Source organism: Ochotona princeps, chromosome 2 (genome assembly GCF_030435755.1).
Source record: "Ochotona princeps isolate mOchPri1 chromosome 2, mOchPri1.hap1, whole genome shotgun sequence".
Lineage (NCBI taxonomy): Eukaryota > Metazoa > Chordata > Mammalia > Lagomorpha > Ochotonidae > Ochotona > Ochotona princeps.
The window spans coordinates 107474952-107547040 of NC_080833.1; the positions used below are offsets into that span (position 1 = coordinate 107474952).

A 72089-nucleotide genomic window follows, 5' to 3' on the forward strand; every position below is an offset into this window, starting at 1 on the left:
CAACAAAGGCAAGCTGGAGTTCAACATCCAGAGTCAGCATCCACAGCTCAAGGGAGACAAGAAACTACTCATGGACAGTCAAGAGATACTTCAAGACAACAACAGACTAGTCATACACAATCTGCACAGACTGGGTCTCATACAACAGGAAGAAGAGGTCCTGTTCAGAGCCAAGCCAGTGACAGTGAGGAGCATTCTAGCGGCTCACAAAGACATGCAGCATCTCAACAAAGGCAAGCTGGAGCTCAACATCCAGAATCAGGATCCACAGCTCAAGGGAGACAAGAAACTACTCATGGACAGAGAAGGGATTCCACCAGACAAGCCCAGTCCAGTCACAGACAATCCCAACAAACTGGCTCCCAGACAACAAGAAGAGGATCTGTTCACAGTGAGTCAAGTGGCAGTGAGGAGCATTCTGCAGGATCACACAGACACACAGGATCCCAACAAAGGCAAGCTGGAGCTCAACATCCAGAGTCAGCATCCACAGCTCAAGGGAGACAAGAAACTACTCATGGACAGTCAAGAGATACTTCAAGACAAGCACAGTCTAATCACACTCCATCCTCACAAACTGCATCTCGTACAGCTGGCAGTGAATCTGTGCACAGTGATTCAAGTTATAGTGAGGATCATTTTGTGGTCTCACACAGACACTCAGGATCTTCTCCTGGCCAAGCTGGAGCTCAACGTCATATAAAGGTGCCATCCAGCTATGAACAACCACATGCTAATCCTCGGCAATCACAGAATAGTGTAAGAAGACAGTCTAGTAGCATTCATAGCCAGTCTGGATCAAGACATTTTCAGTCACATAGTACTGGTAGACAAAGATATGGATCCAATCAGAAATGGAGACATGGCAGCTATGGTAATTCAGCATATGATTATGGGCATTTTGGGTATGGACCTTCTGCTGGCCGCAGAACTAGTAGCCGGAATTCCAGCCCTGAGGGACAAACAGATTTAGCTTCAAATAAGCAAATGTGTATACATACACAATCATTTTTTTTTTCTGACCATAAAGAATCCAAAGCTACTGGAATTACTGGAAGAAGATCTACTCATAGCCAAGCCAGTGATAGTGATGAACATTCTGGAGACTCACACAGACATACAGGCTTCCAAAATGTAAGTTATGAAGAGTCAGAAGCAATTCCTGGGCCCTCAGCTCATTCCCATAGTCAGTCTGGATCTAGAAGGCAAAAATCTAGTTATGCACATTCAATAGTGACTCCCAAAGTGTCAAGCGATACTGATATTCAACCAGGTTATAGCACGGCCAGCAAACCAGGAACTACTTATTATCAGTCAAGTGACCACTCTGGATCTGATTCTGGACAATCTAGATCATTTCATGGATATTCAGGATCCAGCTCAATTGGAAGGCAGGAATCCCACAAAGAGAATTCCAGAAACCAGAGGAAACAGACCAATGAACATTCAGGATTTGGGCATGGAAAGTCAGAATTAAATACACTGCATATGCTTGGATCCAGTCACCAGCTGTCTTGCAGAAGTTTGGCACAACAGGGATCAGGACATGAACAATCACGAGACACTAAAAGCCACTATGGATTGAGCACTAATGAAATACAGGGAGATAGCAATCACCAATCAAGTGACAGCTATGAGCAGTCAAGTGACAGTAGAAACAGGAGTCAAAGATTTGCTTCTCATCATTTTTTTGATGACCATAGTCAGACAAGTACTGGAGAGTGTGGGTGTGGATATTCATCAAGCATTACAAGCACATTGGGTGGAGGGAGACAAAGGCAAGAATACAACCAGGATAGGGATGATAAGCACACAAAAAGCTGTGAAGCCAGATGTTACCACGAAAGGGAGAGAGTAGACTTGGGTATCTTCCATTCAGATAGCAACACTCCACTCTATGAATATGTTCAAGAACAAAGGTGCTACAACTTTGAATAAAAAGCTAAAGGAAACAAACTAATCCCAAATAAGAATAACTGTTAAAAAGAAATGAGAACTCAATATTAACATAAGATATTTAACATGATCTCTTTTGGTAGTATAGGGGATATGCTTGCTCTTTTATTTTAATACAATAATGTACTCTATTAATTTTGTTTGGTGTAAAGTCTTTTTTGTAAGGATCCATAATCAGAGAGCTCCCTGGATAGAAAACAGTAAATGTGGAGCCAGCATTGCGAGATAGTGGGAGAAGTTGTCACCTGTGAGGCTGGCATCCCATTTCAGCACTGGTTCACATCCAGGCTGCCCCACTTGTGATCCAGATCATTGTAAATGCACCTGGAAAAGCAACAAAGAGGGCCCAAGACCCGGAAGAAGCTCCTGGCTGTGGGCTGCAGCCTGGCTATTGTGACCATTTCAGGAGTGAACCAGCAAACAGAAATCTCTCTTTCTTTTTCTCTATGTAACTTTGTGTTTCAAATGAATGAATACCTAAATAGATAGATAGATAGATAGATGGATGGATAGATACATAGATACATAGATACATAGATACATAGATACATAGATACATAGATAAATGAAACAAGCAAGCAGTACTTAGACTGTGTCAGAATTCTGTGTTGAAGTGACCTGGGTACTTTAAGATAAAATGAGTATTATCTAAAATTTATGAGATCCAGAATTTGAACTTTCTATATTTGATTTTAACCAATCAATAAAACTGTCCAGTGAGCTAAGAGATTATGGTTTAGGAGTCAAAGCCAAAGTTTCTCTAGTAATTTTACAATGTATTCAGTGTTGTGAACAAATAATGTCATCATTTTCTAGAAGTTTCAAAATACTTGCATTTGTTTGTGTTATTTCTGGAAATTTGCACTATTATGTTGGGACTCACTGTGACAACCCCCTGGATATAGCTTTAAAATTGCAATGCATTAAAATTGAAAATAAACTTCATTGCAGTATAGTTTTCCTTTTATTTCATCACCACAATCACAAACATTACTAACTGCCTACCATGAAGTCAGATGAACATTTTTCCCTGTATTTCAGGACATCTACATGGCAGTTAAGCACTCAGATACCAGTAGTCAAAGACAGATTAGTATAAACTATCAAAGAACCCCAAAACTTGGGCCATTACTATGGTGCAATGGATAAAGCAGCTGCCTGTGACACTGGCATCGTATGTGAACACAGGTTCATAGCCAGCTGTTCCCTTCTACTGTGCCTGGGAAGGCAGTATAGGATGACGTAAGGACGTAGGCTCTGCACCCACATGGGAGACCATGAAGAAGCCCTGCACTTCAGCCTGGTTTGGGTCATTTCAGGAGTGAATCAACATATGGAAGATTTCTCTGACTCCTCCCCTCTCTCTGTAACTCTGTATTTCAAACAAAACAAATAAATTTTTCAAAAACAACAAAAACATAAGCTAAAACTTAGAACACCTGATTGTTTCAAAAGGCTTTATACCAATGAGTTAAGGTCAGAAACTTTGGTATATCAGGATTACCAAAGTAAACACTACCAAACAAAACTCTCAGTGACCATTTCCAAAGAATTCAAGCTCTGGAAATAAGACTTCATGCACCATGTTTTTTTTTTCTGCCAAAGATATTAATGTGGAGAATATACACTAACATAGAAATATTGACACACTGTTGAGAGGAATGCAAACTGGTACAACCATTGTAGAAGACAGTAAGGACATTCATTAGAAAACTAAAAATAGCATTACCATATGACCTGGCTATCCCACTCCTGGAAATATATCTAAAGGAAATGAAATCAGAACATGAAAGGATTACCTGCACTTCCATGTTTATAGCAGCCAATTCACAATAGCTATTATGAAATCAACTTAGATGTCCATCAACTGACAACTGGATAAAAAAATGTGCAATATTACTCATAAACAGAATGACCTTTGCAAAAACAAAATGGATGCCACTGGAGATTGCTATTGCCATGCAAAATAAGCCAGGATGCAAAAAATAATTATCACATATGTTCTTATATTTGCATTATCTACTAAAGTATAAAACTTGTGTAGATGTCATACCATTTGGTATACAGTTAAACACAGTACTTCATGGAATCATGCCATGTAAATAATAACATACTCTTTTTTAAAAAGATTTATTTATCTTTATTAGAAAGTCAGATATACAGAGAAGAGGAGAGACAGAGAGGAAGATCTTCCATCCGATGATTTGGCTGAGCCAAATCGACGCCAGGAGCCAGGAGCTTGCTCCACATCTACCACATAGGTGCAGGGTCCCAAGGCTTTGGGTCTTTCTGAACTGCTTTTCCAGGTCACAAGCAGAGAGCTGGATGGGGTGTGGAGCAGCCAAGATCAGAACTGGCACCCATATTCCCATATGGGTGTTTAAGGCGAGAACTGCAGTTGCTAGGTTATTGTTTCAGGTCCAATAACATACACTTATGTTACACATTAAAAAAAGAAAGAAAGAAAGAGAGAGAGAGAGAGAGAGAGAGAGAGAGAGAGAGAGAAAGAAAGAAAGAAAGAAAGAAAGAAAGAAAGAAAGAAAGAAAGAAAGAAAGAAAGAAAGACAGACATAAAAAATAGGGGGGAATAGAAAGATCTCTTCAGTACTTGTAATGCTTTTCCTAAAAGCTCTCTTTTTTTAAAAGTTTCATTATTTATTTATTTATTTGAAAGTAAGGTTACAGAAAGAGAGAGAGAGAGAGAAATCTTCCATCCATTGGCTCACTCCCACGTGACCACAGCTGGTCAAAGCCATGAACCAGAAACTAGTAATTTCCTCTGTGTCTCCAACCTGGGTGCAGGGACGCAATCACTTGGGCTATCTTCTGCTGCCTTTGCAATCAGAAGTGGAACAGCTTGGACCAGAACAGATATCTATATGGGATGTTGGTGTTGCGGTCATTGACTTAACCCACTATGCCACAATGCCCACACCAATGCGTTGTTCTTAATTTGAATGTTGGTTGTAAGTGTGATCCAAAACCCCCAAAATTCATTTATCTGTATACTTACATGCATTTCTTGGAATGTACAATACTGCATTTCAATAAAATATTTTAAACACATGTATTGACAAATGGCCTTGTCTTCCACATCTTGCCCTTTGGGACTTCCCAGGTGAGAATCTGTGCCTTACTCAGCCTTTCAGTGATGGCGGTGAGCAAGCTTTCCACAGGATGGCTGCCAACAAGAGGAAGGAAGAACTCTTTGGTCTTGCATCAGGTGATCATGGTTGGCAGTACAGGGGTCAGTCAGTTGGCCCTGGTGCTTCAGTTCACATATGAGAAGTTTGTAGGAGACCATGAGCCTTCCAAAGCTGATAGTTACAGAAAGAGAGTAGTTCTGGATGGAGAGGAAGTCTGGACTCTGCTACACAAGAGGAAAATATAGCTATTCAAGACAACTACTTCCAGAGCAGGGAAAGAGAAAGTCTTCCTGGTGTTCTCAGTCACCAAACATGAATACTTCACACCAACTGTGGAATGCTGGAGATAGGTTCTCTGTATGAAGTCTAAAGAAGATAAGATCCCACCATGATTGAGGCAAACAAGTCCAACTTGGAAGAGTGGAAGCAAGTGCCCATAGAGAAGGCCAGGAGTAAGATGAAGCAGTGTTCAACGCATGGAGACCTTCGCAAAAACATGGTCAAGGTGTTTATTGATCTAATGAGAGAAATCAAGGCCAAGATGTCAGCAAGCAATGACAAGAGTGGTAAGAAAAATTTTAAAGTAAGATATTGCTTTGTGAATGCCACAGTGATGGCTGAAGGCAGTTGTCACTTCAGGCTGGGTCCATGCACAGAAGACTGTAGCTGACTTCCTCATTGTACTTCAGATCTATCCCGGCTGTTCATGTGTGATTCTGTAAAGGGGTACATGTGTGAGATAGTGGTGGGGCTGGAAGAAGAAATGCCCCTCTTGTCCCTGCAGTGGGGTAGCTGCTATGGTCCCCGCAATGGGATGTCAGGAGGTTTTGGAGTTTTCTCCCTCCCTTCCTCTCTCTCACTTAACTAAGCCATGGGAAAGAGTCAAGTGCTGCTGAGAAAAAAAATACATTGTCAAAGTACCTTTTTCCCAGTTTTTAAAAGTTTTTAAATATTACTATCTTTGGTTTTGAAATAAAGGTCCCATATTAAATTTCATGTATCTGTAGTTGTATGTTGTGTACATACGGATAAACAAAAAAGTTAAATATTTATATATGATTCCCACAATACCTTGACCATACTGATTTTAACTATAATCAAAAATTAAATGTATTCGATTGCTGAGACCCTCAATAATTAGTAATAACTCATCAATAATTAAAGTGAGAGCAATAATTTCTTACAAACTGCACTAAAATCATCATAAAGTCTTCAGAGAGTTACACATTTGTCTTCTAAAGTAAAAGAAAAAATGCAAATGAGACAGCAGAGTATGGTCAGCCAGGCAAAAGGATAGAAACTGAGGTGCCCCCATGCAAAATCCTTGTGACTCACTGAATTTCTTTTCTGTTAACTTCTTTTTAAAATATTTTGTTTATTCATTTTAAAGTCTGAGTTCCATACATAGAGAGGGAGAGAGAGATCTTCCAGCTGCTGGTTCACTCCCAGATAGCCACAATGGCCAGAGCTAGGACAGGCCAAAGCCGAGGACTAGAAGCTTCATCAGGGTCTAAGCTATGCTTGCGGTAACCCAAACACTTGAGCCCTTTTCCTCTCCTTTCTCCCAGGCCATTAACAGGGAGCTGGATCACAAGTGGAGCAGCCAGGACACAAATCCACATTGATATGGAATGTTCATGTTGCAGACACTGGCTTTACCGGCTATGCCACAACACTGACCCCTAGTTGAATTTCTTAGATACGATTCTGCTGCAAAGTCATTGATCTATACAGTTAGAAATGCGCTACCACCCATGTGCCAGCATCAATTGATTAAATATCTCTGTGCCAAAAATACCCAGTAATGTCAAAGAATTTTTTTATTATTATTTTTTATTGGAAAGGCAGATATACAAAGAGAAGGAGAGACAGAGAGAAAGATCTTCTGTCTGATGATTCACTCCCACTAAGGGTACATGACATAGTCGCCTGGTGGCCAAGGACTTTCGATAACCAGATAAAACCTTAAAAAACAATACTGTACACTGAATGCAGCTTTTGTGGATTACTATAATGCAAGCAAATGTGAATATGCAAGCTCTGCAGAACTCAAAGAAGGTTAAAAATAGAAAGGGGTAAAGACTAAGATGATGCTGGATTTGATTAGAAATTAATTAGACCCAGGGAAAACACAGCTTCATCTCTAATTATGAACTATTTCAGAATAATTAAAAGGCTGTTAACCCAGACTCTGAAATAAGTTTTAGGCACTATCTTATCTAACCTTTGGGTAACATGGTAAGTGAAAGTGGGTGAAGCTCTGTTTACAAGTATAGTACACAGCATTGCCAACAAAATTCACCAAGTATGGGCTTTGTATTGTGAGGCCATCAAATAGAAGAAAGTATGAAATTTGGAATGAAAAATTAAAAATTATCTAAAGATTATTTGTACATACATTAAATTGTTTCTTGGATGCTTTTGGCATTTCTTCATGATGAACATTGATGAAAATCATGTGTTCTATTTTCTACAAATAAAATACAGCATTAGCAAAAGGAGATGCACTTGGCTCTGACCTTACCAATTATTTCTGGGATTAAAATTTTGAGAACTAGGGGGCCCGGCGGCGTGGCCTAGCGGCTAAAGTCCTCGCCTTGAACACACCGAGATCCCATATGGGCGCCAGTTCTAATCCCGGCAGCCCCACTTCCCATCCAGCTCCCTGTTTGTGGCCTGGGAAAGCAGCTGAGGACGGCCCAATGTATTGGGACACTGCACCCGTGTGGGAGACCCGGAAGAGGTTCCTGGTTCCTGGCTTCGGATCGGCGCTTACCGGCCGTTGCGGCTCACTTGGGGAGTGAAAACATCGGACAGAGAATCTTCCTCTCTATCTCTCCTCCTCTGTGTATGTCTGGCTGTAATAAAATGAATAAATCTTTAAAAAAAAAATCCTGTTCTTCTAGATGCAGCAGATCATTTCACTTATATATTCCAGGGGTCTTTCTGTAGTTCCTCTTTCCAAATCCCTCACTATGGAAACTACATCTCCTACCCTTCATGTCTATGTTCTAATTACTACAGTTCATCTACCAGTTCTTCAAAAAAATTTTTTAAAGATTTATTTATTTTATTACAAAGTCAGATATACAGGGAGGAGGAGAGATAGAGAGGAAGATTCTCTGTCCGATGTTTTCACTCCCCAAGTGAGCCGCAACGGGCCGGTGCGCGCCAATCTGATGCCGGGAACCAGGAACCTCTTCCGGGTCTCCCACGCGGGTGCAGGGTCCCAATGCATTGGGCCGTCCTCAGCTGCTTTCCCAGGCCACAAGCAGGGAGCTGGATGGGAAGTGGAACTGCCGGGATTAGAACCGGCACCCATATGGGATCCCGGTGCGTTCAAGGCGAGGACTTTAGCCGCTAGGCTACGGCACCGGGCCCTAGAAGAACAGGATTTAAGGAGCTCAAGATTTTAAAGACTAAGCACATTACTCCCAAACTTAATTTCTTCAAGATTGCACTAAGGCTGGGAAGCAGAACATTGAATGTTAGGCTTCCAGTTGTAGCTTTCTATAAATATAACACGTTAATATTTATGTTACTAATTCCACTGTGAATTAAAGGAAGAAAACTACACTTCATGAATGCCAACTCACAATGTTTCTGTCCAACTAACAACCTTGTAAAAAAAATTATCCACACTTTAAAGACAAAATTGAGGGTCAGAGAAGTTAAAAAAAGTATTCAACTCACATAGCCAACAAACAGCCATTAGGCATCCATGTTCCCACACATACTCTCAAAAGCCTAGGCATCTTCTGTTTCAGCTAGCTAGTCAAAGTACACAGGGCACATATGAAAGTAGATTTCTCCTTTTTTCCTCCATAAAGTATATCATGTTTCTTTTAGAACTGATAGGTTAGATGGATAAACAGATGGATATATTCACAGATCCTATGGAATGAGATTAAACAGATTTCTAAAATTTTTAAACGTCAAAATCTGCTCCCTACCTCACTCAGCAGTATCATTCCTTCCTTTGCCTCCAGAGAGCTTTTTTAAAAAGATACGTTTTATTTTTGTTTTAAATGAAGATTAACAAATGGAAGGAGAGTCAGAAAGAGAGTTATTCCATCCGTTGGTTCACTCCTCAAATGGCCACAACAGCTGGATTGAGCTGATCTGCAGCCAGAGCTAGGGTCTTCTTTCCTGGTCTCCCATGTGGATGCAGACTCCCAAGGCTTTCTAACGCCATACGCAAGAAGCTGGATTGAACGTGGGACAGCCAGAACATGAACCAGTGCCTGAATGTAATGCTGGCACCTGTAGAAGATTGGCTTGTTAATGCTATCCTGCCTGCCCCTCCAGAGAGCTTTAAAAGGTTAATAAATCTAAAAATTACAGTTTGTCAGCTTGAATATCATTGTGGATTTGCTAGGTTGGCTGAATGTCTTAAGAAAGAATAAACAAAATCACATCTTCTTGAAATTAACTTCTTCTAAGTAGCATTAAAAATACATTAGAATGGTTCCAGGATGGTAGCCTAGCAGCTGAAGTCTTTACCTTGAACACACTGGGATATGGACACTGGTTCTAACCCTGGATGCCCCACTTCCCATCCAGCACCCTGCTTGTGACCTAGAAAAGCAGCCAAGGATGGCCCAAAACCTTGGGACCTGCACCTGCATGGGAGAGCTGGAACAAACTCTTGGCTCTTGATTTATGATTGGCTCAGCTCCAGACATTGCGGCCACTTTGGAAGTGAACCAGAGGACGGAAGACCTCTGCTTCTTCTGTAAATCTGCCTTTCCAATAAAAATAGATGAACCTTTTTAAAAATGAAGAAGTAAGGTACCAAGAAATCTTGAGAAAATTTGCAGTGACTCTCCAGAAATAGCCAGGAGTTTCCAGGTTAACCTGAGGAGACCAAATTAGAATTTTAAAAAGTAAATGTCAAATCTCAAAGAAACAAAGACCATGGTGAGTCCAGAGAATCTGAAAAGAATCCAGCAGCTATAACCACATTAGCACTAGATTATAATTAACTTTTAAGCCCTACTAAGAATTCAGTCATTCTAAACAATGAAGAGTCACCAAATGGCTTTTTTTGCCACACAATCACATTTTCATTTTGGAAAAAAAAAATATTTGTGACACACGTGCAAGAATGAATATGTAGAGATCAATTAGGAGACTATTATCATAATCTGGGCTAAAAATTACAGATGTTGGGGGTCACTATTGTGATGTAGTGGGAAGGCCACCAACTGCACCATGGCACAGCACATGGGTGCCACTTCATTTCTTAACTGTTTGATTTCCAATCCAGCTCCCACCTAATGACCTGGTAAAAGCAGCGGAACACTGGCCAAGTGTTTGGGCCCCTGTCACCCGGGTAGAGACCTGGTTGAAACGTCTGGCCCTTGGCTCTACTTGGCCCAGCATTGGCCATTGCAGCCATACGGGGAGTGGATCAGCAGAGGGAAGGTCTCTCTCTTTCTCCCTGTGTGTGTGTTCTCTATCTGTAACTATGACATTTAGAATAAAATAAATCTTTTTTTAAAGTCATGAATTGGGGAACACCATACTGAAAGAGATTTAATATTCTAAGAGCAAAACACCAAGGGGAAAACAGACATGAAATCAAAAAAATTAACTGGTGATAGTTATGTAAGTATCATTTGGGGATTACCCGTTGGAGAGTACCTAGCCACAAAATCACATACTAGTCAGCTCCTTTGACTGACTGGGATTGTTTCATTTCAGCCTAACATAAACATTTACCAGAAATAACCTAAGTTTCACTTATATTTACAGTTATGACCTAAAACAGGTTTCCCATACATTTGCAATTTGAGCTAGATTGGAGATGTTTCAGACCCAGCTGCTATTGCTTGCTGAAAAATTTTTCATATTTGATCTCTATTTTAATCTTGATCTAACATAATTAAAAATAAAAATATATCATAGGGCCTGGCGGCATGGCCTAGCGGCTAAAGTCCTCGCCTTGAACACGCCAGGATCCCATATGGACGCCGGTTCTAATCCTGGCAGCTCCACTTCCCATCCAGCTCCCTGCTTGTGGCCTGGGAAAGCAGTTGAGGACGGCCCAAAGCTTTGGAACCCTGCACCCGCGTGAAAGACCCAGAAGAGGTTCCAGGTTCCCGGCTTCGGATCGGCGCAGCACCAGTCGTTGTGGCTCACTTGGGGAGTGAATCATTGGATGGAAGATCTTCCTCTCTGTGTCTCCTTCTCTCTGTATATCTGACTTTGTAATAAAAATAAATAAATCTTTAAAAAAATATATATATATATCATAAAATGGAGTGGTGGAGAAGAGGGGGCATGCAGGACCTTTCTTGAAATACTCAATTATAATCTAGACTAGGAAAGACTTTAATACTATAGTTTATAAAAATTATAATTTATAATCTAGATTAGGAAAGTTTTAATAACTTTATTTCATGTTTTCACAATGATGTGAAGAAAGAGGTCTCAGAACACAAAGCAAAAAAAAGGATCATCATGACCTTCCAAATGCTAACAAGGCTTTTTGCCTCCAAGTACTTAAAGGTAAGTAATTTCTCATCAATCATTCATTCCTTATTCCCAGGACATGTCAGTTGCTGAAAAACAAAGCACTTTTGAGTAGCAAAACATCATAACCAATCAACTATGACACTTTAAAATGTAAAGAATGTAGGAACTACCAAAACATAATGGTAAAAATAAGTTATAATAGGAACACATCTAATTTTAATTAAAAATTAATCTATTGATAAAAACTTAGATTGTTTCCAGTTTTTCAGTATTATAAAGAATGCTGCAAACGATATCTTGCTTTTATCTTCTTGATCACATGTGTCCCTCAAGGGTGCATGCCTGGAAATGGAATTAGGGGCACATGCGTTATGTGAATTTTCAATTAATAATTCCAAATTGTCGTCTAAAGTAAATATATCAGCCAGCTCGATTCCCCGTCTGAGGTATATGAATACTTCCGTTTTTTAACATTGGGCCAAAATCACATCAACTTTAGAAGTTTTCTTAACCTTATGTACATACAACAGCATTGATCATCTTTGTTTACGTTTCCTGAATGCCAACAAAGTTAAATGTCTTAATTTTTTTTTTGCCTTGTTGGATTTATTTTCTAACATGTGCTTTTAAAAATCTTTGTCCCTTTATGACTGGTTATTTTATCTAGCTTAGCTTTTTTAGTTTTTTAACTTTTTAACATATTTATTTATTTTTATTAGAACGTCAGGTATACAAAGAGGAGGAAGAGAGACAGAGGTGAAGATCTTCCATCTGATGTTTTCACTCCCCAAGTGACCACAATGGCCAGAGCTGAGCCAATCCGAAGCCAGGATCCATGAACTTCCTCTGCACCTCCCACGTGGGTGCAGGGTCCCAAGGCTTTGGGCCATCCTTGACTGCTTCCCCAGGCCACAATCAGGGAGCTGGATGGGAAGCGGGGCCATGGGGATTAGAACTGGCACCCATATGTGATCTTGGTGCATGCAAGGCAAGGACTTTAGATGCTAGGCCATTGTGCCAGGCCCTTAGTTTTTTTTTTCAAAGGTAGTTTAAAAACCAGTCTTTGCTTGTGAAATATATTATTTATAGTTTCCTCCAATTCACTAATTTTCTCAATAATGCCTATTGTCAGCAGAAATTTTGAAATCATATGTAATCAAATGTATGACTCAGCTTAGTGCCAATCTAAGTGACCAAGGAACTCCCTCTACCTCCCCTCCTCCAACCCTTGGCAGATGGCCAGAAGAAGGACTTCAACTGCAAGAAAGTAGAACAGCAAAGTACCTCAGGCCTTTCTCTGTAGTTCAGTGGAAAACCCACTGAGATAAGACCCAGGACCAGAAGATCAGAGGTCCCTACCTCAAGCCTAGTTATGGCTGTCAGGTTTTTTTTTTAACCTGCTTCTACATCAGGTATAGATCTGTATCTCAGTAAGCCAGACAAGTGTGCCACCCTACATTACCTACACCCTCTCATGGGAATGGCATGCATGCACACCACAGGGCAGTGCCCTGCTACTGGGAGATTCAGGTGTGCTCTAGCTCAGTGTCCACTTGGAGAGCCACTGGACTGTTTTCACCACCCTTCCTCCAACAGTAGATAAACAGCGAGGTACTAAAGTCCAGTCCCTGAAGAGTAGGGCATTGAAGTGAACACAGAACTCTAGCTTAGAGCTCATAAAATCATCACTGCTCAGACAATGATTATCCCTGCCCCCAGGGCAGTGCCTGTGGATGAACTCCCTAGATCTGTCCTAAGTAGAGCCCCACGGTCTCAGTTGACTGTAGTTTGCCCCAGACAACAAACACTCATGATTGGTTTTACTGGCCTTAATATGAAAAAGACCACTTTGGCACTAGGCTTCCTGCTACAGAATGAACCTTTGCTTTAGCCCATGCTGCACTAGGCTCTGGCTGTCATCTAATATTGTGGTGTAGGTGACTATAGGACTACTCATTCCATTCCTCCCTTAATTCCAGGCAACAATGCAGAAAGAGTAATTGTCTATTTGTGCAGGAAAAAAGTAGATTGGTGTGAAGATATCAAATATAAATACAGGGCTTGAAACATAGGGAATCACATCCCACTTCTGGATTTCAGACCTGCACTGCAGTGACCCCAGGTATGCTCCTACAAACCTGGATACCCTTGAGGACTGAGCTTTTGTAACTCCAGCCATAGTGGGCTACCACCCTGGACCCTACCTTAAGGCTACAGGGGTACTCCTGCCACCTTGGACCATACCTTAAGTGCTGCTAATAATGCCCACACCACCACCATGACTGACATCAATTACTGTGGATGATACAGGAAGAGTCTATATTACAAAATCTAACTAGAAATAATGCCAAAATACCTGAAGATACACCTCAGGAAAAAGTCTTTTACCATGAAAATCACTTGCTAAAAGTGTTAACAAGACAGATTTTCAGCCTATTAGTTCAGACACTCATGTCCCATATCAGTACCAGAGATGATTCGTGGCCGCAGTTCCTGAATCCAGATTCCTGCTGATGCAGACCCTGGAAAACAGCAGTGATGACTCAAGCAACTGATGTGATCCCTACATAAAATCCTGGATTGTTTTCTTGTCTCATTGCTTCAGTTGTACCAACTATGGGTATTTAAAGAGTGAACTAGCAGATGAGATTCTCTCTCTCATTTTCTCTCTCTTAAAAATAGATGTTTTAAAAGTAAAAGAAGCTGTAGTACATCAACTCTACTGAATACTACTCAACAATCAAAAAGAATGAAATTCTACCATTTGCAACAAAATGGTCCCAACTAGAGACCATTATGATCAGTGAAATAAGCCAATCCCCAAAAAACAAATATCATATGCTCTCTCTGCTATAAGGCAGCCTTCATGTAAAACACAGGATCAATAGATACACAGATAAACATCCATTTATATATAGTTATCTAGAGGAACTGTATAATAGACTATCATATCAAGATGTGAAGATACAATGCATTATGCATCTTATTTCCAAATCAAAGATGGACTGCCAATGAACTTGTTACATATATCTTGACAATAGGACGCTGGACTCTGTGCCATTGTCCATACTTACAATGTCAGGATACACTTAAATAGCAGAACAATGAGCTTATGACTGCTTTTGAAGGACTATACTATTGTAATAATATAGGGATTTGGGGAGGGGAGAAGGTGCAAGCCCAGAGCCTGTGGAACTGTATCAAAAAAAAAAAAAAGTAAGTAAGTAAATAAATAAATAAATGTAATAGAAGCAACTAATTCCTCAGATTTACAAAAACCAATGTGGGACAAAGGAAATATGAAAAGGTCAGGCAATATGATACCCCCAAAGGAATAGAATAATGCTTTTATAATGACTCCAAAACAGAGGACATTGGTGAAATATCCAATAAAAATTCAAAATATTTGGTTATCAGAATACCTAAAGTAAAACAGAAATCTTGAAAACAAAGAACTTAATAAACAAACAAAAATGTAGTTGAATGCCTTAAAAACAGACTATATCAAGCAGAAAAAAAGGCTAGGCTAGCTTTAAGATAGGTTTTCTGAAATACTGTAGTTCTACAAAAAAAAGAAAAAAGAAAAAGTGTTAATGAAGACAGCTTTTAAGAATGTTGTGACACCACTGAAAAACACATATTTGAATTGTGAATATTCCTGAAGGCAAAGAGAACTAGAATCTCAAAATATCATTCATTGAAATATTAACTTAATGCTTCCCTCATCTGATTAAAGATACGGACAGCCAAGTACAGAATGTCTACATGTTGCATACTAGACATGATCAGGAAAGATCTTCATTGCGATATAGTCAAATCCTGCAAAGTACAATGCAAAGATTGAAGTCTAAGAGAAAAGTACCAGACCATTTAAGGGAACTTCCTTCAAAATCACAGACTTTTCAAATGAAACCTTACATGCCAGGAAAGAATGGAATGATGCATTCACTTATGACAGAAAATATGTGCCAATCAATATTTTAGCTATTGAGGTTATGAATCATAAACGAAGGAGAAATAAAAGCTTTCTAAGGTAAAAGCTGAGAACATCTTAGAAAAGATGCTTAAGGGATTTTAATGTACAGAGGAAAAGAAAGATTATCAACTATCATGAAAACATTTGAGATAGAAAACCACAAGAACCATAAAATGGATATCCAAAATAGAAGAACAAATTTTAATGACATGACTTAGTCATGACTTACAAACAGTAACCTTGAGCACTAATGAACTAAATCACCCAATTAAAAAATGAAAATTGAATTAAAAAACAGGATCCAAATATATGCTACCTACAAGAAACTCACTTCACCAGTAAAAATACATCCAGCCTGAAAGTAAAAGGATGAAAAAAGACATTCTACCCACAAAGAATCCAAAAGTGAGCAAAAGTGGCTACATTTGTATCATAGAAAATAGAATGTAAGACAAAAACTATAAAGAAAAAAAAGAAGAGACAGTAAGGACAGTATATAATGATAAAGGCATCAATCCAATGTGAAAATATGATTAACAGGGCCCGGCGGCGTGGCCTAGCGGCTAAAGTCCTCGCCTTGAATGCCCCGGGATCCCATATGGGCACCGGTTCTAGTCCCGGCAGCTCCACTTCCCATCCAGCTCCCTGCTTGTGGCCTGGGAAAGCAGTCGAGGACTGCCCAAAGCTTTGGGACCCTGTACCCGCGTGGGAGACCCGGAGGAGGTTCCTGGCCCGGCATCGGATCGGTGCAGCACCGGCCCATTGCGGCTCACTTGGGGAGTGAAAACATCGGATGGAGGATCTTCCTCTCTGTCTCTCCTCCTCTCTGTATATCCGACTTTCTAATAATAATAATAAAAAAAGAAAATATGATTAACAGTAATTATATGCAGCTAATATCAGCACACCCAATATCCAATTCTATAAAACAAACATTATGAGATCTCCAGGGAGAGATAGCTTCCAATATAGCAATAATACGGACAACACTGCACTTTTCTCAATGACCAATAATTTAGAGAAAGGGAAAAAATCAACACAGGAAAGGGGGCAGGTGGCTAAGATGCCTGAATTCTATATTGTCAAGTATCTGCATTCAATTCTCAGCTCTGGCTGGATTCCAGCTTCCCACTATTGTAGATTCTAAGGGGCAGCACTGATGGCACAAATAATGGCTTTCTGCCACCTGTATGGAAGACCTGAATTGTATTCTCAATTCCCAATCATTATGGGCATTTAGGAAATGAATTATCTAATAGAAGCTCGTTCTCTCTCTTTCTTTTCTCTCTCTCTCTTCCTCCCTGCATCTAATATTACAGATGAAATAGAATTTGCTTCAGTTCCGGACTATCATTTGTGCCAAAAATCAATAAAAAGTTTCCCTAGGGCATAATTTCATTCCATTCTCACTCAGATCATAAGTTCGTGAGCACTGTTGAAATAGATGCCATGTTTTCCGATTCTAAGATTGTAGCACAGATGAAAATAAAAAGCTCCAGAACCACACAAGCAGGCCCACTCTCATCACTGTTACTCACTGTCGTCCTGGAAGTTGTAGCCAGAGACATTAGGCAGCAAAACGGTAGCAAAAGGAAACAAACTAAAAAGGGAAAAGTCAAACTATCCCTGTTTGCAAATGACATGATCTTCTAAACAGAGGAAACAAGATGCTAACTAACAGAATACTGTTATGAAGGACATAAAATCAGCACACAAAAAATCAACAGCCTTTGTATACACAAGCAGTTCCATGGCTGAGAAAAAAACTTTGAATTCAGTCTCAACCAAATAGTTTCAAAAAAATGTCAATACCTTGGAATAAATTTAACCAAGAATGTGAGAGATCTCTACAATAAAAATTAGAAACATTAAAGAAAGAAAAAGACACTAAAACATGAATAATCTTTCCATGCTCATGGACTGGTAAGATTAATATCATAAAAAGCTCCACAGCACCAAAAACAATTTACAAATTTAAAATCAAAATTCAAAGCTTTAATTTTACCATTTCTAGTCCAATTGATTTTAAAATACACAGCTGTTCTCCAACAAGCCAACAATATTTTTAACGAATAAAAACATAGACTATAAAGTTATACATAAAGGCATGAGGAAGTGGAGGAGTACACAAATAAGAGTCAAGATGAAAATTAGTAAAGGAATCAGTATGGGAAATCAAACATTTATTTGAATATTTCTCACATAAAACACATCATACAACACTATTACATTTTCCAACAAACAAAGCTTGCAACAATCCATGAACACACAATCACACATGCAAACTATGTTTTTTTGTTTTTTTCCAAAGGATTTAAGACAAAGGTATAAAGCACAGTAGTAATTTCATGTGATAATACATCTTATGTCTATTTTTGGGTCTGGATCTAGAATAAATGGTGTTAAAGTACATATGGAAACACAAGAGGCTCCATATAGTTAGGAAAAAAAGTTAAATCACAAAAACAAAACTAGTGGCATCACAATAACCCACTTCAAGATATACTACAGGGAAATTGTAACCAAAATAGCCTGGTACCAGCAATAAAACAGACATGTAGCTCAAAGGAAGAGAATAAAAATCCCAGAAAGGAACTCATACATCTACAACCAATTAATTTTTGGCAAGCAAATGGAAATCAATCTAGGGGAAAAGGACAATCTCTTTCAAATGGTTGTGGGAAAGTTAGATCTACTCTTGCAGACTATGAAGCAAGACTCCTACCTTACATTCTATGCAAAGATCTGATACCATTAGGGAATCTCTGTTAAGACATAGGTGTAGGCAAAGACTTCTTGGAAAAGACCCCAGCAGACAGATAATTAAAGAAAAAAGAATATACAAAAAGGATTCTATTGGGGCCCGGCAGCATGGCCTAGCGGCTAAAGTCCTCGCCTTGAACGCGCTGGGATCCCATATGGGCGCCGGTTCTTATCCCGGCAGCTCCACTTCCCATCCAGCTCCCTGCTTGTGGCCTGGGAAAGCAGTCGAGGACCTCCCAGAGCCTTGGGAACCTGCACCCATGTGGGAGACCTGGAAGAGGTTCCTGGTTCCCTGGATCGGCGCGCACCGGCCCGTTGCGGCTCACTTGGGGAGTGAAACATCAGGTGGAAGATCTTCCTCTCTGTCTCTCCTGCTCTCTGTATATCCGGCTTTCCAATAATAATAAAATCTTTAAAAAAAAAAAGGATTCTATCAAGCTAAGAAGCTTTTGCATTGCAAAGAAAACTGTCAACAAAGTGAAGAGGCAGCCAAGAGAATGGGAGAAAATACTTCAAACTATGCAACTGACAGAAGGTTAATATCCAGCATCTACAAAGATCTCAAAAAAGTCAACAGCAATAAAATAAGCAATCCAGTTAAGAAATGGGCAAAGGACATGAACAAAGATGAAACTGAAATAGCCAACAAATCTTTAAAAATGCTCAGGTTCACTAGCCATCAGAGAATTGCAAATATAAACCACAAGGAAGTTTCTCCTCACCCTTGTGAAAATGGCTATGATACAAAAATCAGAAAGCAATAAATACTGGCAATGATATGGAGGAAAAGGTGGGAATGTAAACTAGGGCAATCTTTACAGAACTTAGTATGGAGATTTCTTCAGAAATCTCCAAATATATGACCCAGACATCCCACTTCTGGGAATTTATTCAAATGAAATTTAATCAATATATTAGAGAGTTATTCTGGTGTTTACAGCAGCCAATTCAAACTAGCTAAAGGATGGAATCAACTCATATTTTCATTTGATGGCTAAATAAAGAAAACATGGTATATATACAGTACAGAATACCATCCAGTCATAAAAAATAATGAAATTTTTCTTTTGCTACTAAATGGATGCAATTGGAAACCATGATGCTTAGGAAAATATGCCATTCCCAAAAGGATAAACATCATATGTGCTTTTCCTGATCTCTGAGAACCAATACACAGAGTACAAAAATGCAATTCATGTAAGTGATATTTATGTTGTGGGGCATGAGTATTATTTACAGCCTTTGTCTATACTGCTGAGGAATAGCAAGGGCTTTTTTAGTCACTTATTTTCTATTTACAGTGTTTCGAAATTGCTACCTAAAGCAGCATTAAGCCTGAGATAATAAAGTGAAATGAAAGTATGCCATTGTAAAAACTAGGAAAAAGAAAGGAAGAAGGAGAAAGGAGAGTAGGTGGGGAATGTGGGAAGAAGGTAAGGCTGTGTGAGCAGTATCACTATGCTCCTAAATCTGTATTGTGAAATATATGACATTTATTCACTTTATATAAATAAATAAATAGGCTTTTTTGAGCAAACAAAACACACCCAATGAGTAACATTATTAAGGAAGCTAATCCTACCACCTAGCCTGGTAAAGTCATCCTCTGAGGAGAGTTGACCCAACACAGACACAGTACCAAGGAATGACTGAGATCATGAAAGAGGGGGATATGAGGGTGAGACCCATTCATTTGGCATAGATGTGGTGGCCAACAAAGACAACTGTCTGCAAGAAGAGGGGGGAGTGTCAAGTTCCACATAACACCGCTCCTGACAACATCACACACTTATTTACATCCACAGAGAATTGTATGAAGAAATAGGTTCAGCTCCATTAACTATAAAGTAGAACATAGCAAAAAGCATCTTTTAAAAGACTGGTTTTTTTATTTGAAAGGCAGAGTTACAGAAAAAAAAGGAAACATACAGACACAGAGATCTTGCACTTGCTGGTTCACATCTCCAAAAACTACAATGGCCACAGCTGAACTGGTCTTTAGTCAGGAGCCAGGGGTTTCTTCTAGGTCTCTTGCATCGAGTGCAGTGGCCCTGGTATTTGAGCCATCTTCTACTGCTTTCCCAGGAACTCCAGCAGGAACTAGTTCAGAGGTAGAGTATCCAAGACTCAAACCGGCACCTACATGAGATACTGGTGCTGCAGATGGTGGCTTTACTTACGACACCACAGTCCCAGCCTTGGCAGTGATTCTTAATCAGCAAACTGCCAATTGCAGCACCTGCTATGCCTGCAGAGTCTGCCAAGGCCACTGCAACTCCTTGACCTGATTGCTTTGTCAATCATTAGTAGATTATCACCATGGATAATGCTAGTGCTCTGGACCTAATGGTTCATCAGTCAAGGGAACCAGGTACCTCAAAGATATTTGGGGAAGAAAGATATGCCAATCTGGTGTCACTGAATAACCACAAACGTAAGCACATTAATCCACTATGGGAAGATTCTGGTGAAGGGTTTGAGAATGTGTTGTCTTACCTGTATTTTAAAATGGTGAGAGCAATCAAAAACTTATTCTATTGACTATTTTGGAATAGACATTATTATAAGCTTTGGTTACTACACAATGGAAAAGAATATTTAAACTTATGCCTTTAGTGTAACTAAAACTTTGCACCTTTTTGATGAACATCTGCCTTTTCTTTTTTTTTTAAAGATTTATTTATTTTTATTACAAAGTCAGATATACAGAGAGGAGAGACAGAGAGGAAGATCTTCCATCCAATGATTCACTCCCCAAGTGAGCTGCAACGGCCAGTGCTGCGCCAATCTGAAGCCAGAAACCAGGAACCTCTTCCGGGTCTCCCACACGGGTGCAGGGTCCCAAAGCTTTGGGCCATCCTCAACTGCTTTCCCAGGCCACAAGCAGGGAGCTGGATGGGAAGTGGAGCTGCCAGGATTAGAACCGGCGTCCATATGGGATCCTGGCACGTTCAAGGTGAGGACTTGAGCCGCTAGGCCACGCTGCCGGGCCCAACATCTGCCTTCTCACCCTTACTCCAACTTCCTCTCTTATCAATGGTAATCAAGTTTCTATTCTGAAAGACTGGCTTTTTAAAAGGCCCCAGGAACAGGTACTGTGGCGTACTGAATGACACCGCTGTCGGTGACACCCACATCCCATATGCGCACCAGCTGGTATCCCTGGTACTTCCACTCACATTCCCTACTAACGGCCTATTCAGGAAAACCTGAATGATGCTCCTGGCTCCCGGCTTTGGCCTGGCCTAGCAATGGCCTTTACGGCTATCTAAGGAGTAAGTCAGTGGATGGAAGATCTGCCTCTCCTTCTCCATCTCACTCCCCACCCACATCTCTCTCCCTCCCTCCCCCTCTGTCTCTGGAATCCAAGCTCTATAATTCTTTCAAAATAAATAAATACTTTTTTAAAAATTTTCACACAAAATGAGATTATTCAGTATCAAATTTCTGTGCCTGGATTATTTTACATATCATCATGTCCTATAGTTCCATGTTGTTATGAATCTTTATAAAGCGTAGAGTATTTCATGATCTATTTACCCTATATTTTCTTTTTTCACTCCTCCATTAATGGACAGATAAAGTTGCTCCCATATCTTGGCTATTGCAAAGTGCACGGGAAAATACAGATATGTATTCAAAACACTTATTTCAACATATTCCTTTGAATGTATTCGATTTCATTTGAATATATTAGATTTCTGGAACATAAACTATTTTTAGTCATTTGACGAACCTGAATACCATATTTTAAACTGACCATAATACTTCACATACCCACTAAGTAAAGCAGTCATCTTATACGCTACATTTTCTTATTAAGTCACATGTTCATTGTTCTGGTTTTTTTTCTATACAGGACTTTCTTCAGTTTTGGCTGAATAATCCATATACACTTCATATTTTTATTATACTTAGCTATGTGGTATGTTTGATATCTAATTTGAACACTTCGTTAACACTTCTTTTGTAACCTAATAAGTAGTCAACTTTTGCTTATCTTGTACGCATTATGAAAAAGAATGTGGGGTCCAGTACAATGGGTTCAGTGGCTAAATCCTCATCGTGCAAGTACCAGGATTCCATATGGGTGCCAGTTTGTGTCTCAGTTGTTCCACATCAAATCCAGCTCCCTGCTTGTGGCCTGGGAAAGCAGTAGGAGATGGCCCAAAGCCTTGGGACCCTGCACCTACCTGAGAGACTCAGAAGAAGCTCCTGGCTCATGGCTTTGGATAGGCTCAGCTCCAGCCACTGCGGCTATTTGGGGGATGAATCAAGAGGATGGAAGACCTCTTTCTCTATATCTCCTTCTCTGTAAATCTGCTTTTCCAATAAAAATAAATAAATCTTTAGAAAAAGAATGTGTATTCCCTGTTAAAAGCAGCAGTGACACATATTTATTTATACTTTTTTGCTGTATTATCACTTAAAATTTTACTTCTCAAAGTGCTAAAATCATTTACTGGAACTGTAGGTTTACCCTCTTTTCCTTTGTTTCTATTAATTATTCACTATTTACATCCAGATAAACATGAAGTATTGCAAGTTATTCACAGATAATTCTTTGCAAGTTCTTCCTTTAACCAATGATATTATGTTAATTACAAGTATTGTTTGAGCTTTAATTTTATTGGTAGGTATTAAGTAATATCTTCATGGCAAAAAGTTCTAAATCTAAAAAAGAACATGGGAGATCCAAGTTAATTCAGAGACACTTCACTTCTTGGTTTGAATGAGTTAATGTTTTTTGTTCTTTGTTTTGCTTTAAGATTTATTTATTTTTCATGGAAAAATATCTCAAAATATTTTTGTCAAATTGTTTTAGAAAAGTGATAAAATTTTTTATGGAAGAACAAAGATGATAAGTAAGTCAACATTTCAAGGAAAGGGCAAGAGGGGGGCTTGTCTTACTTGGTCTTAAAACTTACTACACAAAGTAATTAACAACTGATATTATTGTTACATTAAAAATAAAAAAGAGCTACAAAATATACCCATGTCTATATGGTTACACCTAACCAAATCTATATACATGGCTTATTATTCAGTAACATGGGCACCACGTATCGATGGAAAAATGGACAGATGGGTTAGGGAAGTCACATACCTAGCTTATGCACAGATTAAAACAATATTGCATCTTTACCTAAAACCTTATGCAAAGATAGATTCCAAACAGAATAGCCAGCTAAAATGTGAAGCTTAAAATAATAACGTAAAAAGAGTAACATATCTTAGCTATCTTAGGCCAAGAGCACTGAAGACAGAACTTCATATATAAACATAAGAGAAAAATAATGATGACTTTTATTACATCATAATTAAGGATTTTTGTTCAGGGCCAGGCATCATAAAGAAAGCTAACAGTCAGAAGACAGATTAGGGGAAATTATTTGTGATGTCTAAAACCAACAACGTACTAATATCTAGAACACACATGGAACAACCAATTTTCAGAATGCGTAATCAGAGTGACTTAAAATATGAATAAAAATGTCAAACTCATTAATCAGGAAGCACAAATTGAAATAGCAGTGGAACAGACTCAAAAAAAATAGGAAACTAGCTAACTGCTGGTATTGAGAGACGTGAATTTAGGAAGCATCATACATGCTTTTCAGGAAAGTAAAGTGATTCTGAAAGATGATCTGTTAGCATCTAGTTCTTCTATATTCAGATTTCAAGGTGTGAGGGGCCAGAGGTGGGTGTTGGAGGAAAGACAGGCAAGCAATACTGTCTTTTTACGGATAGTTCCCACAAGAGTCCTGAGATCCACTCCACCTTCAACATCATGGGCCACATGCCCACTGATATCCAGGCAACGTTCTTCACCCTCAGAATCCAAGGTACCTCCTCATTCTACCCTAAACACATACAGTCACAATGAGCAACAGGTGGGTTTCCCCATGAAAATTGGGAACGTCTTCTAGAATAAAGTGGACTGTCCAATGGGGTCAACATTAGCATAATTACCAATAACACATAATACTAGTTGCACTATTCTTGTAAAGATTCTTTCATTTAGGCATATGAAAAATTTCTGATCTTCCAGGGTTAGTGAAAGAATCCAAAAAAATCATACTATAACTCAAAAGGCCTTCAAACACTTTCATAACCTTCAAGGGAATCAACTCTTTCAACAGTCCTTTAAAAAATTTTCATGTTTCTTGCTTTCCTATCTTGATGGGAACACACACATATATGCCAAAAAAAATCATTCAAAATATAATGTCTCATCCTAGGTTTACCAATTCTGCAAGACCTCGCAGTTATGCAATAGTAGTAATTACCATTTACTGAACACCTGCTACAATGCCAGGCAAAGTGCCAAGCCACTGACATACAATTCATTTAACACACTCCAGAACCATGCAAAGTAGGTATTATTATCCTCACTTTAAAGATGAGGAAACAGAATTAGGGAGGTGAATAAACCCATCCAAAGTCACTGGTAACTGGAGAAGCCAGTAGCTATAAGCAGGTCCAGTAGGCTCATGAGATGGGTTGTCAATTCTATTCCATTTAGGGCTTTTTTTAAAAAAAGATTTATGTATTTGACAGGTGGCAGGGAAATAGAACTGACAGAGAGACAGAAAGAGAGATACTCCCTCTGCTATTTCACTCCCCAAATGGCCATAATTACCAAGACTAGGAGTCTGAAAGCGACACCCAGGTCTCCCACATGAGTGGCAGGAGCCCAAGTACTTGAGCCTTCTTCCACTGCTTTCCCAAGTGCATCAACAGTTAGCTGGATCAGAATCTGAGCATCTGGAACTTGAGCAGCACTGTGATGCGGGATTGCAAACATCAGTTTATCTCCCAGTACCACAATGCTGTCACCCTACCCCCAAGGAGATCTTTTTTATCTTGACACTAATTAGGGAGCTAATATTGTGAGTACAGTGTTTTCTGCATTCAAATATTCCATATTCCTCATCTAAAAAAACTTCACTATAGCAAGGAGTTTCATGAGAAAGATAAAACAGATGGTGAGGACTATTAAACCCATATTGTGAAAAGAAATACGAACGGTTTTCTATCCATGACTTTGAGCATAAATATACATGAAATACTATCAGTGTATGCTTTTCCAAGAATAACTAAACAATGGACTGGTTAGAAAAATGATAGAATGAGTTAAAGTAGATTTTGAGACACATTTAATGATTTATTTAAATTATTGAACAAATTGAGGACAAGAATGACCTCAAACGTTCAAGTCCTGCCAAAAAACAACAGAAAAGTCATCTTGGAAAACGTCACACAACATTCACAGGCTCTAGATTAGTACATTGGTTTGATAATCCATCCTACATGGTTTATCTCCAAATTTTATCCAGTCCTGGGTGGGAGCAAGGGGAGGGGTCCTTGTCCTAAGATGCCTGGATGTCCTAAAGGAAGATAAATGCTTTGAAATAAATATTCCAAAAGATGAGGGAAATCATACCTTAGGGGATATTAACAAAATGGGAATTATTGATACAATGAATCTGTTTGTATCACCACTGATGTGAGAATCTGTGAGGTTAATCAAAAGAGCATCAATGGTTTCATGAAGTCTCACTTCAAGGACTTTGGAGTCTTGAGTCTCAGTGTTTCTTCTGTACATATGGTATATTGGAGTCCTAAACAACTTTTTAAATTTTGTTATAAGCAGAAACTGCAAACAATGTGGCAAAGTAACTCCAGAGTGGTCCAGACATTCACCTTCTGAACCTGTCCAGTTCCCAGACCAACAGACTACGCAATCCTTCTGGCCCCACAGCTAAGCCACGTACACTATTCTGTGACCTTCCCTGACTACACCTGGGTGAGAGGGGTGTGGTTCAGTCAGAGTCGACTGCTGAGCTATGGCAATAATCATACAGAATATCAATCAAAAATCTGCCTCATCTACAGGGTGTAGGTGGTCAATTATGATGGGTGAGTAACCAGTAGACTGACAAAGGGGGAATAATAAAATCCAGCTTGACAACAAAAGTAGTTAAGTGCTGAACAGAGAGAGAAGCCATTGAGTATTAAAGGTAGTGACCTTCAGTAGGAGAAATTTAAAAACACAAGTTTATTAAAACTTAGGAATTATCATCAGAGCACCTAAACCACTAACATGACTTTGATCCTCCTCAGTTATAGTGCTAAAGTCTGTCTGGTTCCTTATAATTGAGTAAATCGTCATGAGCACTCTTTATTTTTCAATTTTCTCTACATGCAAAATCAGAGTCCTGGGACCAACACTGTGGCATAGTAGGCTAAGCCTCTGCCTGTGGCACCAGCATCTCATATGGGTGCCAACTCATGTCCTGGCTAACTCCATTTCTGATCCAGCTCCTTTATTATGGCCTGGGAAAGCAGCTAAGGATGGACCAAGTGCTTGGACCTCTGTATCCATGTGGAGGATGTGGAAGTAGCTTTTGGCCCTGGCTCAGGATCAACTCAGCTCTGATTGTTCCAGCCATTTAGGGAATGAGCCAGTAGATAAAAGTTCTCTCTCTCTCTCTCTCTCTCTCTCTCTCTCTCTCTCTCTCTTTCAAATAAAAATAAAATAAATCTTTAAAAGATTAAAGCCTTGGTCTGAAAGATTAGTGCTAGTCATGCTCCCCACTGATACGATATTAACACCAACTCCCCATTAGTTTCCCATCCAAAAATCTCCTGTTCTCCCCATTAGCTGCTCATCAAATCTGTCACTTTCTGTTCCACTTCTTTATTGGGTTGTCCCCCTAACTTGTGCAACACCAGGCCCTTCCCAGGACTAACCATCAGCAAGGCCTACTTCTCCAAATGTTTCTCCCTTTCAATGCCAATGCTAATACCTTAGATTGAATCTTTACGATTCCCTCTCTTTCATGTAAATTGCCAATATTCAACTCAATCCACTTTCCACACCCCTAGTAACTATTCTTTTTCAAATAAAAACCTGACTGAGTCACTCTTCCAATTAAAAACTCTTCAGTTCCTGCCCACTCTAAGTCAGATAACATCCACCTCACTGAGCATGGCTTTCAAAGGCTTTCAAGATCCGTCTACACATTGTTCTATCCCACACGATTCAACAGGTCTATTAAATCTCAGCTCACCTATCACCTCCTCCTGACTTCTCTACAAGAGAATGAGTTGCTTCTTTATCTGTTTTATAATAGCTTACAAATACCTTCCCTATCATACATAGTGCATTGCTTACATATCTGCTTTCCTCATTAGATTATGTGTTCTCTGAGGACTGGCAGCATGCCTTCTTCATTTATAGCCCTATCACAAGCATGGTGACTAGGAGGTAGTCAGCTAACAACAATTTTTGTTGAATGCATGAATGATCCCTGTATACTGTAACTTGTCTCTTAATTTGCATTTCTCCTAGTCACCTGCAGAATTTTCCCCTCCAGAATGTATTTTTTTTCTATCTATAATATCTCCATATATAAAGGGAAACGGTGAGAAACGAAAGTAGGAACTTATTCCACGTCTCTTGATTTTCCACATTCTCCTGTAATCACTGGCGTAGGCTGCCGCATCTCTGAACACATAACATTGGTAGAGCCTTTGGTCAGCCTTTGGATAGTTATGTTTCCATCCTGGCTTATGCCTGAGTTTTTTTTTTTTTTTTTTTTCAGTTTTCTGATGCCGCCATAACTCCTTCAACAATTCTCACTGCTTGTTCCAGTCAGATATGGGATGGTAAAATGCCCATCCCTTTCTGCTATCAGTTGTTACACCTGGTATGGCTCACAATCTCCCAATTAAAACCACCCAAGAGTCAAGTCATAAGGCTTTTTTTCCCCTCAACTAAGTGGATAATGTCGTTTATTCTTTTTTCTGTTCTTACTCTTGTCCTCAACCATTAGAGAAAACATTCATAGATGCATCTTCCTGCACACTCTCCAGCCATTACTGCAATTGTGCTTGAGATTGAGGGGTTTATTAGATCACAATGATTCTTGGGGGAAAAAAACACACTGTTACAAGCACTTCCTAGAGAATATTTCCCCATTACTTAAAAATACTTTGATCAATTTTCTCCACATGTATCTCTACCACACACATTCCGTGTGTGTGTGTGTGTGTGTGTGTGTGTGTGTGTGTGTGTATGTGTGTGTGTGCACACGTGCACGCATGCGTCCCTATCTCAAATTGCTTCTAAGCTTTAGCGGCTGAAATAATAAAATGTGTGTGTGTGTCTCACCTACATACACCTTTCTGACACACATTTCCTCCAATCTGATCATTAATGCTCAGCTTTTATAGCCATTCTGTTTTTCTCTTCCTAATACCTCATTCAGACTGTTAGTGAAAACCTGAAGACAAATATGTTGAGCACAATAAAAAACTGAGAGAAAAATCCATAATGGTATTATATCCAGCCTCGTCCCCACACTCTCTTTCACTCTTTTCTCTATATATAAACAAAAGAGGAGGGAGAGGAAAAGAGGAAGAAAGACAGAGAGAGAGAAGCTAAAGAAAGGACAGTGACAGCAACTTGAAAATTTTGCTTAGAATCACCATTATTTTCCTTTACCATTGTTCTTACAAATGCAAGTTTTACATATAGGTGTTTCTGTCGATACTATTCCACCACTGCATGGATAAGCAGCTTCAACTATGCTAAGAAATCAAGAGAATATTCAACCTGGAAAAGTTCCAACAACAAAACAGCACCTCCCAAGAGATGACTACAACTCTCGTAGGAAATCATTCAACCACAAATTCCAACTCCCCTTCACTCCTACAGCCTCAGTCACACATCTCAAAGGGCTGATCCCTTGAATCGTGACAACCTGACCCACATCAGTAGCCCAGAGGCCATATGACAACACAATGCTTTTCCAGCCCACTGTTTAGAAAAAGGGAGGGACAACCAATTGAATGATCATCATTAAAATCCCACAATTTGTGATTTGTCAATAACTCCTGCGTTTGGGGGGAGTCCCCCTTAACAAATCCTAAGAGCCACAAAATGTAACCACAGAAACCCAAAACACCACAAACACCTTTGAAATTATCGTGCTAATAGTAAGATGAAGAATAAGGTCCATTTAGGGTAGAAAAGAAATCTCCTATCGCAAAGTTCACTATTCCAAGTTCAAAATTTTTAAAGGCTTGAGAGGAAAAGTTTTTGAATTTTGAGGGTAAAGTGTTAGTTATGTAAGTGCAATCAGCTATACTGCCAGGAAGTGGGACATGGAGAAACATGTAGTATCCTCCTGTTCATTCCATAAAGTGGAATCAATAGTCCTGTAGTTATTAAGCTCCACCAAATAGTCATCTAAATTGACCAAAGAAATTTACTTCAATCATAGAATAATAGTTCTCAGGTTGAAAGAATGATTTACCAGACTCCCAACATCACTGCCTCACGCTTATCTCCCAGTAACAGAAGCTACGGATTGGAGAGAAAATACCTGGGTCCTTACTTTTTAGCTTGCTAGCTATGCAACATGACCTCCTGGTCTACAACTACATTGTGACAGTATACTAATTGATTGTGAAGGTTTCATCCTAATTCACAAAAACAATAAGGGAATTGACTATCTCCAAAGACAACTATGTTCATATTTGGAGAAACTTGACTATTAAAACATTATTCATTATACAGAGCCAAATATGCTTTCATTAATGTATCTGTTTCAACCCACCTTGGGATTATACAATCTCAGCATAGTCCTTTTCTGTATAAATTTTTCATAAAACTGAAGAAAAATATTGTTTCTCATCCATTTCCCATCTATTCATCTCTCCTGATTCCATTTACCTTCATCTAGCCAACCATTCTATTTACTTTACTCAGAATACAAGTAATCCATATACTGTTTGAAAAGTGGTTATCAGAACTGAACAAACAGATGCGGAAACAATCTGATCAATGTCAAGTGAAAAACACTAGTTCTTACATGCTTCTTTTAGAATGGCCTGGAATATGACTACCATTTGGTTATGACATCACTCTGCTACCACCATAAAACTATCTCTTTTACTCATGTTTCTTTCTTGTGAAATTTAAGTTCAAGTCAGAATTTTGTTTTTGTTTCAGCAAAGTTAATTTCATTAGAGTTGAGTCCTGATGTGGCATATGAAAATCCCTGTGTATCCCCAGTATACTTACAAAATATGACATTTGTCCATATATTCACATAAATTAATGATAAAATACAATGATAATATGGTCAAGAAAACAGTTCAAATATCCAAACCTTCATATTGACATGAATTTGCAAAATCTTGGGTGGGTCTTCCATCTGTTAATAGGTTACAGTGTCTTCCTCTCTAGTCATTCCCTAGATTCAACCTTCCTCAGCTTGCTCTTAATCCACACTCTAATATTTTATTCTACTCCTGCAATTATGGCCACATTTAAACTCACTCGGTACTTGCAGCACTTTAAGAAAAGCCAATATGTAAGACATTAAAACATAAACCAAGCTATTTTTAAGAAAAGGGATAAAAAATTCATAGCAACAGGCTATAGCAGAAATAATGTAAGAATTAAGAGTTTAAATGAACTGGAATTAAATCCTTGTTCTGTAACTTATTTGCTGAATGGCATTGGGTAACTTGCCACTATAAGTTCCTGTACCTATAAAATATAAATAACAATAATGACCTCACAGAGTAGTCCTAAGGATTAGTTCAAAATCTTGGCACATAATTGCTACACAATACAGATGACCATCATTATCACAGTACAGTATGAGACAGAAACATTTCTGTAACTTCTGGAACACAAACTGAAGAAGGTAAGGGGATGTTAACATCCACGGATGTAAAGTGATATTTCACCAATTTTTTTTTAAAGTTAGTTGTTTAATAAGACTAGAAATGAGAGCAATAAACGAAGTTTTCTAACCTCGGCATATTTTTAATTCTTTGAATCTAATCAACAAGATTGGAAATCCTCTTGCATTTCTTGTTTTGTCATGTCCCAGATACTGTTATAGGGCCCATGGATACTAACTCGGATGCAGTCAAAGGAGTAAGAATAAACACAAGATTGAGGGGCAGGGGACAAACACATAAACAAAACAAAATACCATCAATTATATAAAAGAAGTAGATACAGAGTATATTAGGGAATAGCAATCCATCTGAAGATCTTGGACAAAGTTTTACACAGGTGGAGATAACTGCACAGGCTGTTAAAGGATAAAGAGGAGTTAAGGCTAAGAAGTTAAAGGACTCTCTGGATAGTGCAGGTGGCATGGTGAGATTCTGAATAGTGGCTGATCATCATGGGAGCATCTAAGAAACAGCAATCAGTCTGTCTGCAGTGACATTACCATCAAATGAAGCTAGTGAACAAGAAAGTTGGGAAAATACAGATTCAAATTGACTGGGGAGGGGAATAAAGGAATTTGAAATTCTCCAGGCAAGGAGGAATTAGCAAGGAAATGACATGACAAGACTGGAAAATGAATCCGGCAACTTAATACTAGAAAGAAAGCCTAATTATGACACTTTTCTTTTTTTTTTTTAGTTATGACACTTTTCACAAATATCCAGTTGAAAGATGGTGACGTGTAATTAAAATTTTACCACTGCAGACTGACAGTAGGTTCTATAAGAATTATAAATCTAAGTAGAATTGACATGACATGACATGATATGACATGACATGAATGTGAGGAATAAAGAAGAGGGAGAGATGAAAAATGCAGGTGGAGACTATTTGTGAATAGAAATGTCATTAATCAATATATGGACTTCCAAAGAACGGTACACTTTGCGAAGCAGTATGATAATAAGTTCAGTTTTGAACAGTATGGGCTGAGGTATCTAAAACACATCTACACGGAGGTGCACACTATTAAGTTAGACAAACAAAATACAAAAACAGAACGCATATGGGAGTCTGCTGTGTATTTGGCGGGAATAAATGAGAACATCCATAGTTGAAGAACAGTCGATACAACATGCCTCTGATGCTAAAATGTAATAACCATGAAAACAAGGTCAAAGCAAATGAATGATTCTTGCCTAATAAACTCCTTCAGCTAGTGGTCATTATTTCTCACTCAAGAGCTCACATTCTTGCTCTGGTTTAAAAAGCTACCGTTCAATTCGCCTGTCTTCTTTTCGTTCATCTTAACTCCTTTTTTTAAAGATCTATTTGTTTTATTTGAAAACCAGAGTTATAGGCCGAGAGGGGAACAGAGAGAGAAATCTTCCATCTGCTGGTTCACTCCCCAAATGACCACAATAGCCAGATCCAGGAGCCACATGATTACAGGGTCCCAAGCACTAGGTCCACCCTCCACTGCTTTCCCAGGCCACAAACAGGGTGCTGGATATGAAGCAGAACAGCCAACACTTATCAGCACCCATATGAAATGTCAGCACAGCTGTTAGAGGATTTCCCTGCAATACCACCAGTCTGGCCCCTTTTCACCCTGATTTCTAGAAAATCAAGATTTACTTCAACAAAAATTCCCTCACAGGTGAAATGCATAGAAAAAAGAGGACATGAAGTAGGTGGTTTGAGATTTTTTGTAATAACACAAATCAAATTTTAGTTTCTTAAAAATGTATATTCTGCCATTCTAGATAGAAGGATCAGAAAGCAAACTTATCAATAGATATTTATTGAGCACTTACCAAGTTAAAGTGGGAGGTATAGAAAAAATGCGTGCAGGCATGATTATAAAGGATCTGGAATAGCCAAAGAAAGTTTTCTGTAAGAACCCCAATATATTGGATTTATGTAAACCCCAAGTTTGTAACTTGCTAAAGCAAGCATAGATGAGTACGTGAGGAAGTGGGGGGAAGTAAACACATGTGGTTAGAGAAATACAGGTGGAGATACGGGTGGATCTGGATTTGGTTAGGAATGAATCAGAGCATCCCACGAGGTGGCTCCTCCCAGTTGGATGATATATAAAGGCCATCGACTGAAGCTTCAGTACCCAGCAAGCTCCTTCAGCCTGCATTCTACTTGCTCTTCTGGTGAACAAGGTAAGAGAGAATACATATAAGGTTGTCTATTTAACGTTAGGCAAGATAGACATCTAGATGAATGTATACTCTAAGGCAAAGAGTTCTGGTTGCTTAATAATTTTCGTCTTTATTTTTAGTGGCACTATCACCACAAGTTTATTTCAATATAGCAAGAAAATAAGAGCATACATTTGTTTGCCACAAAGACACTCAGAATTCTCTTGCATTTTCACAATATACATTTATTTATTCAATTGACATAACTGTATTAACCACCTTCTATTTGTTAAGTGCTGTCCTTAGCTTTGATTCTGAAGTACTGAAATAAAACTCTCTACTCTTGGGAAGTGACATTTGGTATGGCAAGATACTCAACACTAATAAAGGAATGGGATCATTTCAAATGGTCATCAGAATTTAGAGGAGTATTTTAGATGTGAGATGACGAGAGAAGACTGATCTAAGGATTTATTCCTTTTTTTCAACTGACACATAACAATTATGCATATTTGTAAGGCATAGTGTGGTACTGTCACACCTGTTTACAATGTGTAATGATCGAGTAAGGGTATTTAGCATATACATCACCTCGAACATTCAGAATTTCTTTGTGGTGGAAGCAATCAAAATCCTTTCATCAACCTGTTATTGTGACCTACAGGTATTCTACTATGCTGAAAAATGTACTTGTTCTGTTTAACTATTTGTTTAGACTTGATAACCAGCCTCTCCCCATCCGCTTCTACCCACTATTCTTCCCACTCTCTGATAACTACAACTCTTGCCTCTTGCTTTCACAACATTAGTTTACTTCCGACTTAATAAGTGAGAACATCAGTGCTTGTCTTTCTGTGTCTGGCTTATTTCAGTTAACATAATGCCCTCCAGGCTTGTCCACATTGCCATAAATGACAGTGTTTCATTCTTTATTATGGCTGAGTAATAAATATTCCACTGTGTGTCACATTTTATTGTCTAGTCTCTCACTGACAGACTCCTAGCTTAATTTTGGCCATTGTGAATAGCACTGAAACAAACCTCCATCTCTTCAATATACTGACTTCTTTTCTTTGAATATATATGAGTAGCATCACTGCTGAATCATATAATTCTATCTATACCTTTTGAGGCTCCTCTATACAGCTTCCCATAAGGATTGTACAAATTTATGTTCCCAAAAAAAATGGATAGGAATTCCCCCTTCTTTGCACCCTTACTGGCATTTGGTCTTTTTTACCTGAGAACATTCATTTTAACTGATGAGGATATCTCATTGAGCTGAGATTTAATAACAAAAGAAATTAGCCAAGGCAAAGGACAGAATTCTAAAGCAGGAACAAAGCTGGTTCAAATAATAACAAGAAATGATTGTGCCTAGAGCAAATGAAGAAAGACATACAGTGGTGTTTGGTGATGCCGGGGATCTTGTAAAGAGGGGACACAGTAGTCTCTATCCATTATTTTAAATACACGAGCAATCACTACAGGATATTAGGCAGTGAATGTTGTTAACAGACACTCTGAACTACTATGTAGAAAATAGATTACAGGAAGGCAGATACAGGGAGACAGACAGCAGGTTAGGTGAGACATAACAGAAAGGAGAAGAAACAACTGTGCTCCCCAAGGCAAATCTAGACGCTGTACCAACTCATATCCATGTTCAATCAATGCAGCTTACAAAATACCCAAAACCATCCAGTGGTCGCCCTCCTCACTGTTGTCATCCTGATCCAGGGTCCACTCATTGCCCACCTTTCACTCTGTCATTTTATGAAAATATCAAACTTATTTTCTGTTTTCTTATGCCTAGACTTTTGGGGTGTTTACATCAGAGTAGGGGTATGAGATTTTCACATAAGATTTTTGGCTATATATTTATATGCATATATATGTGTGTGTTTCCATTGGCAGTAATTCTGGAAGTCAGTAGCTGGGTTTTAGATCCAGCCAAAAGATCAGCTTATCCTTTACTTTAGCAAAATCAGATAACAGTTCATCCATCAAAGTGAATAAGGCAAAATGGAAACAGAAATTTTTTTTTAAAGATTTATTTTATTTTTATTACAAAGTCAGATGTACTGAGAGGAGGAGAGATAGAGAGGAAGTGGAGCTGCCGGGACCAGAACCAGCAGCCATATGGGATCAAGGCGAGGACCTTAGCCACTAGGCCACGCTGCCGAGCCCGGAAACAGAAATTTGACAATGAGATATTTTTTCTTTCTTAGTTTCTATTGAATCATATATATTTCTAATTGTCACTTTTCCTGTATAATGGTGTAGAATGATAAATCTTTTCTTTCAGTGGATATCCAAAAACTTATTAAATTGCTTTTTCCTCTTACCAAATAATCCTGCCTTATCTGCTGTAGTTCCAACTACTATAGCAACATTTTATGCTATTTTCCCAATAGTATTTTAGTCTCATTTGATTTTATTAGTCATAAAGTGCTCATTAACTTTATTTTATATAATAAATGCTTGTTTAAATGTGATGATATGCTTATTAACAACTCAATTTACAATGAGATAAACTAGAAAATCTGTTAAAGGCAAAACAAAAGCCAATTGTCTTCACCCTCCCCCCCCCAAAAAAAAACACTTTTAAAAAATATTAAGAAGCTATAAATTGTAACTATCCAATTAAAAAAGGCACAACATGATTTTTTTTAAAAAAAAAAAAGAAAATTTAGAGAAGAATTGTTCAGACTTTTGCCATTTGGCAAACTGGTTTTCAAATAATTATCTGAACAAAGCAATCATTCATAAAATTAGCTTTTTGATAACTGATTCTCAGCACATTCATTGGGGTAAAATTCCCTGCTTCTACAATTGTTGATAGGAATGGCCCCATCAAGGCTTTTGCTACTTAAATACACAAAAGTATGAAAGAAAACTTAAATCCTACTATAAATGGATGTTCCCAAGAAACAGCAAATTTCAGGATGTCAATTAAACACTGTGGTTGATTTTCACCAGGTAGATGGTTAAGAAGATATGATGCCTGTCTTCCATTTTCAAGATGGATTACTTAGGAGGGGAAATAGGTTTAACCTGCAGGAAATCGTTACAATAATGAATATTATCTAAAACAATGAAAAAGTCACAAGTAAATTTTTATTTCTTTTTTGTTAGGTTCACATATATTGCCAAAAGATGTCTACTCTCTTGGAAAACATCACTGCCATCATTGAACTTTTCCATCAATATTCACAAAAAGATAAAGACACCGACACACTAAGCAAACAAGAGCTGAAGGAACTGCTGGAGACGGAGTTTCGGGCAATTCTAAAGGTAAGACCAGTTTCATTAAAGGTTGGGAGGGTTTCTTTGTCAATAATCTAGCGAAAAAACTCCACACATCTCGAATAATGTCTGGAATAGAAACTCAGTCTCTTCCACAAAAGGAAGAATTTGAGATCATACTTAACAGCTTTGTATATATACCAGCTTAAAAATATTAACTATTAATATGCAATGACAAATAAAAGAACATGAGCTAGACAATTATTATATTCTTCTCAATATAAATCTAAGAGAATATAATTAAAGATTACCAAATTGTGGATCCTGAAAACATTTTGTTTAAATAAACGTAGCTAATAAAAAAGGCATAATATGGGATCAAAACTTCACAATGATAGTTGGAAAGAAGGAGCAAAAAACATCGCAGAAAGAAAAAAAAAATCACTCTTTTGCCAACAATGTTGACAAACCACAGCTAAAGTTAAGTTAAACTCATGATGAAGTGGGTGCATCTGATTCAATCTCTATTTGTGCAGAACCCAGATGACCCAGATACTGCTGATGTATTCATGGAAATCCTGGATGTAGACCACAATGACAAAATAGATTTCACAGAGTTTTTACTGATGATATTCAAGTTGGCGCAAGCTTATTACCAGTCCACCAAGAAGCAGAACTTCCACACATCAGAGCGAAAGCACAGAAAGCAGAGTCACAGAAATGAAGAAAAAGGGCATGAGACAGAGGAAGAATATAGAAGATCCACAAAGGAACACGGAAGAGTTAGGGGAAGAAAGAATAGGGAAAGATCAAACACCCCAACAGAAAGAGGAAAAAAGAGACATGGGTCAACCTCAAGAGGACAAGGGAAAGGAGATGACACAACCACACATGGAGAAACAGAAGGATACAGAAGAAAACATCATGATGAAACGGGAAAGCAAAGCAAGCGATCTACCTGCAGGGAAAACAGAAGAAAGAATCACAAAACAAACACAAGAGGACATACAAAACAAGAAACAGAAGAAGATGAAATCTACTTTGACCAGGAAATACAATACTATCCAAAATGCGAGGAAAATCAATATGATGATAGATACTATGTGAAGGAAAATGATGAAGAATCAATAACACAAACAGCAAGTAACAGAGGACAACAACAAAATCACCATGAAGTGTCAGGAGATGAAGTTACACATGTAGAAAACAGGGTAGATCAATCTGCAAGGGGAAGAGGAAGACACCAGAGAACCAGATCCGGTCAGGCCAGCGACAGCGAAGGCCATTCTGAAGACTCGGCCAGACACACCACAGCCACCCAGGGCCGCCAGGCGTCCGGCTCCCGCAGCCAGCAGGGGCAGGGGCAGGGGCATGGCCACTCAGCTGACAGCTCCCGGCACACGGGGCAGCAGCACCAGCAGCAGCAGGGACAGGCGTCCAGACACAGGCAGACCGACGTGGCCCACGGACAGGAAGGGTCCAGCAGGAGCCAAAGGCACCAACAGTCAGCAGACAGCTCCCGGCACTCAGCCACCACACAAAGGCAACCCACCAGGCAGACCAGTGCACACAGGCAGCGCGACTCCAGTGTCAGCCAGGCCAGTGACAGCGAGGGGCAGTCTGTAGACTCCGGCAGTGAGGCAGGGTCGGCCCACGGACAAGGTCGCTCTTCCTCCGGCCACAGGGAGCAGCAAGGACAGGCACAGCAAGCAGGAGGCTCCCGCTACTACCACCTCTACCAGGTCTCCCAGCACCAGCAGCCCGAGGCAGCCCACGAGCGCCAACGATCTGGCACCAGGACCGATCAGGGAGCCCGTCACCAACAGCACCAACAGCAGGGCTCCCGGCACACGCAGACCCACGAGGCTCAGGATTCTGCTCGTGGACAGCACGAGACCAGCCAGGGGCGCTCAGGCTCCAGAGGGAGACAGGGCACCCGCCACCAGCAGGCCCAGGACAGCGCCAGGCACTCCCAGTCCCCCGAGGCCCACACCTCCTCTCAGGGACACTCAGCATCCAGCAGAGGGGGCAGGCAGGGCCAGCGCCACGAGCAGTCACCAGACACCTCTGCTCACTCTGGGTCTCACCAACGGGAAGGCTCCAGCCACGCCCGAGCCCAGTCCGCCCATGGACACTCTGATGCCGCAGCCCGGGGCACACAAGGGTCCAGCCACGGACAGCACGCAGACAGCTCCAGAGCCTCAGGCTCGCGTCGTGCCCAGCCTGAAGCCTCCCACGGGCAGTCAAGGCACAGCCAGCGGGGAAGGCACGAGCAGTCTCCAGACAGCGCCACACACTCTGATGCCGAACACGGACACTCCACCTCCAGGACACAGAGACACCAGAGACCCAGCTCTGGTCAGGCCAGCGACAGCGAAGGCCATTCTGAAGACTCGGCCAGACACACCACAGCCACCCAGGGCCGCCAGGCGTCCGGCTCCCGCAGCCAGCAGGGGCAGGGGCAGGGGCATGGCCACTCGGCTGACAGCTCCCGGCACACGGGGCAGCAGCACCAGCAGCAGCAGGGACAGGCGTCCAGACACAGGCAGACCGACGTGGCCCACGGACAGGAAGGGTCCAGCAGGAGCCAGAGGCACCAACAGTCAGCAGACAGCTCCCGGCACTCAGCCACCACACAAAGGCAACCCACCAGGCAGACCAGTGCACACAGGCAGCGCGACTCCAGTGTCAGCCAGGCCAGTGACAGCGAGGGGCAGTCTGTAGACTCCGGCAGTGAGGCAGGGTCGGCCCACGGACAAGGTCGCTCTTCCTCCGGCCACAGGGAGCAGCAAGGACAGGCACAGCAAGCAGGAGGCTCCCGCTACTACCACCTCTACCAGGTCTCCCAGCACCAGCAGCCCGAGGCAGCCCACGAGCGCCAGCGATCCGGCACCAGGACCGATCAGGGAGCCCGTCACCAACAGCAACAGCAGGGCTCCCGGCACACGCAGACCCACGAGGCTCAGGATTCTGCTCGTGGACAGCACGAGACCAGCCAGGGGCGCTCAGGCTCCAGAGGGAGACAGGGCACCCGCCACCAGCAGGCCCAGGACAGCGCCAGGCACTCCCAGTCCCCCGAGGCCCACACCTCCTCTCAGGGACACTCAGCATCCAGCAGAGGAGGCAGGCAGGGCCAGCGCCACGAGCAGTCACCAGACACCTCTGCTCGCTCTGGGTCTCACCAACGGGAAGGCTCCAGCCACGCCCGAGCCCAATCCGCCCATGGACACTCTGATGCCGCAGCCCGGGGCACACAAGGGTCCAGGCACAGACAGCACGCAGACAGCTCCAGAGCCTCAGGCTCGCGTCGTGCCCAGCCTGAAGCCTCCCACGGGCAGTCAAGGCACAGCCAGCGAGGAAGGCACGAGCAGTCTCCAGACAGCGCCACACACTCTGATGCCGAACACGGACACTCCACCTCCAGGACACAGAGACACCAGAGAACCAGCTCTGGTCAGGCCAGCGACAGCGAAGGCCATTCTGAAGACTCGGCCAGACACACCACAGCCACCCAGGGCCGCCAGGCGTCCGGCTCCCGCAGCCAGCAGGGGCAGGGGCAGGGGCATGGCCACTCGGCTGACAGCTCCCGGCACACGGGGCAGCAGCACCAGCAGCAGCAGGGACAGGCGTCCAGACACAGGCAGACCGACGTGGCCCACGGACAGGAAGGGTCCAGCAGGAGCCAGAGGCACCAACAGTCAGCAGACAGCTCCCGGCACTCAGCCACCACACAAAGGCAACCCACCAGGCAGACCAGTGCACACAGGCAGCGCGACTCCAGTGTCAGCCAGGCCAGTGACAGCGAGGGGCAGTCTGTAGACTCCGGCAGTGAGGCAGGGTCGGCCCACGGACAAGGTCGCTCTTCCTCCGGCCACAGGGAGCAGCAAGGACAGGCACAGCAAGCAGGAGGCTCCCGCTACTACCACCTCTACCAGGTCTCCCAGCACCAGCAGCCCGAGGCAGCCCACGAGCGCCAGCGATCCGGCACCAGGACCGATCAGGGAGCCCGTCACCAACAGCACCAACAGCAGGGCTCCCGGCACACGCAGACCCACGAGGCTCAGGATTCTGCTCGTGGACAGCACGAGACCAGCCAGGGGCGCTCAGGCTCCAGAGGGAGACAGGGCACCCGCCACCAGCAGGCCCAGGACAGCGCCAGGCACTCCCAGTCCCCCGAGGCCCACACCTCCTCTCAGGGACACTCAGCATCCAGCAGAGGGGGCAGGCAGGGCCAGCGCCACGAGCAGTCACCAGACACCTCTGCTCACTCTGGGTCTCACCAACGGGAAGGCTCCAGCCACGCCCGAGCCCAGTCCGCCCATGGACACTCTGATGCCGCAGCCCGGGGCACACAAGGGTCCAGCCACGGACAGCACGCAGACAGCTCCAGAGCCTCAGGCTCGCGTCGTGCCCAGCCTGAAGCCTCCCACGGGCAGTCAAGGCACAGCCAGCGGGGAAGGCACGAGCAGTCTCCAGACAGCGCCACACACTCTGATGCCGAACACGGACACTCCACCTCCAGGACACAGAGACACCAGAGACCCAGCTCTGGTCAGGCCAGCGACAGCGAAGGCCATTCTGAAGACTCGGCCAGACACACCACAGCCACCCAGGGCCGCCAGGCGTCCGGCTCCCACAGCCAGCAGGGGCAGGGGCAGGGGCATGGCCACTCGGCTGACAGCTCCCGGCACACGGGGCAGCAGCACCAGCAGCAGCAGGGACAGGCGTCCAGACACAGGCAGACCGACGTGGCCCACGGACAGGAAGGGTCCAGCAGGAGCCAGAGGCACCAACAGTCAGCAGACAGCTCCCGGCACTCAGCCACCACACAAAGGCAACCCACCAGGCAGACCAGTGCACACAGGCAGCGCGACTCCAGTGTCAGCCAGGCCAGTGACAGCGAGGGGCAGTCTGTAGACTCCGGCAGTGAGGCAGGGTCGGCCCACGGACAAGGTCGCTCTTCCTCCGGCCACAGGGAGCAGCAAGGACAGGCACAGCAAGCAGGAGGCTCCCGCTACTACCACCTCTACCAGGTCTCCCAGCACCAGCAGCCCGAGGCAGCCCACGAGCGCCAGCGATCCGGCACCAGGACCGATCAGGGAGCCCGTCACCAACAGCAACAGCAGGGCTCCCGGCACACGCAGACCCACGAGGCTCAGGATTCTGCTCGTGGACAGCACGAGACCAGCCAGGGGCGCTCAGGCTCCAGAGGGAGACAGGGCACCCGCCACCAGCAGGCCCAGGACAGCGCCAGGCACTCCCAGTCCCCCGAGGCCCACACCTCCTCTCAGGGACACTCAGCATCCAGCAGAGGAGGCAGGCAGGGCCAGCGCCACGAGCAGTCACCAGACACCTCTGCTCGCTCTGGGTCTCACCAACGGGAAGGCTCCAGCCACGCCCGAGCCCAGTCCGCCCATGGACACTCTGATGCCGCAGCCCGGGGCACACAAGGGTCCAGGCACAGACAGCACGCAGACAGCTCCAGAGCCTCAGGCTCGCGTCGTGCCCAGCCTGAAGCCTCCCACGGGCAGTCAAGGCACAGCCAGCGAGGAAGGCACGAGCAGTCTCCAGACAGCGCCACACACTCTGATGCCGAACACGGACACTCCACCTCCAGGACACAGAGACACCAGAGACCCAGCTCTGGTCAGGCCAGCGACAGCGAAGGCCATTCTGAAGACTCGGCCAGACACACCACAGCCACCCAGGGCCGCCAGGCGTCCGGCTCCCGCAGCCAGCAGGGGCAGGGGCAGGGGCATGGCCACTCGGCTGACAGCTCCCGGCACACGGGGCAGCAGCACCAGCAGCAGCAGGGACAGGCGTCCAGACACAGGCAGACCGACGTGGCCCACGGACAGGAAGGGTCCAGCAGGAGCCAGAGGCACCAACAGTCAGCAGACAGCTCCCGGCACTCAGCCACCACACAAAGGCAACCCACCAGGCAGACCAGTGCACACAGGCAGCGCGACTCCAGTGTCAGCCAGGCCAGTGACAGCGAGGGGCAGTCTGTAGACTCCGGCAGTGAGGCAGGGTCGGCCCACGGACAAGGTCGCTCTTCCTCCGGCCACAGGGAGCAGCAAGGACAGGCACAGCAAGCAGGAGGCTCCCGCTACTACCACCTCTACCAGGTCTCCCAGCACCAGCAGCCCGAGGCAGCCCACGAGCGCCAGCGATCCGGCACCAGGACCGATCAGGGAGCCCGTCACCAACAGCAACAGCAGGGCTCCCGGCACACGCAGACCCAAGAGGCTCAGGATTCTGCTCGTGGACAGCACGAGACCAGCCAGGGGCGCTCAGGCTCCAGAGGGAGACAGGGCACCCGCCACCAGCAGGCCCAGGACAGCGCCAGGCACTCCCAGTCCCCCGAGGCCCACACCTCCTCTCAGGGACACTCAGCATCCAGCAGAGGAGGCAGGCAGGGCCAGCGCCACGAGCAGTCACCAGACACCTCTGCTCACTCTGGGTCTCACCAACGGGAAGGCTCCAGCCACGCCCGAGCCCAGTCCGCCCATGGACACTCTGATGCCGCAGCCCGGGGCACACAAGGGTCCAGCCACAGACAGCACGCAGACAGCTCCAGAGCCTCAGGCTCGCGTCGTGCCCAGCCTGAAGCCTCCCACGGGCAGTCAAGGCACAGCCAGCGAGGAAGGCACGAGCAGTCTCCAGACAGCGCCACACACTCTGATGCCGAACACGGACACTCCACCTCCAGGACACAGAGACACCAGAGACCCAGCTCTGGTCAGGCCAGCGACAGCGAAGGCCATTCTGAAGACTCGGCCAGACACACCACAGCCACCCAGGGCCGCCAGGCGTCCGGCTCCCACAGCCAGCAGGGGCAGGGGCAGGGGCAGGGGCAGGGGCATGGCCACTCGGCTGACAGCTCCCGGCACACGGGGCAGCAGCACCAGCAGCAGCAGGGACAGGCGTCCAGACACAGGCAGACCGACGTGGCCCACGGACAGGAAGGGTCCAGCAGGAGCCAGAGGCACCAACAGTCAGCAGACAGCTCCCGGCACTCAGCCACCACACAAAGGCAACCCACCAGGCAGACCAGTGCACACAGGCAGCGCGACTCCAGTGTCAGCCAGGCCAGTGACAGCGAGGGGCAGTCTGTAGACTCCGGCAGTGAGGCAGGGTCGGCCCACGGACAAGGTCGCTCTTCCTCCGGCCACAGGGAGCAGCAAGGACAGGCACAGCAAGCAGGAGGCTCCCGCTACTACCACCTCTACCAGGTCTCCCAGCACCAGCAGCCCGAGGCAGCCCACGAGCGCCAGCGATCCGGCACCAGGACCGATCAGGGAGCCCGTCACCAACAGCAACAACAGCAGGGCTCCCGGCACACGCAGACCCACGAGGCTCAGGATTCTGCTCGTGGACAGCACGAGACCAGCCAGGGGCGCTCAGGCTCCAGAGGGAGACAGGGCACCCGCCACCAGCAGGCCCAGGACAGCGCCAGGCACTCCCAGTCCCCCGAGGCCCACACCTCCTCTCAGGGACACTCAGCATCCAGCAGAGGAGGCAGGCAGGGCCAGCGCCACGAGCAGTCACCAGACACCTCTGCTCGCTCTGGGTCTCACCAACGGGAAGGCTCCAGCCACGCCCGAGCCCAGTCCGCCCATGGACACTCTGATGCCGCAGCCCGGGGCACACAAGGGTCCAGCCACAGACAGCACGCAGACAGCTCCAGAGCCTCAGGCTCGCGTCGTGCCCAGCCTGAAGCCTCCCACGGGCAGTCAAGGCACAGCCAGCGGGAAAGGCACGAGCAGTCTCCAGACAGCGCCACACACTCTGATGCCGAACACGGACACTCCACCTCCAGGACACAGAGACACCAGAGACCCAGCTCTGGTCAGGCCAGCGACAGCGAAGGCCATTCTGAAGACTCGGCCAGACACACCACAGCCACCCAGGGCCGCCAGGCGTCCGGCTCCCGCAGCCAGCAGGGGCAGGGGCAGGGGCAGGGGCATGGCCACTCGGCTGACAGCTCCCGGCACACGGGGCAGCAGCACCAGCAGCAGCAGGGACAGGCGTCCAGACACAGGCAGACCGACGTGGCCCACGGACAGGAAGGGTCCAGCAGGAGCCAGAGGCACCAACAGTCAGCAGACAGCTCCCGGCACTCAGCCACCACACAAAGGCAACCCACCAGGCAGACCAGTGCACACAGGCAGCACGACTCCAGTGTCAGCCAGGCCAGTGACAGCGAGGGGCAGTCTGTAGACTCCGGCAGTGAGGCAGGGTCGGCCCACGGACAAGGTCGCTCTTCCTCCGGCCACAGGGAGCAGCAAGGACAGGCACAGCAAGCAGGAGGCTCCCGCTACTACCACCTCTACCAGGTCTCCCAGCACCAGCAGCCCGAGGCAGCCCACGAGCGCCAGCGATCCGGCACCAGGACCGATCAGGGAGCCCATCACCAACAGCAACAGCAGGGCTCCCGGCACACGCAGACCCACGAGGCTCAGGATTCTGCTCGTGGACAGCACGAGACCAGCCAGGGGCGCTCAGGCTCCAGAGGGAGACAGGGCACCCGCCACCAGCAGGCCCAGGACAGCGCCAGGCACTCCCAGTCCCCCGAGGCCCACACCTCCTCTCAGGGACACTCAGCATCCAGCAGAGGAGGCAGGCAGGGCCAGCGCCACGAGCAGTCACCAGACACCTCTGCTCGCTCTGGGTCTCACCAACGGGAAGGCTCCAGCCACGCCCGAGCCCAGTCCGCCCATGGACACTCTGATGCCGCAGCCCGGGGCACACAAGGGTCCAGCCACAGACAGCACGCAGACAGCTCCAGAGCCTCAGGCTCGCGTCGTGCCCAGCCTGAAGCCTCCCACGGGCAGTCAAGGCACAGCCAGCGAGGAAGGCACGAGCAGTCTCCAGACAGCGCCACACACTCTGATGCCGAACACGGACACTCCACCTCCAGGACACAGAGACACCAGAGACCCAGCTCTGGTCAGGCCAGCGACAGCGAAGGCCATTCTGAAGACTCGGCCAGACACACCACAGCCACCCAGGGCCGCCAGGCGTCCGGCTCCCGCAGCCAGCAGGGGCAGGGGCAGGGGCAGGGGCAGGGGCATGGCCACTCGGCTGACAGCTCCCGGCACACGGGGCAGCAGCACCAGCAGCAGCAGGGACAGGCGTCCAGACACAGGCAGACCGACGTGGCCCACGGACAGGAAGGGTCCAGCAGGAGCCAGAGGCACCAACAGTCAGCAGACAGCTCCCGGCACTCAGCCACCACACAAAGGCAACCCACCAGGCAGACCAGTGCACACAGGCAGCGCGACTCCAGTGTCAGCCAGGCCAGTGACAGCGAGGGGCAGTCTGTAGACTCCGGCAGTGAGGCAGGGTCGGCCCACGGACAAGGTCGCTCTTCCTCCGGCCACAGGGAGCAGCAAGGACAGGCACAGCAAGCAGGAGGCTCCCGCTACTACCACCTCTACCAGGTCTCCCAGCACCAGCAGCCCGAGGCAGCCCACGAGCGCCAGCGATCCGGCACCAGGACCGATCAGGGAGCCCGTCACCAACAGCAACAGCAGGGCTCCCGGCACACGCAGACCCAAGAGGCTCAGGATTCTGCTCGTGGACAGCACGAGACCAGCCAGGGGCGCTCAGGCTCCAGAGGGAGACAGGGCACCCGCCACCAGCAGGCCCAGGACAGCGCCAGGCACTCCCAGTCCCCCGAGGCCCACACCTCCTCTCAGGGACACTCAGCATCCAGCAGAGGAGGCAGGCAGGGCCAGCGCCACGAGCAGTCACCAGACACCTCTGCTCACTCTGGGTCTCACCAACGGGAAGGCTCCAGCCACGCCCGAGCCCAGTCCGCCCATGGACACTCTGATGCCGCAGCCCGGGGCACACAAGGGTCCAGCCACAGACAGCACGCAGACAGCTCCAGAGCCTCAGGCTCGCGTCGTGCCCAGCCTGAAGCCTCCCACGGGCAGTCAAGGCACAGCCAGCGAGGAAGGCACGAGCAGTCTCCAGACAGCGCCACACACTCTGATGCCGAACACGGACACTCCACCTCCAGGACACAGAGACACCAGAGACCCAGCTCTGGTCAGGCCAGCGACAGCGAAGGCCATTCTGAAGACTCGGCCAGACACACCACAGCCACCCAGGGCCGCCAGGCGTCCGGCTCCCACAGCCAGCAGGGGCAGGGGCAGGGGCAGGGGCAGGGGCATGGCCACTCGGCTGACAGCTCCCGGCACACGGGGCAGCAGCACCAGCAGCAGCAGGGACAGGCGTCCAGACACAGGCAGACCGACGTGGCCCACGGACAGGAAGGGTCCAGCAGGAGCCAGAGGCACCAACAGTCAGCAGACAGCTCCCGGCACTCAGCCACCACACAAAGGCAACCCACCAGGCAGACCAGTGCACACAGGCAGCGCGACTCCAGTGTCAGCCAGGCCAGTGACAGCGAGGGGCAGTCTGTAGACTCCGGCAGTGAGGCAGGGTCGGCCCACGGACAAGGTCGCTCTTCCTCCGGCCACAGGGAGCAGCAAGGACAGGCACAGCAAGCAGGAGGCTCCCGCTACTACCACCTCTACCAGGTCTCCCAGCACCAGCAGCCCGAGGCAGCCCACGAGCGCCAGCGATCCGGCACCAGGACCGATCAGGGAGCCCGTCACCAACAGCAACAACAGCAGGGCTCCCGGCACACGCAGACCCACGAGGCTCAGGATTCTGCTCGTGGACAGCACGAGACCAGCCAGGGGCGCTCAGGCTCCAGAGGGAGACAGGGCACCCGCCACCAGCAGGCCCAGGACAGCGCCAGGCACTCCCAGTCCCCCGAGGCCCACACCTCCTCTCAGGGACACTCAGCATCCAGCAGAGGAGGCAGGCAGGGCCAGCGCCACGAGCAGTCACCAGACACCTCTGCTCGCTCTGGGTCTCACCAACGGGAAGGCTCCAGCCACGCCCGAGCCCAGTCCGCCCATGGACACTCTGATGCCGCAGCCCGGGGCACACAAGGGTCCAGCCACAGACAGCACGCAGACAGCTCCAGAGCCTCAGGCTCGCGTCGTGCCCAGCCTGAAGCCTCCCACGGGCAGTCAAGGCACAGCCAGCGAGGAAGGCACGAGCAGTCTCCAGACAGCGCCACACACTCTGATGCCGAACACGGACACTCCACCTCCAGGACACAGAGACACCAGAGACCCAGCTCTGGTCAGGCCAGCGACAGCGAAGGCCATTCTGAAGACTCGGCCAGACACACCACAGCCACCCAGGGCCGCCAGGCGTCCGGCTCCCGCAGCCAGCAGGGGCAGGGGCAGGGGCAGGGGCATGGCCACTCGGCTGACAGCTCCCGGCACACGGGGCAGCAGCACCAGCAGCAGCAGGGACAGGCGTCCAGACACAGGCAGACCGACGTGGCCCACGGACAGGAAGGGTCCAGCAGGAGCCAGAGGCACCAACAGTCAGCAGACAGCTCCCGGCACTCAGCCACCACACAAAGGCAACCCACCAGGCAGACCAGTGCACACAGGCAGCACGACTCCAGTGTCAGCCAGGCCAGTGACAGCGAGGGGCAGTCTGTAGACTCCGGCAGTGAGGCAGGGTCGGCCCACGGACAAGGTCGCTCTTCCTCCGGCCACAGGGAGCAGCAAGGACAGGCACAGCAAGCAGGAGGCTCCCGCTACTACCACCTCTACCAGGTCTCCCAGCACCAGCAGCCCGAGGCAGCCCACGAGCGCCAGCGATCCGGCACCAGGACCGATCAGGGAGCCCATCACCAACAGCAACAGCAGGGCTCCCGGCACACGCAGACCCACGAGGCTCAGGATTCTGCTCGTGGACAGCACGAGACCAGCCAGGGGCGCTCAGGCTCCAGAGGGAGACAGGGCACCCGCCACCAGCAGGCCCAGGACAGCGCCAGGCACTCCCAGTCCCCCGAGGCCCACACCTCCTCTCAGGGACACTCAGCATCCAGCAGAGGAGGCAGGCAGGGCCAGCGCCACGAGCAGTCACCAGACACCTCTGCTCGCTCTGGGTCTCACCAACGGGAAGGCTCCAGCCACGCCCGAGCCCAGTCCGCCCATGGACACTCTGATGCCGCAGCCCGGGGCACACAAGGGTCCAGCCACAGACAGCACGCAGACAGCTCCAGAGCCTCAGGCTCGCGTCGTGCCCAGCCTGAAGCCTCCCACGGGCAGTCAAGGCACAGCCAGCGAGGAAGGCACGAGCAGTCTCCAGACAGCGCCACACACTCTGATGCCGAACACGGACACTCCACCTCCAGGACACAGAGACACCAGAGACCCAGCTCTGGTCAGGCCAGCGACAGCGAAGGCCATTCTGAAGACTCGGCCAGACACACCACAGCCACCCAGGGCCGCCAGGCGTCCGGCTCCCGCAGCCAGCAGGGGCAGGGGCAGGGGCAGGGGCAGGGGCATGGCCACTCGGCTGACAGCTCCCGGCACACGGGGCAGCAGCACCAGCAGCAGCAGGGACAGGCGTCCAGACACAGGCAGACCGACGTGGCCCACGGACAGGAAGGGTCCAGCAGGAGCCAGAGGCACCAACAGTCAGCAGACAGCTCCCGGCACTCAGCCACCACACAAAGGCAACCCACCAGGCAGACCAGTGCACACAGGCAGCGCGACTCCAGTGTCAGCCAGGCCAGTGACAGCGAGGGGCAGTCTGTAGACTCCGGCAGTGAGGCAGGGTCGGCCCACGGACAAGGTCGCTCTTCCTCCGGCCACAGGGAGCAGCAAGGACAGGCACAGCAAGCAGGAGGCTCCCGCTACTACCACCTCTACCAGGTCTCCCAGCACCAGCAGCCCGAGGCAGCCCACGAGCGCCAGCGATCCGGCACCAGGACCGATCAGGGAGCCCGTCACCAACAGCAACAACAGCAGGGCTCCCGGCACACGCAGACCCACGAGGCTCAGGATTCTGCTCGTGGACAGCACGAGACCAGCCAGGGGCGCTCAGGCTCCAGAGGGAGACAGGGCACCCGCCACCAGCAGGCCCAGGACAGCGCCAGGCACTCCCAGTCCCCCGAGGCCCACACCTCCTCTCAGGGACACTCAGCATCCAGCAGAGGAGGCAGGCAGGGCCAGCGCCACGAGCAGTCACCAGACACCTCTGCTCGCTCTGGGTCTCACCAACGGGAAGGCTCCAGCCATGCCCGAGCCCAGTCCGCCCATGGACACTCTGATGCCGCAGCCCGGGGCACACAAGGGTCCAGCCACAGACAGCACGCAGACAGCTCCAGAGCCTCAGGCTCGCGTCGTGCCCAGCCTGAAGCCTCCCACGGGCAGTCAAGGCACAGCCAGCGGGGAAGGCACGAGCAGTCTCCAGACAGCGCCACACACTCTGATGCCGAACACGGACACTCCACCTCCAGGACACAGAGACACCAGAGACCCAGCTCTGGTCAGGCCAGCGACAGCGAAGGCCATTCTGAAGACTCGGCCAGACACACCACAGCCACCCAGGGCCGCCAGGCGTCCGGCTCCCGCAGCCAGCAGGGGCAGGGGCAGGGGCAGGGGCATGGCCACTCGGCTGACAGCTCCCGGCACACGGGGCAGCAGCACCAGCAGCAGCAGGGACAGGCGTCCAGACACAGGCAGACCGACGTGGCCCACGGACAGGAAGGGTCCAGCAGGAGCCAGAGGCACCAACAGTCAGCAGACAGCTCCCGGCACTCAGCCACCACACAAAGGCAACCCACCAGGCAGACCAGTGCACACAGGCAGCGCGACTCCAGTGTCAGCCAGGCCAGTGACAGCGAGGGGCAGTCTGTAGACTCCGGCAGTGAGGCAGGGTCGGCCCACGGACAAGGTCGCTCTTCCTCCGGCCACAGGGAGCAGCAAGGACAGGCACAGCAAGCAGGAGGCTCCCGCTACTACCACCTCTACCAGGTCTCCCAGCACCAGCAGCCCGAGGCAGCCCACGAGCGCCAGCGATCCGGCACCAGGACCGATCAGGGAGCCCATCACCAACAGCAACAGCAGGGCTCCCGGCACACGCAGACCCACGAGGCTCAGGATTCTGCTCGTGGACAGCACGAGACCAGCCAGGGGCGCTCAGGCTCCAGAGGGAGACAGGGCACCCGCCACCAGCAGGCCCAGGACAGCGCCAGGCACTCCCAGTCCCCCGAGGCCCACACCTCCTCTCAGGGACACTCAGCATCCAGCAGAGGAGGCAGGCAGGGCCAGCGCCACGAGCAGTCACCAGACACCTCTGCTCGCTCTGGGTCTCACCAACGGGAAGGCTCCAGCCACGCCCGAGCCCAGTCCGCCCATGGACACTCTGATGCCGCAGCCCGGGGCACACAAGGGTCCAGCCACAGACAGCACGCAGACAGCTCCAGAGCCTCAGGCTCGCGTCGTGCCCAGCCTGAAGCCTCCCACGGGCAGTCAAGGCACAGCCAGCGGGGAAGGCACGAGCAGTCTCCAGACAGCGCCACACACTCTGATGCCGAACACGGACACTCCACCTCCAGGACACAGAGACACCAGAGACCCAGCTCTGGTCAGGCCAGCGACAGCGAAGGCCATTCTGAAGACTCGGCCAGACACACCACAGCCACCCAGGGCCGCCAGGCGTCCGGCTCCCGCAGCCAGCAGGGGCAGGGGCAGGGGCAGGGGCATGGCCACTCGGCTGACAGCTCCCGGCACACGGGGCAGCAGCACCAGCAGCAGCAGGGACAGGCGTCCAGACACAGGCAGACCGACGTGGCCCACGGACAGGAAGGGTCCAGCAGGAGCCAGAGGCACCAACAGTCAGCAGACAGCTCCCGGCACTCAGCCACCACACAAAGGCAACCCACCAGGCAGACCAGTGCACACAGGCAGCGCGACTCCAGTGTCAGCCAGGCCAGTGACAGCGAGGGGCAGTCTGTAGACTCCGGCAGTGAGGCAGGGTCGGCCCACGGACAAGGTCGCTCTTCCTCCGGCCACAGGGAGCAGCAAGGACAGGCACAGCAAGCAGGAGGCTCCCGCTACTACCACCTCTACCAGGTCTCCCAGCACCAGCAGCCCGAGGCAGCCCACGAGCGCCAGCGATCCGGCACCAGGACCGATCAGGGAGCCCATCACCAACAGCAACAGCAGGGCTCCCGGCACACGCAGACCCACGAGGCTCAGGATTCTGCTCGTGGACAGCACGAGACCAGCCAGGGGCGCTCAGGCTCCAGAGGGAGACAGGGCACCCGCCACCAGCAGGCCCAGGACAGCGCCAGGCACTCCCAGTCCCCCGAGGCCCACACCTCCTCTCAGGGACACTCAGCATCCAGCAGAGGAGGCAGGCAGGGCCAGCGCCACGAGCAGTCACCAGACACCTCTGCTCGCTCTGGGTCCCATCACCCTCATACATCTCCCCATGAAAGCTCAGCCTCTGCCCATCACAGGTCAGATTCCAGAGGTGAGCACACTCCTGGTTATCATCTCTCCCGGTCAGGAAATAACCCTAGGCAGTCAGGAGCTCGTCACCCACCAAAACCCACTGGTAATGACAGTTCCAGTCCCTCACAATCACATGCACGGGGGCAATCCTCCTCTGGAACCAGAGGGAACAGACAGCAGGGATCTAGCGTGCGTCAAGACAGCGATAGTGAGGCACACATAGAAGGTTCAGGGAGACATTCCAGGCCCACTTCCAGGGATAAGCATGCACCTACCCCTGATTCTGCAAGTGATGACTCAGGAAACTCCAGCTCTCATCATGGTGAAGTCGCTCATCACGCACAGCCTGACTCCCATTCTGGTAGCCGGCATCCACATGAGGGTTCTGATTCTCCTCATGATTCTAAATATTCCTACAGTGTCCAGTCATCCAGGAATCACCAATTTCCTGGGGTTAACAATTTTCATTCTGTGATTTCTGATAGGCCCATGTATGGATCTAGCCTTGGCTGGAGACATGGAAGCTATGGGAGTGCAGATTATGAATATGGTCAGTCATGGTTTGGACATTCTCCACACGGAAGTGTCATTCAGAATGCCAGGCCAGTGGCAATCAGTACTCGGTCTGTGCATAGAGTAGCATCTGGATTTGCAGGAGAGTGTGGGAGATACAATAACATTAGCAGTAATAGGCACTCAGGAATATATGGTCAATCTGGGAACATATCAAAGCAGTTAGGGTTTGGAGAGTCACAAAGATACTATTACTAGCAGTGAGAAACTAATGGGAAAAAAAAATTAACCCAAGGAGTACCTGAACTAATCAAGAATACAGCTTTAAGACTATATAGTCTACATAGTTCTTTTTGGAAGGTTGCCTTTTTCTATCACTTACTTATAATCTTTCATTGGCTTGGTGCTAGTTTCTTTTTATTCTCTTGTGATCTTTAAACTTTATTCTGGAAACATTGAAGGGAAGTAAGAAATCTCATTAACATCTAAATTTGGAATGCTCTGAGAGATTGGGGTTCGTAGTAGGATTTTCTTTTTTAGGGTTTAAATTTTAGATCTATTGTGAAAGATGTTATTGGAGTCTAAAAAGATAAGATCATTCTTCTGTAGGACACATCTGCTGTATTAAGCATATCTGCCTCTTTTATCTTGGCAGTAAATCTGTATTATTCTGAATTCATTAATACTCACTTTGGGCATATAAATTTGAAAAATGGATACTGTATGAAAAATTTAAAATAAACAACTCATCATATAACATAGTTTGTCTCTTCTCTGCTTACTTCTCATAGACTCTAAGACTATTTTCTCAATTGCCAGAATTAAATCTTTTTCATGTATCAGTGGAAAGATACTGATTATATTGAAATATGTCACATTTAAATGTAATAAATGATAAATGAAAAAAATTAACCAAATCCTATATATTTATCCAACACAATCACTGTCCCACATACTCACCTTTAGCAGTTAAAGGTCTTTTTTTCATTCATATATATCACCATCATTATTATAATGTTAAAAATACCAACCTCACTGGCTACTAGCTATATGAAGTCAAAACCAGGTAGCAAAACTTTACCTCTGGTAAAGACATGAGATGTCTTCCAACAGAGAATGAGGGAATGAGAAAGTTGTTTGAAATACCCTATTAGAGGAAATGCCTTAATGAAAATGCCCTTGTTCCCTGAAAGAAAAATAAATGTACCCTTATGCTTTTGGTAAGTACAGAAAGAGCAGAGGTCATGCAAACAGTAAGAATATCAGCATACTTCTTCCATTAAAAGGAATACCTTCTGTGACAATCATGCCCAATGTTTCCTTTCCTAAGTTTTTTTATTTTCAGATGAGTCTATCATAAAAAGAATACAGCCCAAAACTGCAATTAGATTTCAGTTCTCCAAACTCTGAACAGTTTAATGGTTTTATAAAAGCTGCCTTAGTTGAACTTTCTCTTGAATAAAATAAGCTAACATTAAATTATTGCCAAAATTTAAAAGATCCCCCAAAGAACCAGTGAGTGAAAAGATACAGGCAAGCTTATCTAATATTCTCAGACATCATAATGTGTATATGTGCTCTACACAAGTCACTTGAGGGAGATACTTCCCTCCGATCTCCCCTCCTTCTCTAAGTAATTCTCACAGCAATTCTCAAAGCACTATCTCCAAATACCCCCTACAAAGCTTCTAACTCCATCAGGTTCCAAACCTGCATCTCGCTGAACTACTGAAGACAAACACAGGAGAAAGCCTCTGTCCACTTCCGTGACAATCTTCGCCACCTTGTCCCCAGTCTCATAATCTGCTGATGTCATTAACTATCACTGCCTGTCTCTAAAGGAGTCGGATCGCGCTAACAGGATGAAAAATAAGAATCCATAATGAAGAAATAGTACACTTGGCCTAACTAGAGATAATGACAGAAAAATATCGACAGACATTACAATAGAGGTAGCCAGAAATGTGTACTCTACAACTGGAAAATTATGACTAGAAGCCATAAATGGCTAAAATTGTTTTCTCTTGTGTCTCTGCTTGCTCAAGGGCAGAATTATCAGGCACTATTTTTTATTAGTTGACAACAAATTGGTTTACCCAAAAAGATACAAACAAGTCTTATGGGAACATATCTTTTTCTCTGATCATTCCTTCACACACACACACACACACACACACACACACAAAAGTTTTTGTTCCCAATTCAGTCAAACAACACTCCTGCAAGGAAATCAACAATTTTAACATATAATAAGTAATTATTTCTAAGTTTATGCTTAGCTGGAGCACAATTAAGGGATAGATTCTGTCATTCCTTTTCTCCCTTCATCACACACAGTGTTCTCCAACATGTATCAGCCCATGTCAACTTCAGCAGCAAAAGAATACACAGCACTGGACTAGAGAGATGAGGAAGATCAGCTCAAGTGCAGCATTCACAATCAGGCTGTGCCTACATCTTTGTAGTCTCCTGTGGCACAGCTTGCTAGTCCACAGCCATTTGCGTAGCTGGTCTGCAAACTTTTATCACTAGTGCATAGCAACATAAACACAGACATTAAGGGTAAGGATTTAGAAACATTTTACCACGATTTGGCACTGATACAATATCCAAACGTGTGATAAGGTTTCCAAATTGTATAAAAATGATAATTCTGACAGACTGGAAACTTACACCCTGATCCCTTACCGTAAACAAATATGCAAAACACTTTCCTATGGCTCTCACTACCACTTGTGGTTTATATTTTCTACAGCCATGTAAACAGATAGTCCCTCAACCAAACATCAACCTTAAGTAGTCCAAACTGGTCTAGAGAAAGCAGGAGATGTGAAGACCAACTTGTAAGAAGGCAGTAGTTCAAAGGAAAGATAAAATGAGACTTGGAACCATGTCAGTGGAAATGAAATACTTAATATGACAAGGTCAATTTAACTTGATAACTGATAAAATTTAGAGAGTAACAAAAAGAAAGAACCAGAATCATATCTATCTTGGGGAAATGAGTAAAGTATGAGATAAAGAAGATTATAAGGTAAAAAAAATTACAAGATCAGTTTTGAACATCATGAGCTTGAGAGTCCCAAGAGAGACTAAAGTAGACACACCCATGAACAGATACAAATATTTCAAAAAATACATGAGAGCATGAGACATCAGTATACGGGTAGTTTAAAGAGCATATTGTAAGTACAGACTCTAGAGCCAGATTCTGTCTAGACAGAATGTCAGCTCTGTTGTTGATTCACTATGTGCATTGAGAAAATCTATGTTCCAGCTTAAAGACCAAACCTGCTTAGAGTGGTACCTAGCATATACTAATCACTCAATAAATGTTTGCCATTATGGATGAAACTATAGGTACACCTGAAATGAGAAGGTGGAGAATGGGAGCCAGGAAGAAACTCCACCACTGAAAGTCCAGACACAAAACAAATAGGAACAAAAGTTGAACTCTGATACAGTCTGCTAAGTTCACACTTTGTCACTGAAAAGAAGGGAATGCTGACAAAGTCCAAGTATCCCAGAATAGTCAAGGAAAGAAACGTGAAATATGTTCACTGGTTTGGTAGCCTGGCCTTTGTTATCTGGTAAACAGTCATTGCTGTGGAGAGGTGGTGATGGAAAAGAACTGTTGGAGAACTGGGGTGCTCATGATACGAATTTTTCTTTAAGAAACAGGATACAGTAAAGACAAATGACTGCTGTGAGAAAGGCAAAAATCATTTTCTAACCAAGCTCTTTAGATTTTTCTGACCCTTAAGTACTCTGGAGTGTGTGGGATTCTGAGAATGAGATCGTGAACAGCTTCCAGGAGATAATTAAACAGAGACCAAATCATGTACCATCTTGGGAGCCACAGTAAGGAGGCTAGACTTTTTCCCTCAGTTTGGTTAAGGAATGCTTGGACAAAATTGCATATGTTCAAAGTATATACTGTGATTTTTTAAAAAGAATTATTTTGGGCCTCAGCATGGTAGCCTAGTGGCTTAATCCTTGCTTTGCATGTGCCAGGATCCCATTTGGGTGCTGGTTCATGTCCTCACTACCCCACTTCCCAATCAGCTCCCTGCCTGTGGCCTGGGAAAGCAGTCGAGGATGGCCCAAAGCCTTGGAACCCTGCACCTTTCTCGGAAACCTGGAAGAAGTTCCTGGCTCCGACTTTGGATGGACTCAGCTCAAGTCACTGTGGCCACTTGGAGAGTTAATCAGTGGACAAAAGATCTTTATCTCTATCTCCTTCTCTCTGTACATCTGATTTACAATAAAAATAAACTTTTAAAAAAGATTTATTTTTGTATTTGAAAAGCAGAGTTACAGACAGAAGGAGAGACAGAGAGAGGGAGATCTTCCATCTGACTGGTTCTCTCCCCTAATGGCTGCAACGACGAGAACTGAGTTGATCCAAAGCCAGAAGCTTATTCTGGATCTCCCATGTGGGTACAGAGGTCCAAGGACTTGATCCATCCTCAATTGCTTTCCCAGGCCATAAGCAGCTGTCTGGATCAGATGTGGAGCAGCCAGGACATGAACTAGTACCATATGGGATGGGTTTGTAGCTTCTGGTTAATATCTCTCCTTTCCCAATCCCTAATCCTCTGACAATCTTGACTCCAAGCTCTGCTTTAATAAATTTTTCAGATCCCAAATATAAATGAGATCATGAAGCATTTATCTTTATGTGTCTGGCTTATTTCATTTGGAATTAAGTGGCAGGATTTCTTTATTTTTAAAAACTAAATAACACTCCCTTGATACTCCCTTGTGTGTGTTTGCACACACACCACATTTCTTTCTAAAACTTTCATTTACACATTTAAGAGGTGCAACATGGTGTTTTGTTACATTTAGTGAAAACAGAAGATCAAAGCAGTGTAAGTATAGAACTCAAGGAGATTTTACTGAGGGCTTGAAGATTGGTTGTCAGCTTAAGTTCAGTATTTCAAGATACAGTAGGAATGTACAACTTTGTTGACAGCAATTATTTTATTTAGAATTTGACATTAAAAAATGCCTTGTAATAACTTTTTTCCACCATCAGAAATAAAGAGAATAAACATGTATTGACTTCTTCCTATGCATCATGTTACTCAAATTAGGATAATGCAAAATTATCATCTTCCTTCAAATAATATCAAACTGATGAGCAGAGATGTTGGCAATAAGTTACCTAAATGGATAAACTAAGAGATAAAGATGAAATTTAATTCATACACTCTCCCTTCAAAGCCATTGTCCTTTTGATTACAATATATTGCCTTGTTTGGTTTCTGACACAGAACAGACTCATTTTAAACAACTGTCTCTTTTCTTGTCTTCCTCTAGATATAAGTTTATAACTCCACTTTACCAAAAAAAAAACTGAAGACAAAATCTTCCTTATACTTACTCAAATAGGTCTCTTTGCTTCCTTGTCAGCAAGAATGTCAGTTGAATATAAAATTTTCAATGTAAAAGTCTGTTATAATCTAAGTTGAGACTTTGCCATGCTTCTCAGGCAGAGGTAGCTTCAGAAAGTTGATCTAGTTCCTAAATAGTATTAAAATGTACAACATTCACCATTACCTAAAGTTGTGATTTCAGGGTTGAAGAATGGAAACGATATAATCAAGATGACCACTTACGCTGAAATGTATATATCTGAGGGACTGAGGAATATGAGCATTACCATATGCTTAATGATTTTTTTAAGATTTTATTTCTTTTTATTGGAAAGTTAGATATACAGAGAGGAAGAGAGACAGAGAGGAAGATCCTCCATCTGTTGATTCACTCCCCAAGCGGCTGCAATAGCTGGAAATGTGCCGATTCAAAGCCAGGAACCTGCAATCTCCTCCAAGTCTTCCACATGGATGCTGGGTCTCAAGGCTTTGGGCCATCCCTGACTGCTTTCCCAGGCCACAGGCAGAGAGCTGTGATTGGAAGCCAGGCAGGCAGGATTAGAACCGATGCCCATATGGGATCCTAGCGGTGTGCAAGGCAAGGACTTTAGCCACTAAGCTACTGTGTCAGGCCCCTACATATGCTTTTATTAAAGTGACTCACGTAGTGGTTGTAAGATTGTACCTTAAAATTAGAAAAAAAAAAAACACTTCACCCACATAGTTTCATATGAAAATGAACAAAACAGTCCTTATCTCTTTCTTAGATTATACTGCCACTCATTTTTATTGTTCTCTTTCAAAAACTTGTTCCATTCTTCTCAGCATCTTTTCCAACCTATCATGCTGTGAATAACTTGGCAAGACATAGTAATAAATGACCAGGCCATAGCTCTGTGCCTAACTCAATGCCATACATCATCGTCAAACACAAAGCTAAGAAGGAGGGTTAGACTGATGACTACAATAGTGTGAGAAAAAGATATTAAGATACAATGGTGTGCACATCTAACCATGGTTACTGATAAGGAGGAAATGCTTCAGTTGAACCTGAATTCCAGAGAGTTATGCACTAAATCTCTTACAAACAGCTGAGAATATACCAAGCTACCTTTGAAAGACTCCAAGTATTCCAGGAGGATTAACTATCTCACACAAAATCCTAAAGATTAACTGAAGAAACTGATAGTTCGAGTATAACTGAGACAGACAACGTGTACGCGGGAAATGGTACAAAATGATTCTGGAGACATAGAAACTACATCAGATGAGGCCTTCTAGGTCATGCTAAGGTTGGTTTCTGTTATCTGAGAGAGGAAACAATAAATGATTTCAAGCAGAAAAGTAACATTATTAGATTTGTGTTTTTAAAAGATAATTTTAGTAGCAAGATTGGAAGAGAACAAGATCTATGGCAAGAACACTGGCTATACAATTATTACCCTATATATACAAACTTATGTTAGAAAGCAAATGCAATAACAAGTGTCAAAGACAGAACTGAGAAAATGGATTGATGTGGGCACAGACTGAACGTGGTGATTACACAAGAAAGAAGAGTCTTGGACGATATTTCAGGTTTCTGAATTGGATTTCAAGAAACACAGAGCACAGCTGAGGTGGGGAATTCCCATTTATCTACAGTTCCGCTTTTCATAGTTTCAGTTACCTACGCTCAACAACAGTCCAAAAACAATAAATGGAAAAATCTAGAAATAAGCACACAAAGGCTTAAATTGTGCAATGTTTTTAATAGTGTGATGATCTCACACTATCTGACTCCCGACATGAATCACCCATGCTATATATAGTGTATATACATATATACACACTACCACTCACTAATCACTCAGTAGCCTTTTGAGTTATCACCTCTCACTTACCAGATCATGGTAGTGAGTGACATCATAGTGCTTCTGTTCTAGTACCTCTTATTTTACTTCATAGTGGCCCAAAGCCCAACAGTAGCAATGCTAGCAATACAGTTAGGCCAAAGAGAAGCTACAAAACGCTTCCTATAAGCAAAAAGTGCAGCAAGACACTCTGAAAGACTACATTCACATAACTTTTATTACAGAATACTTTCATAATTGTTCTATTTTATTATTGTTGTTAATCTCTGTGCCTAATTCATAAATTCAAACTAACAATAATATAGAGTTTGATACTATCCGAAACTGCAGGCATCCACTAGGGTCTTTGCATGCATTCCCTATGGATAAAAAGGGATTTCTGTATCTCACCAGGTTAATTCAGCTACCTGAACTTTTTAACAGTAAGGGTGGGCCTGGCTGGGGTTATTGTGGGTCACTCTGACCAGGCTGGGTTGCAACCCCCACTGGTTTACACGAGGGCCCAGTGTGTGATGGTCAGAATCAGGCTGGAGAGCAAACACCCATTAGTTCCAGTGGAAAACAGGGATGGAAACGGAACCAACCCAGCAACTGCAACCACCAGCTGGTGGGGGCAATGGACTGTGCCAGACCCTGTGCTTGTTGGTGCATACAGGAGTCTGGTCTGGGAACACCTCACACGAAGTTTCTTCTGGGATCCCCGCAATCAAGCTTTCGGTCTCCGAATGCTAAACATCAAATGACAGAGGACAGAACAAGTCAATCAACCACCTCAGCTATATGTTGGCAATGAAAAGACGGGGCAACTGGAGACTATATGATGGACTATGTCAATCAGTGGATTTTCCAACGACCGCATCGTGCCTGGAGTGGTGAGACTGGCAGCAATACAGTTCTGTGGAACTATCAAAACCACTCTGCCGGCTCTACCTTCAGACCAGAGATGGTCTCCCCAAGAAACTGATGAGCTTTTCTGGACAAAAAGATGCTGGATTTCTTGCCTGGTAGATGCATGCAATAAAAGAATCTCAATTGAATTTGATCTGTGGTAATGCAACAAGGTGGAGGAATACATCATGGGGGAGGGGGAGAATCGCAGGGCCTACAAAAGCATGTCACATAATGCAATGTAATCCAAAATAAAAAAACAAGATAGAGAGAGAGAGAAATGTAATACAGCAACAAGGTAGAGGAATCCACCTTGGGGGAGGGTACGGGGAGGGGTTGGGGCATCCACAGAACCTGTGAAACTGTGTCACATAATGCAATGTAATTAACAAAAAAAAAATATATATATATAATAATTAAAAAGTATCATCTGTTGTGCACACATCTCAACCAACAGTTCGTAAAATTGACAAAAATGTAACGTATAGATGTTTATCATTTAACTTGCACCTTGTTACCTTAAGTGTAATGAATCTATTTAGTTGAATGACTCCACATAAAAACATGGAGAGCTGACTTCCAATTATAAGATAGGGCTTCTCCGTCCAAACACTACCGTGCAGAAACCAACATCATCGGAAAGACAACCAGAAGCCCTGAGCGGTCCGCAGACACAGAAGAACAATAAACGTCCTTCGGGACCAGGGAGGAGAGCTTTCTCTGGTCCGAGCCTGGCTCCACCTCTGGGCCCCCGCCCTCCCTCGCAGTGACCATCGGGATCGCTTTGAAAACCCCTCACAGCAAACAATCATACAAACTAAAAAAAAACCTAAAATAAATAGACAAAAAACAGAAAGTAGAGCTTGAAATCTGACAGGAAAGAGCTGGCGTGGATTGGTTTATGCCTTGCTGGGTGGGACACAAAGATTAGTCACTCCTCACCATGGTGTTGAGGATTTTCCTGCACACCCCGCCCCCCCCAAAAAAAAATGTTCTGCACCTTAAACGTCGACAAATATCTAGTTAGAGTTACAAGCCAGTCTAGATTATCCCAAAATCTGCCAAGATCAACAAAATTATACTTCAACACAACAAATGGCTAAATGCTAAAATGAAATAGACACGAGACAGCTGAATGGTACCCTATAGCCATTTTAAGGTATATAGCAGCCGGTCCTGTACATAAACTAAAATTGAAATGTCAATGAGCTAATCATAGGTTGTGGTTAGGACTTGGTTTTTTTTTTTTTTTTTTAACATACTGGTTACTCAAAACCATGTCAATTCCATAATATTGCAAATTGCTGTTGATGTTATATTGGGACTCTTAATTGACTGTGATGATATTATACCAGCTCAGACTTCGGACCAGAAATGGTCTCCCCAAGAAACTGTTCAACCCATCTGGACAATAAGTAGCTGGACTCCATGCTTGGTATATGTTTGCAAGGAAAGAATCTTGATTGAATTTGAACTGTAATACTGCATCAAGGTGGAGGAATCCACCAGGGGGGAGGGGAGAGGGAGGGGGAGGGGGAGGGGGATAACCAGAGCCTATGAAACTGTCACATAATGCTAAATATTAATAAAGATAAAAAAAAAAAAAAGATAGGGCTTCTCCAGACTACTAGCTCCTATTGAGAACAAACAGAACTTGGGGAGAAGTAAGACTGCCACCTACTGGCTGGAAACATATGGGACTGTTCATACAGAAATTAGTATCCTCGCCACTGACAGCTTCCTTACTTGGTAAGCTCATCAATCTGCCCGGCTCTCTCAGATGTACAGATATGTTACCTTTCATGTACTATCTAAAACACACTGAAGCGCTTCTTAGCAACACCAACCCATATTTCACTCCACAGAGAAAGTCACAATTTGTCGAGGGAGAATATAATGGGACCATTGAAACACATGGTGGGCTTTACAACAATAATGTGAAAATGCTTACAAATTCTCTTACTATTGGGACTTTTGTGTCCCTTTGGTTTAATATGCAAAGAGGGTATCAGAGTGGGATTAGGAGGAGAGTATCTAAAACAAGCTGCTAGGACTAGCCATTTTTCCAGATCATCAGCTAAAGAGCCGAAAGGTTCGTGACATTCTCATTTGGTCACAAAGCTCATCCAAGGAAGACAGAAATCATAAATTGGAGGAGTACGTATTGGCAGTTGTCTTGGGCATCTCTCTTTCCTAGAACAAAAAACCTAAAGTGCCAACTGTGTGGGAATTAAATACATTTTCATATTACATTTGTTATGAAGAATTCTAGAAGGCAATCAGATTTAGGAAATAACTACACAAGAGGCATTTACAAAGTTGATGGAAATGTGTATTATGAGAAAACAACTCATGGATTTCAAAAAGATTTTGCACCAACATACACTTACCTTTTAATTACATTTTCAACAGGCTTTTTTAAGTATCCTAATTGTCCAAGGGGGAACTGCATGTTCCCTGTGACATATTTTAGTTTGTTGACAGCCCCACATCAAGAAGCAGAATGGACAGGTGTTTTAGTACAGTGGGATGAGCTACCACTTGAGATACCTGCATTGCATATTGGAGTACCTGATTTGAGTTCCAGATACTCCCAGGCCTGATCCAGCTTCCTGCTGGTGACCCTTGGGAGGCAGCTAATGTTGGCTCAACTACGTGGGTCCCTGTCAGTCATTTGGGAGACCAGAACAGAGTTCTTGGCTTTTGTCTTTGGCATGGCCCAACCCTACCTATTGCAGACATGTAGAGAGTGAAGTGGTAAATGAAAGAGTCTCTCTTTCTCTTTATTTTTGTGTCTCTCTGTTGCTCTGTCCTTTGAATGAAAAAAATCAATAAATAAATCTTTAAGTGAAAACAAAGTGGGGTTTTACTTTCTCTGTCTGAATCCATCCAGTCTGCCAAGTGACTGCTTTGACCAACAGAGTGAAAGTAACTTACAATACTTCCAGGTCTAGGTTTATGAACAGCAGTTTTTGCCTTGCCTCTGATGACGAGGATACACAAATAAACAATGGTCAGATAATTTATAAAAATCAGAACTCTGGGGGCCAGCATTTGGCTCAATGGGTTAAACCTCTACTCACACAGCATCCCATATGGGCACTGGTTCAAGTCAGCTGCTTCACTTCTGATCCAATTCCCTGCTAAAAATGTGTCCAGGAAGGCAGTGGAAGATAATCGAAGTTTTGGGGCTCTGCAAATTAAAAGAAATTCCTGTCTTCATTTGGGGAGCAAATCAGTGGATAAAAGACCTCTCTCTCTCTCTCTCTCTCTCTCTCTAGCCCTCTCTTGCACACTCTCTCCCTAACTCTGCCTTTCATATGAATAAAGTAAATCTTAGAAAAAAAATTAGAACTCTGATCCTTAACCTGTAACAAATATTTGTCCAGGAAATTTACTCTACATCTATAATAAACAGTCTAGGAAGTCAGTCAGACACATAGAATGTCACATTGTTATCTCTAGCAAGAGTCTAGCAAACTAAACAATAACTTTGGCAACAATCTGTATAAAATGACCAGGACTTGATGAATGACTGCCAGTTTTCCCAATTTGTGTTCCTATTTTCAACTTAGGACCAATCACAGAAAATCAAATATGCATATCTAATCAATCACACTGGGCACTCCACTTCTACAGGCCTAACTATAGATTCTTTGTACCAAGTGCCTCCACTCAGGGCATACATGAAGTTTTTCCTTTTTTCCTACCATAAAGCTTCCCTGTTCCTGTCTTCCTTTGAGTCTCTGCTGAAATATGACTGACAGTACAATAATCTGACTCTCAAATTCCTTATCCACAGAAGTCCTAAAATATAATAACATTATCAGCACTTCAAACCATTATTTTTAGGACTGTTAATGATGATAATATGGTTTTAATATTTAATTCTAATAATGCAGCATATCACACTGATTGATACGTTTTTGGTAAATCATTCTCACATGGTAGGCATAAACAATACTGCCCTTAGGGAGACAAGAGGAAACCTAAGAGTGGGAGAACTACACAGGACATTGCTAGACTTTTCTGACCATACTAGATAAGCGCAAAATGAGAGCAAACTGAGGCAGACGTTTCAACATCCTCTAGTGGAAAATATGTTTGTTTGTTTGCTTGTTTGTTTACTGAAGGAAAGAAAAAAGATACACAGTGTCCCTAATAGAAGATCCATCAGTCTCAATTCTAGCTATGGACAGGAAAGCAGCCTTATAATCCAGCCCATCTCTACCAGGACCCAAAACCCTGCCTGCAGATGGATCAGGCAAGAGCCACACCTACTGTTACTGCCACTGATCTCAGATCTCCCGCAAACCTGAAATAGCCATATGCCTGCCAGGCTCTACTACAGTCTGGAGATAGTTCTGTCCACCCTGGGTTCTGGAAGGTTTAGGTCTTTACCTGCCTAAACCTATCTGTTAAAAACTGGTAGAGATGTTTGCACCTTCACAGGCACAGACACCAATGGAATTCTGTACAGATCATGAACAAGTCAGGCAACCAGTATCACCACCAAAAGAAACTACTGAAGTTCTAGTAACTAGTTTTAAATACATGGAAATTATTAATTGCCAGACAAAGCTAGCAAACCAAATTCAATAGCATACCAAAAGGAATGATCACCTACGATTTATCCCTACTACGTGAGAATGATTTACCAAATGTATATCAATCAGTTGTAACAACCATTGTGATGACAAAATTCAATATCCAACTGTGATTAAAAACTCAGCAAACTAGGAATAGAATAGATAGCCATATACAGAATAACCAAAGCACATGTACAAAAAGGTATATGGCAGTACTATTTGTAACAGTGAAAAGTTGGAAGCTAACAAATAGCATCTACAGTAGAAAGATTATGTAACACTACATAATGCAATACAACAGCAAGAATGAATGTCTAATAACTGTGTTAGATTTTAAAAATTTAAATATAAAAGTCCCATAATTCATTGTATAAATTACACATATAAGTAAAACTAGTCAATAGTGTTAAAAGTCAGGGTAATATTACTCTTTTGAGGGCTTCTGGGAGTGCTGGTCATATTATGTTTTTTTTTTTTAGTTGTGTAGTGATTACATGGACAGTTCAGTTTGAGAAAATTCATCAATGCATACATGCATAATTTGTGTTTTCATGAATATATTATGCTTCAATCAAAAATCACCAAAACAATGGGAGATTTAGAAAGTTCAGAAGTAAAGCTACTTGAGCCTCATACCTACTATCCATCACCTCCAAAGGTTAATTTGTCATATTCCTCCCATGTTCCTTCTCCTACAGCCTCTAGCCATTTGAAGACTTCTCGATGATTATTTCTATCTTCAACATTAGACTTCAGTGTCCTAAATGCTGAAGAATTCCAGATATTATAAAGTTTAGAGCTTGATATAAAGAAGGTTAACACAGCAGTGATGAAGTAATCTCAGGAGTGAATGGGGAATAGTCTAGCATTGCAGGGGGAAAAAATTGGTCTTGGATTCTGGAGACCTGATAGCCTCAAACTAGGAAGAGAGACAGTGGGCCATAAACACACAATATTCTCTGCTCCAAAGTTCCTATAAGAAAAAACTCCAAAGCCCAGACAAACATATAATGTCTCTTGAAGTCAAGCTAGATATTTACAATGTGACTTTCAATAAATTGCGTTTAACTTGAGGAAGGAACAGCACAGTACACAACAAACCTAAGTCAGCCAGGAACAAGAGAAAAGGACAAATACAATTCTTTGGTTTTAAACATAATAACATGATCTTCCTCCACTCCATGTTCCTGGCTTTTCTGCTGTTTCTCTAAGAAAGTTCTCATTTCCAGGATCTGCAAACACAGAGGAAATCAAAAAACAAGAGTATTTGATGGAAATCCACCCAGACAACAACACATCTAATGGCCTCTCATCATCCTTCAAGAGATCTCCAGGGAAATAAACAGGAAAAATCCTTGAAACATAAAGGCATTTACATTCGCAGATCCTCTCCTACTACAAAAACATTCAAGTGAAGAATTTCACTCAATTAAGACAGCCAATATTAGGATAACAACTAAAATCTGGTAATCATGTAATAATAATAATAATAATAGCTGTGACATTAAATATAAAATGTTAGGCAATGTGCCAGGTATGTGACATAATTAGCTTTTCATATTTCAGCAGCCCTTTAAAATAGGCATGATTATTCTCATTTTAAGGATGAGGGAACAGACTCAAAGGTTAGGGGCCTTGTCTAGGTTCACACAAGAATAGATGTGAGGGTCAGATTCCAAAGTCTTTGCAGCTGACATTATCCCAAGATGGCTTATGGTCTAGGCTACTCAAGAATGGCACCAATATAAAAGCAACCAAGTGATTAAGTCAACTGTGTCACACAAACTTACCTCAACAAGTTTTATTTTCATATTTACAAGAAATAGAAACATTGAAATACACCCACACTATGAATGAATTATGCATAATTCAGTGATAGCTTATCCTGAGTGATGAAGACACATTGTGTGAACACTAATGGGTTCCATCAAAAGCTGAGTAGGAAAGTAGGAAAAAAAAAGTAGGAAAGGCATTAAATTCCAGGGCATGTGGGTGACAGGTTTTGAACCAAGTGAGTCGGGGGGAAGGAAGACTTGCCCAGAAACTTCCTAAGGAGTAGCCTAGGAGAAAATGGAATGCACTCTGAAGTAGTCAGTCTGTCTACACTGAATGGTCTGCTTACCCTGGCAGGGGACTTTACTACAGTGTCTGATCTAGCTTTGAGAGATTCTGATGTAAATTATGGGAAATTTAAAATCAGAGATGAATCCTTGAGAAACTACAAAAGTAAGTCAGCACTGAGGGACATAGATAAAGCCATTGAAATGCTGATGGAGAAATTAGGCCAGCATTCATCACCATAAGATCAGTATTGATAGAAGAATCTAGAACTTCCACATAAAAGTACATCATGACTGACATACAGCCATACCTGAAGGACCTCTGGAACTGTATCTCCATGATTATACTAGCAATGCACAACAATACTATAGTTATCTCTGCTACAGGAGATCACCCCTGTATTTCTGCCTGCTTGGGGAACACCTGACAATGGTTTCGGCTAACCAAGACCTCAGCCTGGCCTATTCACTGGTCACACAAGCAAAAGTGGTAGACTGTACTTGGACAACCTGTGCTGGGACTTCCTTGATAAGCAGGTGTGGCCCATGTTGCCTGCCAGCCTACTTGGTTTAAATGACCCACAGACTACCTAACAGCCATAAATGTTGTACCCAACCTATGACATGACTGGAAGGTCTAGAGATAGGCGTGCCTTCTAGACAATTACAATTACAATGCCCCCTGCCTTCCCCTTTGTCTACATAAGCTTGTGCTTTCATTACAATAAATGGATATGCTCGAACACAGTGTCTCTGGAGGTTCTTGCTGCTGAAGAGCACCGTCGTCTCACCCCCTCAGTGGTTTTGGGGGCTTGCTGGCAGGGAAACCCCTGAGATCTCCAATCTGATGAATACCTTTCCCCAAGCTAACTAAAGGCTGAAAATCACAACTAATATGCTGCTGGGATTCTATGTAACTATCACTAACTCTATAATCCTCTTCACTGCATTAGTAAGCCACAGACTGTTCAATTTATTTCAGGTTCTAAGAAAAAAGAGTATTATACGTTTCAGGTTATTTGCATCATAATCAAGTCACACAATCATAGGTGGAAGAACTAGGAGTCAGAGAGATTGTTTTACAAATAAAATGTTTTTCACATCAACAGGGTTATAATCCTTATTGTAGGCACAATCTTTCTATTCTATTGAGACCTGTCTGATCCTAAACACTCTATTTTTTTTAAGATTTATTTATTTTTATTGCAAAGGCAGATATTCAGAGTAGAAGAGAGACAGATATATATAGAGAGAGAGAGAGAAAAAGAGACAGAGAGAGAGATATCTTCCATCCACTGGTTCACTCCCCCAAGAGGCCACAACTGTCAGAGCTGATCCAATCCAAAGCCAGGGGCCAGGCGCTTCCTGGCTCTCCCAGGTGGATGCAGGGTCCCAAAGCTTTGGGCCATCCTCTACTGTTTTCCCAAGCCACAAGCAGAGAGCTTGATGGGAAGTGGAGCAGCCAGCACTTGAGCAGGTGCCCATATGGGATCGTAGCACACACAAGGCAAGGATTTAACCACTAGACTATCACACCGGGCTTCCAAATACTCCTTAAATATCTGAGGCAACCAGCACCCATTCTGAAATAGAAACAGTGTTGCATCTAGTTTGCCTACAGTTGGCTCATTTTAAGTATTATTTTTCTCACATAATCACTTTTACATACATTAATAGCAACTTTTATGTTTCCTGTCTTTTATTTATACCACTGGCATTTATCCCCAAATTCAAATTTTAACATTTATCGTTATTAAAATTATTTCTGCTAAATTTCCCCCATCAATTCATATCAATCTATTTTATACTCTGCATACTTCCTATTTATACACATTGTCATTCAAGTCACAAATTAAAAGGGTGATGTAAGGGGCCCATTTATGTGGCACATCAGGTTACACCACTGCCTGCAATACTGCTATCCCATATTGGAGTGCTGATTTGAGTTTCAGCTCTTCCATTTCTGAACTAGCTTCCTACTGACGCACAAGGGAAGGCAGCAGAAGATGGCCAAGTATTTGGACTTCTGCCACCCATGTGGGAGACCAGGGTGGAATTCCCAGATCCTGTCTAATTCAGCCCTGGCTGTTATTCCACTTGGGAAGAGAACCAATGGGTGAAGGAACTCTCTCTTCCTCTGTCCCTTCCACTTTCTCTGTCACTCTGCCTTTCAAATAAATAGATTTAAACAGTGATTTGACATATCAAGGAAATGACCTTTCAGCATAATAGCTCGACATTCTCCAAACTGTTAGGATCCAACAAGCAAAATAAAAAAGATTTGGAAGCCTTTCCTCTTTAAGGACAGAACCCTGGCTATCAGTCCCCAGAAGGCCACTAGCCAGCAAGGTAGCTAAATGCATTAAACGGCAAAAGCCTCTGAAGGGAAGAGATAAATAAAGAGAAGTGAAATGCCAGAGATGCTAATGCTGACAGAGGTGATTCATATCTATGTTTTTACCAAGTACGAGAGAGTACTGGATATAAAGCAGCATTACCGCTACTAAGCTCCTTGATCAATAATAGATGTTCTCCAAAAGAAAAGTTCCACTGTTAACAAATATTTGGAAAACCCTGCTTACATTTAGGCTGTTCAGGACTGTACAGCTTCTCAGAATCACAGTCCTTAACAGGCTAATTTGCATCATGGTTCCAAGTGCAAGGCAAGCTGAGTCTTCCCTAATTGTCCAAAACCAAGATAAATTATTTCACATAAATGTTTATCATTTATTTTATCTAAAAATATGTAATGATTGGCATGGAATTGGTAGCTTAGTGATGCAAATGGCTGACAAATACATTACAACAATAGCTACTGGGGCCTGGCACAATAGCCTAGCAGCTGAAGTCTTCGCCTTGCACACACCAGGATCCTATATGGACACTGGTTCTAATCCCGGCGGCCCTGCTTCCCATCCAACTCCCTGCTTGTGGCCTGGGAAAGCAGTCAAGGATGGCCCAAAGCCTTGGGATCCTGCACCCGTGTGGGAGACCCGGAAGAGGCTCCAGGCTCCTGGCTTCAGATTGGCTCAGGTCCTGCCATTGTAGCTGCTTGGGGAGTGAATTAGTGGACAGAAGATCTTCCTCTCTGTCTCTGCTCCTCTCTGTATATCTGACTTTACAATAAAAATAAGATAAATCTTTTTAAAAATTAGTTACTGAAGAATTCTACAAATAGGCATGTGATTTCACTAAAACGAATGATTTAAACTCTAGGGGAAATCCCAGAAAGTATCATAAACAAGATGACACTTGCAGTTAGATCTTACAGGACCCATGAGGACAGCTTGTCAAGTGCAGAAGAAAAATCAAAGAAATAGAATATGCAAAAACATTAACTTAGGAGCAAGAGCAGCATGATGAAGAAGTTTTAATGATGTTCAAAAGAACAATACCATAAAAGAAAAACAGTAGGAATTTTGTGATGATTTTTTGCCTGATTTTGATATGACTTCCATACCAAATAGAGAAATTTGGAATTTATTCTACAGGAAAACAAGAGACATGAAAAGTTAAAGGCAGGTAAAAATAATGTTGTACTTGCTTACAGGAAGCTGAAAGCGATGGAGAAGGACTGATGTGGAAAAAACTTGATAGCAGACAAAAATTTTAAAATTTAGAAATAATACACATGAAAGGAAACAAGCGCCAAAATAAAGCTAATAATGCTGAGGAACACGCTTGGCCCAAGAGAGAAATCAGAGATGGGACTGATAGGATGTGGCAGCCCTTTGAGTGAGAAGATGAAAAAAAAGAGAGAGAGTGAGAGAAATAAAGAATGACTGAGCGATCACTAACTTGAGACACCCATAAGGATGGTAATGTCACCAACGTAAGAGACAGCAAGAGAATGGACACTTCCGGGGATACCTGACAATGGCCAAAACTTTAAAAATGAAACAAAACAAATTAGAATCACCCAGATCATGCTTCCCAACACCGCTGGCATGTCTAAATTTCCAAGGCCACTTTATACTAAAGACTCTTTAACATCTTTCCCAGTATACATAACAAAATTGGTTTTTCAGTTTTTTGCTTACAAAAAGGAAACAAGTTTTATATGTATTTAAACATACAATTTTAAGAAGATAATGATATTTCCTTCCCTCATTCCCACCCTCTTCCCCCTTTTGTCACTGTTCTAAAATTTTTACAACATACTTTGAATTACCCTTATAATCAGAAGTTTAACAAAAAATTAGTCCTCTGCCATGCCATCAGCAAGGCTACAGGGCAGATGCCTAGTTGGGTTAGTGTGACAATCAGAAGAACAGCTGATATAGACCCATAATAAATATGATCTTAAGTAATAGACTCTACAACAAGAGGAAACTGAAACTTCAGCAGTTCCTGAGACAAGAGACAGCTGTGGACATTCACAACCTACATATATATAGTAATTATTTACACAGACCGTGTCCAGTAAAAGCGGACAAAAAGGACCCAGGGACGAGTGAAGGACAATCAGAATGCAATCTTTTCCTTCCCATGATAAGTCACCTTAAGATTCTTGAGTATTAAAAGGAGTCAGATCTAAAACAAGAATAAGAGGTGACTCCTGTCGTGGGCAATCAGGGGACAATCCAAGATTCTATCAATATTGGACATCTACTCACAAACTGAGTCTGAGGAGAATCTCTTGTGTCCAACACAAAAGAACAATGAATCTCAATATACGAGCAATCTGGGTTATCTCACATCTCGCATTTCATCATCCATACAGGCTGAAGCACCAAAAAAAAAAAAAATCAGGGATTAAGTATGGTCATGCCATTGGCAGTGAAGGACAATCAGAAAATCAGAGAGATGTTCAGAATCAAGTCGCAGACGGTCTCACTTCAGTTCAAGAAGTCCACTTGAAGTTACTTATGGCTATTTTGTGGGTAGTGATTTTCGCTGTCTCCTCGGTACCAGGGAGCTACTAATACACAACATTTAAGTACACACACAGAAACCCAGGACT

General features: G+C 44.4%; 1 protein-coding gene across 1 annotated transcript; it reads left to right on the forward strand.

The window, feature by feature from the left end:
- Positions 1-5133: 5133 nt before the first annotated feature.
- Positions 5134-54238, forward strand: FLG (filaggrin). The gene is given in 9 exon segments (XM_058655690.1): positions 5134-5153; positions 5155-5312; positions 5315-5373; positions 5375-5486; positions 5489-5685; positions 36379-36537; positions 37026-51861; positions 52328-52392; positions 54197-54238. Coding segments are annotated over 9 exon segments (15648 nt in total).
- The last annotated feature ends 17851 nt before the right edge of the window (positions 54239-72089 follow it).